The 72,089-nt window shown below is 36.5% G+C and overlaps 2 protein-coding genes and 1 pseudogene across 7 annotated transcripts; all 3 read right to left on the reverse strand.

Annotated features, from left to right (window-relative positions):
* Window positions 1-1,905: 1,905 nt before the first annotated feature.
* LOC114913991 (pentatricopeptide repeat-containing protein At5g08510-like) lies at window positions 1,906-17,166 on the reverse strand. 6 transcript variants are annotated; one of them, XR_012139657.1, is made up of 4 exons: window positions 17,027-17,166; window positions 6,188-6,425; window positions 3,821-3,897; window positions 1,906-2,174 (listed from the first exon to the last, which is right to left on the reverse strand). XR_012139657.1 is itself a non-coding variant. In XM_073253728.1 (2 exons), the coding sequence occupies exon 2, from the start codon at window positions 15,487-15,489 to the stop codon at window positions 13,849-13,851; it is 1,641 nt and encodes a 546-aa protein (XP_073109829.1). In that variant the 5' UTR covers window positions 15,490-15,511; window positions 17,027-17,160; the 3' UTR covers window positions 9,369-13,848. The 6 variants fall into 6 exon arrangements, 1 of the variants encoding a protein (XP_073109829.1); XR_012139658.1 differs by lacking the exon at window positions 1,906-2,174 and adding an exon at window positions 2,182-3,282; XR_012139655.1 differs by lacking the exon at window positions 3,821-3,897.
* Window positions 17,167-18,756: 1,590 nt separating this feature from the next.
* Window positions 18,757-34,495, reverse strand: LOC105042237 (glucan endo-1,3-beta-glucosidase-like; annotated as a pseudogene).
* Window positions 34,496-46,938: 12,443 nt separating this feature from the next.
* On the reverse strand, window positions 46,939-47,445 carry LOC140856210 (uncharacterized). The gene has a single exon (XM_073253352.1). The coding sequence runs from the start codon at window positions 47,443-47,445 to the stop codon at window positions 46,939-46,941; it is 507 nt and encodes a 168-aa protein (XP_073109453.1).
* Between the last annotated feature and the right edge of the window lie 24,644 nt (window positions 47,446-72,089).

Raw genomic sequence — 72,089 nt, forward strand, 5'->3', positions numbered from 1 at the left:
ATGAAAATTTGAATTCTTAAGGAAGAATTGGAATTGAAGTTTAGATAGATTGGACTATTCCTATTCTAATGTAGAATCAAAATCAGGATCAGATTAGCACTTCTCCTAATCAAATAGTTAGAATAAGAGCCATCCATTTTTATTCTGATTTCAAACCCTAATTTTTCATAACCAAAGACCCCCTAGATGGATTCTGGTCTTGTGTTTGAATTAGTTCCTGGTATGTAGCATTTTATATAATTTTCATTCAGCTAAAAGAATTGAATTGTTTATGAGAGGGTGGTAGTGTCAAAGCTAGTTACAGACACGTCCTCTGGGAGTTGTTTAGATTTATAGAAATGATGGGTTGGTGAATATGCTGTTGAATTGGCTGACATTAGTATTTGAAGAACAAGTTGCATGAATCAGGCCATGATGATCATTGTGTGGGTAGTGGAGCTTGGAAAAACTGGAGGCAACAAGAGTAGGGAATTTCTTTATTTCCTATGGGAGTACGCTGGCCTTTCATATAGGCTGACTCTCGTTGTCACTAAACCAGTATCGGAAGAGGTGAATCCTTGTTTGATTCGGACTGGATTTCAACCTGAATGCAAAACTGAGGACTTTCGATAAGAGCACGGATCCCCTGCGGTGAAGCCTTGTTTGGTTCGGACCAGGATTAGTTTCAACCTGAATGCAAAAGGAATGTCCCGCGCCTTGGACTAGTTTCCTATATTATAACCAATTTTTCTATATTATTTACTTTTCATTTATTTTAATTGTAGGTTCATTTTTTTGCACTGCACACAAATCTCAAAGCACTCCGAACATGTCCATTCATTCGTCTGTGCAGATCTCGAAGCAACCAACATGCGATCCAATAATGAATTCGCAGCGAAGAAAGATGAATCATTCTCTGCACCAAAGATGCACCCATCCCTTTAATCATAAACCCTATCTGGTCAATTCATAGACCAGCAATCTACGGCCCCTGCCCCTGGACAGGTTGGTCACCAGTCTCGCTTTAATAACAATACATTTGGGCATATGCTGTGACAAACGAGATGGTACTAGTTCAAAAGTGTATCACTTCACTGCATTGCTTCTCCATGCAATGAGCTAACCCTATGCTTAATGGATCGATCGAGTTGCATCTTTTATGCGAAAAAAATGTTTTTTTTGTTTGCGGCATCAAACATTAAATCATGTCTCAGACAACTCTTAAAGCGATCTTTAAAGGGATTTTGAACCATATTTTGAATCCGAAAGTTTGAGGAAATCTCTGTTCGTGAGTTATTGTGTTTACCATCGATTCGAATATCTTTGTAAAGCTTCAGAGTTCGGAAAGTTGTTCATACGTGGAGTACCATGGAAAAGGGTGTTAAGGCAAGGTTATTGGTTTTTAGATGCGGATTTAAAGCCCAACAACTTCGGCATTGATCTACCGGGCTCATGGAGAAAATACATATCCACTTCGGTCACAGGGTTTAGAATATATCAGATAGATTCTGGTTCTTTTATTCGATTTAGTTTGTGATACACCGCATTAGTTGTTGTGTTTGATTTTGTCCATGGTATACAGCCCTTTACATGATTTTCGTTCACATAAAAGGATTTGAATTGTTCAAGAGGGTGGTAACCTATCTTCTTATAGTGTCGGAGCTAGTTGCAGACGTGTCCTCTAGGAATTGTTTAGATTTATGGAAATGATGGGTTGGCTATTGTGTTGTTGAATTGGCTGTGATGATCCTCGCGTGGCATTTATAAGCAATGGCAATGTCCAGTGTTAATTAAATACCTAATTTCAAGCATTGTTAATAATTGTTATGATTGTGGGTGCAACCGCTTTGAAAAACATTCCGAAAAGGAATTTGTATGTCTGGTGTTACATGCCCAATTTCATCACCATATACCCTGCGTCAAGTCTATATCTCCAACAACTAATTTTTCCACTGAAAAGATGGTCATGTATGTAAATTACAGCATGCCTCCACGTCAGAACACTAGAAATCATCCGACACAAACTTTAATGCCAGGTGACCTTATTTTCTTTTATTGTTGAACCCATTGAATATATAATCCAAAATCAATAAATAAATTTTTTAGTCTAATATTTCACAGTTTGATTGCATCATCGCAAAAGCTCACCAAAATTTCTCGCCTCATTCTCCTTCAAGGTGTTTGCATGCTCATAACTGTCAAAGAAAGCAACAAAGGATCAAAATATAACAATTAGATAAGCATTTTTATTATTCTCTTTAATTCTACATTTGAAACTTGGGAAGACTACTCATGGCTCCTTTCTTGCTTTTCTTGCGTTCTGTTTCTAAATCATATTTTTCCTAAGATCTGCAAGGTGATAAAGGATATCCATGGAGAACCTGAAGACCAAGAAAGTTGAACGTCTGATCATTACCACAATGAATCTTGAGCCATGAAGTCTTCCACATTTTTGCATCAAACTGGAGTCATTCCTTTGTTTCATCCATGTCATTCCACGTCAAACCACTTTATCTTTCACAGTTAAGTGGAAAAAGATACAAAAATCATCTTTTGAGCTATCTTTAACTCTTTTGCATCAAAAAAGAGCTCTTTAACTATGAAAGCTCCCACTGATGATTATGAGACTGTATTTCAAATCTGCAGTCTGTCTACTAAAAGGTTCTATTTTTTGGCATGGGAAAGGAGGTTACAATTCAATAGATATACTCTACACAGGATAGTTTTCCGAATCCACAACTTTAAAATTCTAATGTTTTGGGAAAAGCAAGGCCATCATGAATCAGTACTGGCTCCCAAGTCTTCGTTTATTTCTGACCACTCGGGGGTTTACTAGCTTTGACAATCAAATGAAAATTAGAACACTCCCAAAAACAATTTATGCATTGCCTCCAATCAAACTGTATACCTGATATCTTCTAAAATTGGAAGTTACTTAAGGGCAAGGTAATAGAAGAAAGACCAGGATTATGGGGTGACAATCACAGAAAAACAAACAGCTTTAAGTGACTTTATCAAGCCAGTTGCACATTGTAGTCGTGCGGCAGTGTCAGAATCAAAAATTTTTAACCAAGTCAGCCTAAGTCATCACATATGGACATGAGAGCTTGAGCCATTACATGTATCTCAAACAGTTCAGCCTCAAATGCAATTAATAACAAATTTTAAAAGGATCAAAAGAAAGTTTATTTACTTCAGTGCCCCTCAAGTAAACAACTAAATAAGAAAGAAAGTTGTGCTCGTTATATGAACAACTTTGTTTCCAGATGCAACCTCAGGTTTTGTGATCATATATTGATGATGCTTGGTGTAAAAAAAAAAACATCATTAGTTCTACATTAGTTGAAGTCAAAGAAAAATCTAAAAACTATCCTTCCCATGTGAGATGTCTTTTAAGTGGCAAAACCATGAGACCCAAAACAGTCTATACAGCCCCCGAACTATGGACCTGAGGTACCAAGCCACGAGCTCTTAACTGCAACAGATGAAATTCTATTTGTTTCTAAATCATTTTTTGCATCCTTCCCTAGTTATTTACCTATAAGAATCGGTGCGTAGTTAATATGGAACAAAAATTCCAAAAACAAAAATAAGCCAAGTTCGGTTTTTCAGCATCCATAAAAATTGAAACTCAAAGTCCTCTTGACCGATGAACTGATTTCTCAAGTTCAGATTTCAATATACAAAGCATATGCTCAAATTAAAGAATATACATAAAGACACATCTCCAATAATAATAATTGAGTTGGAGCACATTAATAATGAACAAATTTTTTGATGTTCCGTAAGGTGGGAAAGGTATCACTATCAAAATTTGTTGGCAAAGTTTAAGTACACGTACCAATACTATGTGCGGGTTGGAACCAATGCAGTGTGAATCTGCATTCTTTGAATATCAGCCAAAGAATTCAGCAAATTCTGAACATATATATTTCAGATTTAAAGGAGGGAAAGGAATACTATTGCGTGATTTTAAAAATGTAAGTCACACGTGAAATTATGCATGTAAAGTGGGGAAAGCAATCAATGGGAGAAGGGTGGTTTCCAGACTAGAAAAGAAAAAAAAAATACAACATATATGACCAACAACGTTGATATACCTTTTCTTTTGTATAAGTCAGCGGGATAGACTTCAACTCTTTAATAGGCTTATAAACATATATACTGGACTGAGTGAAAGCACTCTTGATAAGCTTGGTTATATTAGTGTGGAAGTCAAGGTCGTTTTCTATGGAAGTTCTGGAGCACTTTTGAATGCAGGATAAAGCGCATGATCTTTTATAGTGCAGTCCTTTAAACACTAATTCCCAAGTATGATATGGATATAATCCTTCAAACAACGATCTATTGACAAGATCAAAATTTAATCATCTTGTTCTTAAAGCCTAATTGGATATATTCAAACTATAAGTTAAGAAATTTTTTACTTATAGTGTTACCTCATGCTAACACTTATGAATTTATATTATTTTTTGTTGATCTGAAAATGGCAAGGAATTGTTAAAGTTTTTCCAAAGAACAACTTTCATTTTATCCATTAGAAGTAGTTTTTTAAAATTTTGATCGAATATTTTCTTTTACGAAGAAAAACTTCACTTCCTCTTCTTATCCATTAAGGGGAAGTTTGAAATTTCAACCGGCTGCATTTTTTGACAAAAAGTCATATTTCTCTATTTCTATATAATATGGTGCACTTAAGCATGTCCTCTCTGCTTTCTTACTACCATTCTCTTTCTCTTTTACAAAGTAATACATGGTTATTAGTGTTCTATACTTGGGGTGCAGCCTGAAGTATAAGAAGTGTAGGCTTCACATCCTGAAGTAGATCTGCTTATGGGCCGGACTTGGGCTCAGAAAATATCAAATGTTACATAGGCCTGATTCGAAGTCTAATTAAAAATGAATAGAGTTTAGGCTTGAGATCCGGCCTGTAATCAGCTTTATTCTGAAGGCAATATTTCGACAACACCACCTGCATGGTGGGGAAATAATTCTTTAAGAAAGTACCTTAAGTGGTATGCCTAGTCCAAATTAATCATGTCCACCTTTTAATTGTTATGTGAAGTTCTACGGCACTGCATCCAGCCCCACTCTGTACTTTTCAGTTTCCACTGCAATCTCATGCTATTTTCTTCCATTTAAGTAACCTCCTACCTATGTAGGATCCAAGGTAGTTTCCTGAACAAGGCGCCTTAATGCCACTCCGATACCCCATTCAATTTAGCAGGAGCTACAAGAGATTAATTGTGGTATTCCTTTTTAATGGTGACATTGAAACTTGTGTTGTATCAAAGAAGTTTGCAAGATATGTGTGTGTGTGTGTGTGAGAGAGAGAGAGAGAGAGACCACGTTGGACTTTCTTTGGAACCCATGAGTTCCTTGTACTCTCCCAGGCAGTCCTTGGATCCTTCCAATCTTTGTCTAAGAGCACACATCTTCATTGTCTAAAGCTCATCTTTCTATATTTTTCATTTTTTAGTATAATACTCTAAAAATCAATGAACCTAGGTAAGATTCTTTCTACTGGAGATGCCTAACACTAGTGAATGCCATTCTCAGTTCAGTGCCAATATACCGGATATCCTCATTTCTCCCCCCTATCGACATCATTGATGGACTCAACAAGTAGAGAGACTTGCTTTGGAGTGGAGAAAACAAGTGTAGTGGAGGCCATTCTTCAGTAAGTTGGGAGCAAGTTTATCATCCTAAAGCCCTGAGAGGACCGGGTGTGATCAATCTTAAATAGTTCAATAGTTGCACCGTACTGAAGAAATAGTGGTGACGCAACAATAAGCAAAACAAGGCAAAGAGAGTATTCATCCACAAGATGCACTGCTCCAGCAAGTTGCCAACTCAAGCTACATAAAATAGCCTCAGATACACATTGCACCACTAGCTAAGTGTCCTAAAATCTTCAATTCTAGTACTATCATCGATGTAGGAAATGACAAACTGACAGCATAGTATTGTTGGGATGCGCAGAAATTTCATACATGTATTTCAAAAATCTTGCCACGAAAAATATTAGATTAAACTATTTAATCTACAAATACATGCATAAAATCTGATCTCAAAACTTCTACAAACGGATCTATGACATAAATTTAAATGCATAAACTTCTGAATTTAAAATAATAAGTATGTGAACTAAAAATCAGCATTTAGTAATAGATCTAATCTACTACTATTAGGGTTCCGAAACCAATACCTGAACATGGGTAGTCGAACTCCATGATCGAGAACATGAATTTGGAAGTCCTCTCCGGTCGCTCGCAGCCGCACAAGCATTCGACCTCTACGGATAGTCCACACGAAGCCCTTAGACCGATCAGCCTTCTGTAGGAGTGCTAGCTTGCACAGTTGGCTTCTGATGGTGGATCTGATTTGATCTCCTTCTTTGATCACCTCGGACCTTTTCGATATCGAAGATGGATAAGAGGAGGATGCTGGATGATGGAGAAAAATAGATGAAAACACTCTTCTCTTTTGTTTTTCATCATCCAGAAACTCTAGAACAGTTCTAAGTCTCTCACCCGAGAAGAGATCGGTCTCCTCCTTTGTTCACACCAAAGAAGAAAGAAGCCCACCCAAACCTCACACCCCAAAAAAGGTATTTGGCCCCTCTTCCCTCTGGTATCTTATGGTAAAAATCAGAAAGTGGTTGGCACACAAAAGTGTAGGCTTTTTATGGTTGTCGCACAAATGAGATTAGATAGGATAAAAATTGGAGTTTGTTGCAATTCAAACCATTTTGAATTTTAATTTAACTCTAATTTTTTTTCACCCTTATCTAACTTAAAGAGAGACCTACTAGAGAATTTTGGGCATGAAAAACAATCAGGAATACTTCCTTTTGGTCGCACATAATAGGCGCCTTCATAAGGAGCCAATGTGTGGAAGGATGGGGATAGGGTTTTAGGTTTAAATTCAAATCTTTTTGAATTCAATTTAAAACTAACCAAATCCTATCCCTAATGGGTGATAAAAAAAGGATTTTGGCATAGATTATTCAGTACATAAACCAATTTGTGCGATGAAAGAAGGGGTGGAGAGAAGGGAAGGCGCAAGGGAGAGAGTTTCGTTCATCTGGGACTCTAGGGTTTAGCCAATTGGGTTTCTATCAAGCCCAATCCAATTAAATTCAAATAAAATATGATGAACCTAGTCAAATTAGGTGTTCATAATCTTAATTAAACCTGATCAAATCAGTAAATTAATTGAGCCATAGACCTGATCAAATCAGGATCATTTCTTCCTTACCGATTAGGTCATCTCATAACCTAATCAGACCTGACCTGATTGAATCCAATTCTCCTTCAAACTACCTCATGAGCTCTATCCCCTTAGATGGCCCCCTCTACATCCATCCTTTTTCACCGACAAAAACATCCTTCCCCCTTCCCTTCCTCCTCACTCATTTCTCCTCCTTTATGATAGCTTCCTCTACTTTCTTTCCTTCCTCCTTATCCATTTTACTTTTTCATCCTCTTTTTCCTCCAAACTACCCATAAGTCATCTTCTTCATGGCGGCCCCTTCAATCTCTATTCTTTTTTGTCGGTAACCCATTATTTCCCCTCTTCTTTCTTCCCACCCTCTTCTCCTTTTTGTCCTCCTTCTCTTACTCTAATTCATTCCTTATCCATGATCATTCTTCCCTCCTCTCCTTTCTTCTCATCTACTTTTTTTTCTCATTTTCTTTCTCCTCCAAGCCCATCTATGGATAAGGAGCATTTTCGTCTATTGAAAAAAAAAATCTAACACCGTTTATTGATGAAATAAATGGCTAGACCATATTGAAACATATTACTAATTAAAAAGCTCAGTTTGCCATGTTTTAAAGTATAGGAATATAAATAAAATTGAGTTATAGTTAAGGGGTGTTCCTATAATTTTTTCTAAACACTAACAATCAAATACTTAAAAACTTAAAGACTGGAGTAATAAAACTAATGCAAGTGAAATGTGTCCAACCATGTCATGTCAAATACATAAATGGGCTCATATTCTGAAGATTACATTTCATCATGAGCTGATCATGATTAATATGAAACAGAAAAAGAAGTTGAGAAGAATCAATAGCTGTCTTATTAACATGATATACAACTATGCTAAAGTTAACCATGGCATCATCCCCACAAGATTATATATAATGTCATCTTTAAGTAAAGAAATTGTAAGGAACAAAAATCATGTGAAATAGCTAAACGATGTATACCTAGCACCCTATTATCTTCTTAATCACGATTCGGGGAATTACACCTTAGATCGTTAAAACAATATTTAAAAATTCCAAATATGATTTAAGAAAATTAATAAAAATTTTGATTGTAAAAAAAATATTATAAATAACTTACAAAAGATTAAGAATAAAAAAATGATAATTAATCAAATTGGAAGCATGCGAGGCACTGTCTTAAGGCATATTTCCATTACTCATGCAGGAATATCCAAAAAAACTACCCCAAGATATAATCGATATCCTCCGCTCGTGAGCACAATCATGGAGGAGGTTGATGAAAACTCTTTCAGCACTCAGAAAAATAATCATAAAGATAAAAGATCTAAAAAAAAAGTCAAAATAAGAGAGGAAGAGGATTAAATGGAATATCTGAAATCAGATCTCAAGATGACATGTTTATAGTCATCTAATATGACCGTTTGGGACTATTGGAATTTTTATTGACCTATTAAAATATTTAATGAGAAATTCAATGGTCAGAATCTTTAATATGGAGTCCAACAGTCATAAAATAAAAACTAGATTAAATGCATATGGCCATTGACAATTAGAAGCCCAACGGTCAAAAATTAAAATCATAGTAATGAAGAAATTAAAATATTTAAAAGGATATTATAGAAAAATTTGAGTTTTCTCCAACATCGAAGTCATGATTCTAAAGAAATTAGCAACCTGTCCATTAGGTTTTCAAGCATCATCATACAGGGAGGGGAACATCTCAGCTCGTTGCCTCTTGATTTTGAATCATATGAGAATGCAGGGATAGTCCTGAGGATCCCTATCCAGAGCTTGGACAATCTGTGTTGTGATCTCCTAAAATAAACCCTACAAGCGAGGGTCACCTGAAGGGCATCAGCTGCCCTTTCTCAACTATTACAAAGGTTGCAGGTCTTGCTAATTCCGACATGGATACTGATAATGATACACCAGAGCTCACTGTCAAATGAAGCAAAAAATATATTTTTCAGTGGTGCAAATCCAGGCTTGCAGCGATACATATACATCAAAATTGGTTCCTTGCAGCTTGAAAAGAGGAATTTATTGCATGATAAAATCGCCTTCGACAATGTGCTCTAAGTCATCCAACAAATTCCTATTGATATTTTGTTGTGAGATGGCAGCATCTTCTTGGAAAAAATTCAGACTGTATATTCAATATATCCTCTTTTACTTTCAATTAGGAAAGAATAGGTTGGCTTGATACATTTAAGACAATATAATAAATATTAGGACAATGGCAAGCACAATCTTTATGAAGGGGTTAGAAACATTAAGCATCACCGTATCTGCATTTGAGCTTCAATATTCTCTAACATTGTGTAAATCTCCGTCGGTGACCCATCGATCGAAATTTTTTTTAAAGAATCCCGCATCATGACTTTCAAAGGTAGGGCCATGGGCTCAACGATAGGAGCGGCATATTTTTCTTCTCTGACTGTGGATTCTGTTTCAGCAATCAAAACCATGATCTGCCTTCTATGAGCTAGAATTTGCTCAAATCTCTTCATGCACTGTGAATCTATCTTACTCTAAGGAATCGTGATGAATAAGCAGCACAGAAAAGATCTATGGCTACTTGCACCTTCGAAGCATAAATTTAAAGGAAAAAGAAAATGAAAAACTACCGTAAAATAATTAAAACCTCGAAAGCAGAAAATACAGAAGGCAGGCGTGAAGGCAGAAGCACATGGCATTGGATCCGAGGTACTTTTGGAATACTCCTTTCGTCTAATTTTCAGACTCAGGAGTAGGGAGATAGTGTTACGGTGGTTACTGTGAGAGCCTCAGATCAGCACTACATCACAAGACATTTCAAGTTCTCGGATCATCAACACAACCTCTGACCGTCATATGAGTTGAGTCCATCTTCATGCTGAGCTGAGGTGTCTTCGAGGCCTAACCTGTGTATGAGCTGCTCAACTGACTTATCTCTTCAACATGTGCAACAGCTGTCTATCCCAAATAAATAGGATTTGGCGTAACCGTCTCCTCTAATCTCGTGGGAGTGATTAAGGGCTGAATTATCTCTCCCAGTTTGGCATATCTAATGATCCGACAATCTCGGGATCATACAATCTCACAGCTAACAACCCAGCTGTCCAGTATCCTTTTATATAAATAACCAAAGTTTCGAGAACTCAAGATAAGTCAAATCAAATTTCTCTCAGAGAATCCATTGCTGCTTTTTGTTCTCTACTTTTCTGACTTGAGTGTCGGAGGATCCTTGCCAGAGTCACAACCTTCAGTTTGAGACTTATTTTGGAGGTCACTCTAACGCCAGCATCCTCGTACGAGAACCAAGTGTCTGTCTTTCGATCTCGACCGATTTCAAGAGCAACATAACTGATTAATTGAGTTGATTGTTTAAAAATCAAAATTGATTATGACAGAGCAAAATCAATATGTTCAAGTTATCAAATGCACATATTTTTTGGGAAAATGATCATTTCAGAATTGTTCATTCTGGCTATTGATTAGTTCAATTGACAATCTAGATTACTATTTACAAATATAAATTCTTCAATAGAAATGCTAGTATAGCAGTAAAAATAATAACTAAAAATAATGTTAAAATTTTTGCAATCTGATAGATAGACTAATTATATAAAAGACAATATACACAGAAACAGAAAACTATACTATAAATATTAAGATGTGTTCAAATTCCAAAATAGAGTTAATCACCCACAAGGGACCACACCCCCAGGTATTTTGTAAACTCCATGAAATAAGTTAAAAATTAAAGATTTATTTTTTTTTTCTGAATAATTCCAACTAGGAACAAGCCCTTGCAAACATCAATACAAGGAGGTTAACAACTCCTTCCTTATGGAACACAGAAATTATCGTGAATTAGCATTAAATACAAAAAAAAATTACAGAAACACCTCTTCTATTTTAGCTCATTTTTACTTATACCCTCTGTACTTTAAAAAGTATCAAACTAGTCTTTCTAGCCATCGATATGTTTCGATGTGGGCCATCCATCTATTTTTGTTAATAAATTTTTTTAAAATGACAAAAATACCTGTCTCTTCCCTCCTCCATCCTCTCTGATTGATTTTCTCCTCCTCCATGACTGGTGTCCCTCTTTCTCTTTCTTCCTTCCTCCTCTCCTTTCTCCTCCCCTTCCTTCTTACCTGTTTCTCCTCTCCCCTTTCTCGTTCTCTTTTCTCCATCCATTCTCTTCCTCTTCCTTCTCGTCCATTTCTCCTCCTCATCTTTCTCCTCCGAGCTGTCCATAAACCATCCCCCTACATGACGACCTCTTCCACCTTCATCCTTTCTTATTTTTCCCATCTTCTTCCTCACCATCCTCTTCTCCTCCCTTTCTCCTCCACCATATTTCTTGCCGATGGCTCTCCTCCCCTCCTCCCCTTCCTCCTCATTCTCTTTTTCCTCATCCTTTTTCTCCTCCAAACTAGCTCATGAGCTTTATCCCTTTAGATGGCCCCCTCTACATCCATCTTTTTTCACCGACAAAAACATCCTTCCCCCTTCCCTTCCTCCTCACTCATTTCTCCTCCTTTATGATAGCTTCCTCTACTTTTTTTCCTTCCTCCTTATCCATTTTACTTTTTCATCCTTCTTTTCCTCTAAACTACCCATAACTCATCTCCTTCATGGCGGCCCCTTCTATCTCTATTCCTTTTTGTCGGTAACCTATTCTTTACCCTCTTCTTCCTCCCCACCCTCTTCTCCTTTTTGTCCTCCTCCTCTAATTCATTCCTTATCCGTGATCATTCTCCCCTCCTCTCCTTTCTTCTCATCTACTTTTTTTTCTCATTTTCTTTCTCCTCCAAGCCCATCTATAAACAGAGCATTTTCGTCCATTGAAAAAAAAATCTAACACCGTTTATTGATGAAATAAATGGCTGGACCATATTAAAACATATCACTAATTAAAAAGCTCAGTTTGCCATATTTTAAAGTATAGGAATATAAATAAAATTGAGTTATAAGTAAGGGGTGTTCCTATAATTTTTCCTAAACACTAACAATCAAATACTTAAAAACTTAAAGGCTGGAGTAATAAAACTAATGCAAGTGAATTGTGTCCAACCATGTCATGTCAAGTACATAAATGGGCTCATATTCTGAAGAATACATTTCATCATGAGCTGATCATGATTAATATGAAACAGAAAAAGAAGTGGAGAAGAATCAATAGCTGTCTTATTAATATGATATACAACTATGCTAAATTAACCATGGCATCATCCCCACAAGATTATATATAATGTCATCTTTAAGTAAAGAGGTTGTAAGGAAAAAAAATCATGTGAAATAGCTAAACGATGTATACCGAGCACCCTATTATCTTTTAATCACAATTCGGGGAATTACACCTTAGATCGTTAGAACAATATTTAAAAATTCCAAATGTGATTTAAGAAAATTAATAAGAATTTTGATTGTAAAAAAAATATTGTAAATAATTTACAAAAGATTAAGAATAAAAAAAAGATAATTAATCAAATTGGAAGCATGTGAGGCACTGTCTAAAGGCATATTTCCATTCCTCATGTAGAAATATCCAAAAAAACTACCCCAAAGTATGATCGATATCCTCCACTCGTGAGCACAATCATGAAGGAGGTTGATGAAAACTCTTTCAACACTCAGAAAAATAATTATAAAGATAAAAGGTCTAAAAAAAAGTCAGAAATAAGAAAGGAAGAGGATTCAATGGAATATCTGAAATCAAATCTCAAGATGATCTATTTATAGACATCTAATATGACCGTTTGGGACCGTTGGAATTTTTATTGACCTATCAAAATATTTAATGAGAAATTCAATGGTCAGAATCTTTAATACGGAGTCCAACAGTCATAAAATAAAAACTAGATTAAATACATATGGCCGTTGACAATTAGAAGTCCAACGGTCAAAAATTAAAATCATAATAATGAAGAAATTAAAATATTTAAATAATAAATTAAAATATTTAAAGGGGTATTATAGAAAAATTTGAGTTTTCTCCAACACCGAAGTCATGATTCTAAAGAAATCAGCAACCTGTCCATTAGGTTTTCAAGCATCAACATACTGGGAGGGGAACATCTTAACTCGTTGGCTCTTGATTTTGAATCATATGAGAATGCAGGGATAGTCCTGAGGACCCCTGTCCAGAGCTTGGACAATCTGTGTTGTGATCTCCTAAAATAAACCCTACAAGCGAGGGTCACCTAAAGGGCATCAGCTGCCCTTTCTCAACTATTACAAAGGTTGCAGGTCTTGCTAATTCCGACATGGATATTGATAATGATACACCGGAGCTCACTGTCAAATGAAGCAAAAAATATATTTTTCAGTGGTGCAAATCCAGGCTTGCAGCGATACATATACATCAAAATTGGTTCCTTGCAGCTTGAAAAGAGGAATTTATTGCATGATAAAATCGCCTTCGACAATGTGCTCTAATTCATCCAACAGATTCCTATTGATATTTTGTTGTGAGATGACAGCATCTTCTTGGAAAAAATTCAGAGACTGTATATTCAATATATCCTCTTTTACTTTCAATTAGGAAAGAATAGGTTGAATTGATACATTTAAGACAATATAATAAATATTGGGACAATGGCAAGCACAATCTTTATGATGGGGTTAGAAACATTAAGCATCACCGTATCTGCATTTGAGCTTCAATATTCTCTAACATTGTGTAAATCTCTGCATGCTGAGGATGCAGATTGCCTCCTGCAAGAAACTCATGAACTTCACCACTCATTTCAATTGAACTGCACCCTGGTGCTTTCCTCATCTCACCCCCCTTCATCTCCTTCCTGAGCCTCATGACTCCACCCCAATCATGAGCTTCTGCATACATATTAGACAGCATCACTCGAACCCATGGATCACATGGATCCAACACGAACAATTTCATGGCTGCAATTTCACCTAGCTTCACATTATTATGCACCCTGCAACCACTCAGCAATGTACCCCACACAACTACATTAGGCTCCATTGGCATTCCAACAATGATATCAAATGCTTCTTTTAATCGACCCACACGGACTAAAAGATCGATCATACATCCATAGTGCTCGATTTTGAGTTTGAGACCATAGACTTCCTCCATTGAATGGAAATGTTTACAACCTTCATCTACAAGTCCTCCATGGGCGCAAGCATTTAAAACTCCAACCAAAGTAACATCATCTGGTTGGACTCCCACTTCTTGCATGCGAGAGAAGAGGCGAAGGGCATGGTCGGCTCGCCCATGCAGTGCCAGCCCACATATCACTGAAGTCCATGAGTACAAGTCCCTTCTTATCGGGATCTTCTCAAACACTTGAATTGCCTTCTCAATGCTTCCACATTTAGCATACATATCGATCAGGCAATGATCCAAGCACCCATCAAAGTTCATATTGTTTCTCTCAAGGTAAGCATGTAACCACATCCCAGTCTCCAAAGCACCCAGGCTAGCACAAGCAGCTAGAATGGTGCATAGTGTTAGCTTGTTAGGCCTCACAGAAGACAACTCCATGTCACAAAACAACACCAGGGCCTCTCGACAATGCCCTGCTTGAGAATACCCAGATATCAAAGTGTTCCATGAAACGACATCCCTATTTGGCATCTCCAAGAACAACTGACGTGCAACATCAATCAAATCATGCTTCACATACTGATGAATGATAGCATTCCATGCAACAAGAGTTCTTGTAGGCATCTCATCAAACAACTTGCGTGCAAGTTCTAATTCACCGTGATCCGCGTAAATTCTTAACAATTCAATGCTAACGAATGCATCAATCTGAATCCCACAACACAAAGCGAACCCATGAATCATCTTCGCCAGGCCTGAATGGCCCAATTGACGGCATGCTGAAATGGAAGTCGCCAGAGCCACAGGATCCGGCATAATGCTGGCAGATATCATATGCCGGAAAAGATCCAATGCTTCCATGGGGTAGCTCATGATGGAATAGGCCCGAACCATGGCGGTCGAGGACACCAGCCCTGGATGGGGGATTTCATCAAACAGTTGGCGGGCACTGCCGATACACCCAACGCCAGAATAGAGGGATATAAGGGCACTGGAGATGAACTCGTTGGAGATGAAGCCGGCTTTGGAGATGACGGAGTGGAGCTGCTGGGCTTCGCGGGTAGCGGAATGGGTGGCGGGGTTGACCGATTTGATGAGTCGAACGAGAGATCGAGCGGTGAGGCGGAGCGAAGCTTCGACCATATGCGACTGAGATAAACATGATTTTGGTTTTCCTCCGTGTATAGGCCTACCAACGCCAATCATCCAACGGCTGGAATTCGTCTATCTGTTGGCATATTATGCAAAGTATAAAATGAAACAGAAAAAAGCAAATCATATATACCTTTTATTAATATAAATCATATATACCTTTTATCAATATAATGAAACAAAAAAAGTAAATTATATATACCTTTCCTTTCCAATACCTCCCAAACCAATGCTATCTATTCTGAACATTTGATAGGGTAATTCAAAGGGAAGAACAATTTAAGTTATAGGAAAAATGAAGCATATCATGACTATTATTATGTTATCTGTTGGCATATTATGCAAAGTATAAAATGAAACAGAAAAAAGCAAATCATATATACCTTTTATTAATATAAATCATATATACCTTTTATTAATATAATGAAACAAAAAAAGTAAATCATATATACCTTTCCTTTCCAATACCTCCCAAACCAATGCTATCTATTCTGAACATTTGATAGGGTAATTCAAAGGGAAGAACAATTTAAGTTATAGGAAAAATGAAGCATATCATGACTATTATTATGTTATTATGTTAGGAATCGCAATGGATAGGGTATTTGCAAAATTTGCCCTACCGTATCTACATCTGTTTAAAATCTTACTATGCGAACCTGTTGCAAACCTGATTACAAAATTATCCAATAATCTCAAACCCATCTCATTAAAAAATAATAAACCCACCGGATACCCCAACCGTTTCATTAACATTTATTCGGGTCAGATTATTCAGCTATCCGAACATGCCTAATCACTTGAAATATCACATAAAATTAAAATTTAGAAGCAGTGATTTACAATGAATTATCAAGACAATGAATCCAAAAAAGCAATGCTTCAATGCCGAAAAAAGCAATGCTTCAATGCCGAAAAAATGGACATGATGCATCACTTTTGACCGCATAATAGATTATTACGAAATATCTAGAAGAAAAAAATGAAAAATAATAGATTTCTATTGGCCCAATCATAGATTATTGACCATCACAAATACTAATTGATTTCTCTGATTCCGAGCATGACTCCTATCCATCCTTTCAAAACAATTAGACCACCTCCTATCTCACAAAGCTAAAGCTTATGTTCAAAAACTAAAGAAAAGGATATGTTAAACCATGAGCCTTGAGTCTTCGTCTATCTCATTCGGTGGTGGCCGATGCAAGCTACCATGACATGCATTTGGTGCATCACGTTTAGCCAGTGCAAGATTTGGCATCATATTCACATTTTCTTATTTATATTATCATGAGAACGGAACCCCATAAATTGAAATTTTGTAGCAAAAGAAAAACCTTTCCATCAAAAATCCCCAAACCCTATAAAATGTCATACTTCTATCAAGATTAAGCTCTCAAAACCTCAAGGAACTGACTCACACCACTACAACTCGATGCTCGAGAAAATACCCCAACCGGAAACGAAGAAACCATCCAATCTCACTCAGATGCGGTCCTTGCCCACGGATCTCTCAAAAAGAGAATGAAAAGAAAAGAAAAAGAAGCGAAAAGGAAAAAAAAAACCAGATCTACACAGGAAAAACTCTTACCTTTCAATTTCTTCCTTCTTTCCTTTGTTTTCATTGATTTTCCCTCAGTTTTCCCCTGTTTTTTCTCCATCCTCGCTCCTCAGGAGTCTCCATCGGGTGGGAGGCTTGGGGCAGCTGAATAGGAAAGCTTAGAGGATGGCTAGGGTTTTGTGTTAGTATTTATATACAGGGGTTTAAAGGGTATAAATGGCCATCCAAATGTTTGGAGTTCAAAAATCAAACCCGCTGATCCACCAATTTTATATATATATATAATATAAAAATATATATATATATAATATATATATATATTATTAATCATTTGCCACGATTCAATGGTAATTTTAAAATTGAAGTAGAAATATTTTATTATATTTTATATTTTTATAATAAAAATATTCAATATATTATTTTTATTTATCTAATTTTTAATCAAAATAAATATTCATATTAAAAAATAATATATTATAAGTATAAATAAAAATATTAATTCTATAATAATAACTAATGTAGTTTAATATGATTAATAATTTATAAGAGTAAAATATCTATTTTTGTAAACTATATTAATTATTAATATATTAATAAATATATTAATAATTATTATAATATATTTTATATGATTAATAAATATATTTTTATGGAATGTATCATAGGTAGTTTTAGTATTATATGGCCAGTGATCTTGGATTCATATGGCATATCAAATAGGTTACTTGTAGATGTCTGGAGATTTTTAATCAATAGATCATAATCTAGCAAATACAGAGATTTTAGATCATAAGAGATTAGATCATCATAGGATTTGGATCAATGATGATTTTATATTATTGTGGTGATCCCATTTAGATCACTAAATGCTATCATAAGATATTGCTAAATAAATCTTATTGTTAAGGTTCAAAAGAGTCGAGCACCCAAAATACTTGTCTAATGGCCATTCCCAGGAAGGAGGCTGAGATTGGGAGTGACGGTAATCAAAACTTAGGATTACTTAATAATAGATATAGATATAAAATATTAAATTAATAATATATATTAAAAATAGAATCGACTTCGATTTATCTCTATCAATGCAATGTAAAAAAGTAGAGTAGCCTATTCACTCGTTATATGATGGAGACAAGGTTTCCACTATGTTGCTTGGGCCCTATAGATGGCACCTCGAGTGAGAAAAGAGATTATTCATGAAGCTACTAGACAATTAGCTTATGATTTTAATTGTGGACAACCTAATACAACAAGGACAAGATTTTTGTAAGATTACCTTAGTCCTATAGTTGGCACCACGATAGTGAGTCAAGGCGGATTATTGAGGAAGCCACTAGACAATTGAGCATATGATATTATGGATGACCTTATCTAATATGAACAAAATTCATAGCAATTACTTGGGTCCCGAAGCTAGCATCTCTCTTATTAGCACATTCATGGAGAAAAGTTTTGATTTTGAGTTTTTTTTGAGTATTTATATAGGCGGCATAACCAGCATTATCTTTTGAAAAATAAGCTACTACAAATATCCAACATTTGAGTATAATATATGATCTCAAAATCCAAGTTGCATGATGATATATTTATTTATGAAATATTACAAGTAGGAGGACGTTCATCACAGCGTAGATTTTCCTAAGGACACACAGCATGGATTTTCCTAAGGACATACAATCAAGAAGGAAAAACTAGACACTACATACTCCCAATCTTATATTTTCATATATTATTATTTATTTACAATCCTCAATCATATTTTAATTGAAGTTGATGGGGTAGACTGGTTGCATATTTGGGTAGAACATCCCAAAATTTTGCTCTGCTCCATGTAACTTTTGGTTCTCATTAAACATCTCAAATATGTAAGTCTCTAAGGACGTCCAAAGTCTCGTTGGTGTTCCTTGACCAACATGGTTGATTAAATTCTGATTATATATTCTTGCATGTTCCTTAGTTGCTCCGAAACCACCAGCCGATGGCCAACCACTCTCCGATACTATGACAGTCAAATTAGGCCCTCCCAACTTCTCCGATGCGATGTAAACTGCATCAACTATTGTATCAAAGAGATTCTGGTAGCTATACTGTCATCTTGTATCACAGTCCTTGAGGAATTAAAAAATGGATAGTTAGGCCCAATATGGTTCGGATCACCAACATAACTTCTGTAGGGGTACACATTTATGAGGAGTGGGGCTCCATTGTTAACTAAAAATCAAATTATTGCTCTTAAATGTATTGCTGCAGCAGAAGAGAATCTATCAGATGAGGGAGGAGAATACTGCTTAAGGATCTCATGTCCTGTGGCAACTACAGTTGAGACTTTGATTTGTTTTTGTAAGCTGGCTGAGGATAGAGCAGAATAGATGTTTCTCATGGCAGGAAGCACATATCGGGCTTGATTTCTAGGGATTGCTTTGTTGCCAACTACAATATATTTAAATGAAACACCAGAGGAATAGGCCTTCACATATTTTCGCACCCAGTGATTGGCTGCTGAACTACTAGAGGCTAATAATTTGAGATCAGTGTTGGAACCCCTAGCATGAGTTGAATGTTGGAACCCTTGAGGGCCTGGAAAACATCTAGGTTTGGTTCAAAAAGCCTCATCGCCTTAAGGTTCTTTGACTTATACAAATTCACTACATCTCTTGGTCGAGGCTGGTTGTTTCCACCCATTCCATAACAAACACCAATCAATTGCGCCCCTGGAACAAAACAAGTCAAGCTTTTAATTCTGTATGTACAGAACACAAACAAAATCTTAAACCCATCTAGATTATATCAGGTTGTATCACAATTAGCTATGCTACCTCACCGAAATATTTCCTTCTTCCTTCAAAGCCGGTTTGGCTTGACAGAGCTAGTAATTAAAAAAAACCAGAATATATGTTCCTGATTGCTCAATTGGCCAGTGCAATGGCTTGATCTCAGCTTGTTAATGGAGGAGCTAATCTCGAACGGCTTAAAGAAGTATAAGCGCAAGCTCATATAATATATAATCTCATTAGTTAACTGACCAAGCCAAGCATCCCAAACTTAAGAGTAGCTCAACTAACTTGCCTCCTCCCAAGTACCTACTCATAAGATGGAACAAAATAAGTGCTGCTGTCACACCCCCGACCCGAGATTGTGAATCGAGGGTCATGGCAACCGCCACATACTTATAGAAAACTTTCCCATAAGCATGCAAGGCATCTTATCATGCTATGTTAAAACATCAGCGGAATAATTAGTCAATAATTTAAAATCCAAAACATAACGATCTAAATTTCTTCTTTAATATCTCAATAAATTCAACAATGATTCATAGTCCTTCATCAAATTCAATAAGACTTTCAACCGAAAATAGAAGTATAGAGATTCTGCTTCTGATCACTCTTCCATTCATATCTTGTATCATCTTAATTCCTCAACATCTGTAAAATCAGTAAAAATAGGAGGTAATGAGCTAGACAGCCCAGTAAGCAATAATCACTTTTCAACAGATTTCATCAGGCATTTAAGTAAATCATCATTTATAGAAACTAAGCATATAGAGTTCATCAATTCGAAATCAATTTCAATTATGCAACATAATTCATGCCAAATTCATTTCTTTTTCGAAAATTCAAATTTTTTTTGAGATTTCAATTTCTTTCGTTCTTAAATTCTTTTCGTCAACCATGAGCTATGACCATATTTTTTCTGTGGCAGGGTCATAATACCGCGTATCTGCTTGCGATAGACTGCGAATCATCTGGCAGCCATGTCCTTTGGAACCGCTGGTCTCTCTGGCAGTTTGTTGCTGGTCTCTCTGGCGACATGTCGCTGGTCTCGCTGGCGATATAAACCCTCAGGACAATCAATTGCCAATGTATATGCCTCCATTGGCGGGGTCCTTTACATAGTCAGGTTGTCAATTCATAATGTTTCTTATATCATAATTCTTCATAAATCATATTTCATATTCTAATTTGATAATAAAACATATAATCATGTAGTATCGAAATCAATTAATATAATGCATCATGAAATCAATATGTTCAATCATGCTTCATTATAACATTTCAAATAAGATATTTTCATAACAAAATATCATTCATCCAATTCATGCATCGTTTCACAAATCATGTCAGAAAAATATATTATAATTTATCGATAAATCTAAAAAAGTGAAACATTACTTACCTCGAACGCTTTCCAATAAATCCACATAATTCTATAAATTTTCTTCCAAAAATTTTGTTCGTAAAACATATCGCAATATCCCATGATCAAACATCCACAATCCTATACAGAATCAATTTCAATAATTAGAAAGAATACGAATACTATATTTCAACGGTTTAGATTGAGTCCGATCATCTAATTTCATCTAATCAAAATTTAATTAGGACCTAAACGATCCAAGATTTGACTATAAGATCAAATCAGATTCGAAGTAATAGGACCGAGTTTCTTCATCGATTTCATAAAATCAAATAGAGATAGACAATTAGAGGAGAGAGAAATCAATGAGGTACAATTCGAATTGATCAGATGACACAATCCAACATTATGATTGGTCCAATATCTCGATTGGTGAAATCAACATGATCAAATCAAGTCATGGCTAGATCGAAATCATGGATGATCAAATCTAAAGATTCATGGTCTGATCAAGGTGGGTGCCAGTACGCTGTCTGACAATCATGGATCAGGATTCTTCATTAGAATCAGATTAGGACTATTAAAAGAAATTTCTTCATTTACTAACCTTTTTAGAGAGAGAATCAATCAAGAGAGAGAATATTTTAGAGAGAGAAAATTCTAGAGAGAGAAAACTCATCTTGAATTCTTCAGATAATATGATTTAATAAATCTGATCGATCAGATCAAATCATGCTAAGATTATCATGTGGATAATTTAATAAAATTATAAAAATTAAAATCTTAAAAAAACCTGATCTGATTAAAGTGGATGTCGGTATACCGTCCGATGATCACAGATCAAAAATCCATCACTAGGATCATTTAAATTCATCATCATTCTTCTCAAAATTCTCGAAAATCTTAGGAGAGAGAAATAATCTAGAGAGAAGATTTTAGAGAGAGAAAGTAGAGAGAGAAAGTCTAATTCTAGAGAGAGAAAATACTAGTTCAGACTGAAGGAAGAGAGGGAAGAGAGAGACTCTCTTTCTCATATTTTATTATTTATAAATTAATTTATTTTATTTTTTTCTTTCTTCTTTTCTTTCTTTCTCTTTTTTTTTCCCCTTTGGAAAGAGAGGAGAGAAAATCCTATTTATTATTATTATTATTATTTTATTTTTCTTCTTCTTTTTTTTTTTTTCTTTTCTTTTTCTTCTTTTTCTTTTCTTTTTTTTTTTTCTTTTTCTTTTACTTTTCCTTCTTCTTCTTCTTTTCTTCTTTCCCGTGGGTTCCTTTGGGCCAAAACAGGGGACCGTGAGGTCCCCTCGTTGGCTGGCCGGCCGGCGGTGCAGCCGGCGTGGGGCGGCCGTCGGCAGGAAGGGAGGTGATCCGCGGCAAGAGGCAGCCAAACCGATGGTCGGCAGTGACCACCGGCGCCAGTAACCAAAGAAAAATGGTAAAAAATGAAGGTTACTTCCGCAACAAAATCCGACGACTCCGGTCGCCGGCGAACGTGCACATCGGCACGGGAAGGAAGGAGGAGAAGAGAAGAAGGGGAGGAGGCTTACCACCGTCGTCGGCGAAGCTTTTTCGGCGAGAAATTGGACGGCACAGGGACGGTCTTCCGCGATGGATTTTCCGGCGATCTCTACCGTTTTGTCTCAGGATTTCTCGATGAGAGGAGAGAGGAGGGTTCTCCTCCTTAAATAGGAATGGAGGGAGATCGTTTCCGACTCCGATTGGGAGCCGGTGAGAGGAGGAAGAAGACTCCATTCGGAAGTCTTCTCCCCTGTTTTCCTTCCTTTTTTTTTCGTTTTGGGCTTTTTGGTGGGCTGGAATTCTTGTTCGGGCCAGGCCATCACATTCTTCCCCTATAAAAAAAATTTCATCCTCAAAATTTTTCTTGCCTGAGTCTTCATAGTTTCTTACTTGAATCTCATCCACAAATATTTCAATATTCTAATTCTTGATATAAATTCATTCTTAAATCATTCCATAAGAAAAAAGTAAATACATCAAATATTGATCTGAAATGGAACCATCCATTTTCTTATTTATCAAGATCAACATCTCAAAGATTTTCAATATTTCAAGATTTCGAAATTATGATCTCATTTTCTGTAAAAATTAATGTTCAATATCTCATGACTCAAATTAAAATCAAATCTATCTCTTATGAATAGAAGAAGGTCAATGTCTCTATTCTTGCATAAGAACTTCATTCATCATCATCATTCATTTTATTTTTCAAAATATTAACCACTCTAAATTTCAACCCATCATAAGATAGGAAAACATACTTCTATGAATCATATGATGACATCCCAATCAATCAAAATTTAAAAATATTTTCTCTTATTGTACTTTCAAAGGTTGAAGATTTATCATTTCAATCTCATTCTCGAACTTTTGATATTTTATTTCTCGATGCAACTTCATCATTAAGTCATTTCATAAAGATCAATATCACCATTGTTGATTGAATCAATATCACTATTTTTAGTCATCGAAATTTTCTTACTCAAACCCTTAAACTCTTAAATATTCTAATTCTTGAAGTAAATTTTATCATTAAGTCATTCCATAATAGAAATCAATAACTCAAAAAGTGATCTAAATCAAAACTATATTTTTCTTATAATCAAAATCAATGTCTCTTTTCTAAGTAAGTATATCAATTTTCTTTATCTAAACATTAACAACTCTTAATTAATCGATTCATTATCAAATTATGAATTACTCCAATCCATCTTTTGTAGAACAATCATCAATATCAATAGATAACCTCAATCTTTTTCATTCAGTCAGAGAAATAATAATGATCAAAGAGTTCTAACTTCAAATTTCATTATACCCTGGAGATAAATATTTGAGTATAATAATCTAAGATCGAAATCATCATTCGATAAACAATCTCAAATTCTTCCTACTAATTAGAGAATTATAAAATTCAATTCTAAGATAGAAAAAATTTATCTCTAAATATTCTAAATCTAAAATCAAAAATCAAAAGTCCACTCATCCTTGAATTAGGATGCTAATTATTTTTGGAGCATAGTAGGTGGAAGCTCTACTTTTGAAAATCACATTAGGGATATCCAAAAATAATTCAAAATTTTAAAATATTATTCTTTCTAATATCAATAAATTTTTATATCAAACCATATCATCTATCATAATTCTTTAACTCAAAGGGTCAACATTCCTGACTTACTCAAAGTAGTCCAAATTACCATGCTTCCGCTGCGCACTCTGATCTAACAATCAAAATTTCTTAGGTTCACCAAAAAAAGTTTGATCAAATTATTTCTTTATCCTAAAATTTTAAATTTCAATTGAAATCAAAGATTAACTTTCGATTCTCATTCATACCTTTACTAGTGTACAATAATCTTGATTAACCCTTGAGTCCAATATCATATTTAAACCATCATATAGATTTACTATAATCAATATGAATCAAATCTCAATTCTCATATCAATTCAATTCGATAATTTTCAAACCAAAAATCCTTATAAGTCAAATTAATGAAGAAAAAAAAATCCTTCGATGCTCCACCAAATTTGGACATAATCTTAATATATAAGAACTTCAAATCATTATTTTTTTCTAAAATTTTTATCATCAGGATCTTCAATATCTATCAAATATCCTTTCATAACAATCATACAAGCTTCAAAAAAATCAAATCTCCATTTAATAGTAGATTCAATTAGGGACCTCATTAACAAAAGCAAAGGAACTCTATATCAATTCCTAAATCCTAAATTTTTAAATTATAAATTCACATGGATCCTTAATCTGAAATAAATATAAATCAGATCTTTTATCTTAATCTGAAGATATCAATTTTTCATTAACAACCTCAACAATAATATCAGAAAATCTCTTGATCAACTTAGATACGAAATCTTTAAATTGAAATTTCATACACATCATGTAGTCTCCAAGAGACATAATAAGATCTATTATCTAGATCTAAAGATGATGATTAAAACTTCCAATACGATGAATATCCTACAATCTCAAAATCAATTTCATCAATAAGAAATAGGTTTCTTTGTAATATCTTCAAATATGCATTCATCCTAATATGCCACTTTATATATAATCCACATATTAAATTTAATTTCGATAAATATTCCAATCAAGCATCATAAAAGATTTTTCTTAGTCCATCCTAAAATAATATTTTATCGTCAAATCTTTATCTTATCAATAATAGTCAACTTCTCAACTAAAAGTAATATCATAGTATTATTCTCACATCGAATTTGAACTTACGATTCACTTGAATAACCAATGATCAAATTAATAACCATAATGCACAATAAAATTTTATATCAATCCTTTTGTGATTACTTTCGATCAAGATCTAACTAATCATATCATGATGTATAGATTATCCATCATATTTCAAACTCCATATGTCATAATCTCTTGCGATCCTTTTATACATAATCTCAATGTTTAATCAAAATTTTTAAATATTTCTCCACTATAATCATCAAAGATCTACACTATAATGTCCTTAGTGTCTATCCACTTACACTCCTTCTATATCTGATTCTTATGTTTCATAATTTATCCACTTATGCTCTGATACCACTTTAAATTTGTCACGCCCCTGATCCGAGATTGTGAATCGAGGGTCATGGCAACCGCCGCATACTTATAGAAAACTCTTCCCATAAGCATGCAAGGCATCTTATCATGCTATGTTAAAACATCAGTGAACTAATTAGTCAATAATTTAAAATCCAAAACATAACGATCTAAATTTTTCTTTAATATCTCAATAAATTTAATAATAATTCATAGTCCTTACATCAAATTCAATAAGACTTTCAATCGAAAATAAAAGTATAGAGATTCTGCTTCTGATCACTCTTCCATTCATATCTTGTATCATCTTAATTCCTCAACATCTGTAAAATAAGTAAAAATAGGAGGTAATGAGCTAGACAGCCCAGTAAGCAATAATCACTTTTCAACAGATTTCATCAGGCATTTAAGTAAATCATCATTTATAGAAAATAAGCATATAGAGTTCATCAATTCGAAATCAATTTCAATTATGTAACATAATTCATGCCAAATTCATTTCTTTTTCGAAAATTCAAGTTTCTTTCGAGATTTCAATTTCTTTCGTTCTTAAATTCTTTTCGTCAACCATGAGCTATGACCACATTTTTCCTGTGGCAGGGTCATAATACCGCGTATCTACTTACGGTAGGCTGTGAATCATCTGGCAGCCATATCCTTTGGAACCGCTGGTCTCTCTGGCAGTTCGTCGCTGGTCTCTCTGGCGACATGTCGCTGGTCTCGCTGGCGACATAAACCCTCAGGACAATCAATTGCCAACGTATATGCCCCCATTGGCGGGATCCTTTACATAGTCAGGTTGTCAATTCATAATATTTCTTATATCATAATTCTTCATAAATTATATTTCACATTCTAATTTCGATAATAAAATATATAATCATGTAGTATCGAAATCAATCAATATAATGCATCATGAAATCAATATGTTCAATCATGCTTCATCATAACATTTCAAATAAGATATTTTCATAACAAAATATCATTCATCCAATTCATGCATCGTTTCACAAATCATGTCAGAAAAATACATTATAATTTGCTGATAAATCCAGAAAAAGTGAAACATTACTTACCTCGAACGCTTTCCAATAAATCCACATAATTCTATAATTTTTTTTCAAAAATTTTGTTCGTAGATCATATCACAATATCTCATGATCAAACATGCACAATCCTATACAGAATCAATTTCAATAATTAGAAAGAATACGAATACTATATTTCAACGGTTTAGATTGGATCTGATCATCTAATTTCATCTAATCAAAATCTAATTAGGACCTAAATGATCCAAGGTTTGACTATCAGATCAAATCGGATTCGAAGTAATAGGACCAAGGTTTCTTCATCAATTTCATAAAATCAAGTAGAGAGAGACAATTAGAGGAGAGAGAAATCAATGAGGTATAATTCGAATTGATCAGATGACACAATCCAACATTATGATTGATCCAATATCTTGATTGGTGAAATCAACATGATCAAATCAAGTCATGGCTAGATCGAAATCATGGATGATCAAATCTAAAGATTCATAGTCTGATCAAGGTGGGTGCTAGTACGCTGTCTGACAATCATGGATCAGGATTCTTTATTAGAATCAGATTAAGACTATTAAAAGAAATTTCTTCATTCACTAATCTTTTTAGAGAGAGAATCAATCAAGAGAAAGAATATTTTAGAGAAAAAAAATTTAGAGAAAAAAATTCTAGAGAGAGAAAACTCATCTTGAATTCTTCAGATAATATGATTCAATAAATCTGATCGATCAGATCAAATCATCCTAAGATTATCATGTGGATAATTTAATAAAATTATAGAAATTAAAATCTTAAAAATACCTAATCTGATCAAAGTGGATGTCGGTGTACCGTCCGACGATCACAGATCAAAAATTCATCACTAGGATCATTTAAATTCATCATCATTCTTCTCAAAATTCTCGAAAATCTTAGGAGAGAGAAATAATCTAGAGAGAGATTTTAGAGAGAGAAAGTAGAGAGAAAAGTCCAATTCTAGAGAGAGAAAATACTAGTTCAGGCTGAAGGAAGAGAGGAAAGAGAGAGAGACTCTCTTTCTCATATTTTATTATTTATAAATTAATTTATTTTATTTTTTTCTTTCTTCTTTTCTTTCATTCTCTTTTTTTTTTCCTTCACGGAAGAGAGAGGAGAGAAAATCCTATTTATTATTATTATTATTATTATTATTATTATTTTTTTTTTTCTTTTTTTTTTCCTTTTTCTTTTCTTTTTCTTCTTTTTCTTTTCTTTTTCTTTTTCTTTTCCTTCTTCTTCTTCTTTTCTTCTTTCCCGTGGGTTCCTTTGGGCCAAAACAGGGGACCGTGAGGTCCCCTCGTTGGCTGGCCGGCCGGCAGCGCAGCCGGCATGGGGCGACCGTCGGCAGGAAGGGAGACGATCCGCGGCAAAAGGCGGCCAAACTGATGGTCGGCGGTGACCACCGGCGTAGATAATTAAAGAAAAATGGTAAAAAATGAAAGTTACTTCCGCAAGAAAATTCGGCGACTCCGATCGTCGGTGAACGTGCACATCGGCGCGGGAAGGAAGGGGGAGAAGAGAAAAGGGGAGGAGGCTTACCTCCGTCGTCGGCGAAGCTTTTCCGATGAAAAATTGGACGGCACAGGGATGGTCTTCCGTGATGGATTTTCGACGATCTCTACCATTTTGTCCCGAAATTTCTCAATGAGAGGAGACAGGAGGGTTCTCCTCCTTAAATAGGACGGAGGGAGATCGTTTCCGACTCCGATTGGGAGCCGGTGAGAGGAGGAAGAAGACTCCGTTCGGGAGTCTTCTCCCCTATTTTCCTTCCTTTTTTTTTTCGTTTTGGGCTTTTTGGTGGGCTGGAATTCTTGTTCGGGCCAGGCCATCACATTCTTCCCCTCTAAAAAAAATTTCATCCTCGAAATTTTTCTTGCCTGAGTCTTCATAGTTTCTTACTTGAATCTCATCCACAAATATTTCAATATTCTAATTCTTGATATAAATTCATTCTTAAATTATTCATAAAAAAAAGTAAATACATCAAATATTGATCTGAAATGGAACCATCCATTTTCTTATTTATCGAGATCAACATCTCAAAGATTTTAATATTTCAAGATTTCGAAATTATGATCTCATTTTCTGTAAAAATTAATGTTCAATATCTCATGACTCAAATTAAAATCAAATCTATCTCTTATGAATAGAAGAAGGTCAATGTCTCTATTCTTGCATAAGAACTTCATTCATTATCATCATTCATTTTATTTTTCAAAATATTAACCACTCTTAATTTCAACCCATCATAAGATAGGAAAACATACTTCTATGAATCATATGATGACATCCCAACCAATCAAAATTTAAAAATATTTTTTCTTATTCATACTTTCAAAGGTTGAAGATTTATCATTTCAATCTCATTCTCGAACTTTTGATATTTTATTTCTCGATGCAACTTCATCATTAAGTCATTTCATAAAGATCAATATCACCATTGTTGATTGAATCAATATCACTATTTTTAGTCATCGAAATTTTCTTACTCAAACCCTCAAACTCTTAAATATTCTAATTCTTGAAGCAAATTTTATCATTAAGTCATTCCATAATAAAAATCAATAACTCAAAAAGTGATCTAAATCAAAACTATATTTTTCTTATAATAAAATCAATGTCTCTATTCTAAGTAAGTATATCAATTTTTTTATCTAAACATTAACAACTCTTAATTAATCGATTCATTAGTAAATTATGAATAACTCCAATCCATCTTTTGTAGAATAATCGTCAATATCAATAGATAACCTCAATCTTTTCATTCAGTCAAAGAAATAATAATGACAAAAGAGTTCTAACTTCAAATTTCATTATACCCTGGAGATAAATATTTGAGTATAATAATCTAAGATCGAAATCATCATTCGATAAACAATCTCAAATTCTTCTTACTAATTAGAGAATTATAAAATTCAATTCTAGGATAGAAAAAATTTATCTCTAAATATTCTAAATCTAAAATCAAAAATCAAAGGTCCACTCATCCTAGAATTAGGATGCTAATTATTTTTGTAGCATAGTAGGTGGAAGCTCTACTTTTGAAAATCACATTAGGGATATCCAAAAATAATTAAAATTTTAAAATATTATTCTTTCTAATATCAATAAATTTTTTGTATCAAACCATATCATCTATCATAATTCTTTAACTCCTGACTTACTCAAAGTAGTCCAGATTATCATGCTTCGCTGCGCACTCTGATCTAACAATCAAAATTTCTTAGATTCATCAAAAAAATTGATCAAATTATTTCTTTATCCTAAAATTTCAAATTTCAATTGAAATCAAAGATTAACTTTCGATTCTCATTCATACCTTTACTGGTGTACAATAATCTTGATTAACCCTTGAGTCCAATATCATATTTAACCCATCATATAGATTTACTATAATCAATATGAATCAAATCTTAATTCTCATATCAATTCAATTCGATAATTTTCAAACCAAAAATCCTTATAAGTTAAATTAATGAAGAAAAAAAAATCCTTCGATGCTCCATCAAATTTGGATATAATCTTAATATATAAGAACTTCAAATCATTATTTTTTTCTAAAATTTCTATCATCAGGATCTTCAATATCTATCAAATATCCTTTCATAACAATCATGCAAGCTTCAAAAAATTAAATCTCTATTTAATAGTAGATTCAATTAGGGATCTCATTAACAAAAGCAAAGGAACTCCATATCAATTCCTAAATCCCAAATTTTTAAATTGTAAATTCACATGGATCCCTTAATCTGAAATAAATATAAATCAGATCTTTTATCTTAATCTGAAGATATCAATTTTTTATTAACAACCTCAACAATAATATCAGAAAATCTTTTGATCAACTTAGATACGAAATCTTTAAATTAAATTTCATACACATCATGTAGTCTCCAAGAGACATAATAAGATCTATTATCTAGATCTAAAGATGATGATTAAAACTTCCAATACGATGCATATCCTACAATCTCAAAATCAATTTCATCAGTAAGAAATATGTTTCTTTGCAATATCCTCAAATATGCATTCATCCTAATATGCCACTTTATATATAATTCACATATTAAATTCAATTTCGATAAATATTCCAATCAAGCATCATAAAAGATTTTTCTTAGTCCATCCTAAATAATATTTTATCGTCAAATCTTTATCTTGTCAATAATAGTCAACTTCTCAACTAAAAGTAATATTATAGTATTATTCTCATATCGAATTTGAACTTACGATTCACTTGAATAACCAATGATCAAATTAATAACCATAATGCACAATAAAATTTTATATCAATCCTTTTGTGATTACTTTCGATCAAGATCTAACCAATCATATCATGATCTATAGATTATCCATCATATTTCAAACTCCATATGTCATAATCTCTTGCGATCCTTTTATACATAATCTCAATATTTAATCAAAATTTTTAAATATTTCTCCCACTATAATCATCAAAGATCTACCCACTTACACTCCTTCTATATCTGATTCTTATGTTTCATAATTTATCCACTTATGCTCTGATACCACTTTAAATTGTCATGCCTCCGACCCGAGATTGTGAATCGAGGGTCATGGTAACCGCCGCATACTTATAGAAAACTCTTCCATAAGCATGCAAGGCATCTTATCATGCTATGTTAAAACATCAGCGGAATAATTAGTCAATAATTTAAAATCCAAAACATAACATCTAAATTTCTTCTTAATATCTCAATAAATTCAACAATGATTCATAGTCCTTACATCAAATTCAATAAGACTTTCAACCGAAAATAAAGTATAGAGATTCTGCTTCTGATCACTCTTCCATTCATATCTTGTATCATCTTAATTCCTCAACATCTGTAAAATCAGTAAAAATAGGAGGTAATGAGCTAGACAGCCCAGTAAGCAATAATCACTTTTCAACAGATTTCATCAGGCATTTAAGTAAATCATCATTTATAGAAAATAAGCATATAGAGTTCATCAATTCGAAATCAATTTCAATTATGCAACATAATTCATGCCAAATTCATTTTTTTTTCAAAAATTCAAGTTTCTTTCGAGATTTCAATTTTTTGTTCTTAAATTTTTTCGTCAACCATGAGCTATGACCATATTTTCCTGTGGCAGGGTCATAATACCACGTATATGTTGCGGTAGGCTGCGAATCATCTGGCAGCCATGTCCTTTGGAACCGCTGGTCTCTCTGGGGTTGTCGCTGGTCTCTCTGGCGACATGTCGCTGGTCTCGCTGGCGACATAAACCCTCAGGACAATCAATTCCAACGTATATGCCCCCATTGGCGGGATCTTTACATAGTCAGGTTATCAATTCATAATGTTTCTTATATCATAATTCTTCATAAATTATATTTCAATTCTAATTTTGATAATAAAATATATAATCATGTAGTATCGAAATCAATCAATATAATGCATCATGAAATCAATATGTTCAATCATGCTTCATCATAACATTTCAAATAAGATATTTTCATAACAAAATACCATTCATCCAATTCATGCATCATTTCACAAATCATGTCAGAAAAATATATTATAATTTGCTGATAAATCTAGAAAAATGAAACATTACTTACCTCGAACGCTTTCCAATAAATCCACATAATTCTATAATTTTTTTTCAAAAATTTGTTCGTAGATCATATCACAATATCCCATGATCAAACATCCACAATCCTATACAGAATCAATTTCAATAATTGAAAGAATACGAATACTATATTTCAACGGTTTAGATTGGGTCCGATCATCTAATTTCATCTAATCAAAATCTAATTAGGACCTAAATGATCCAAGGTTTGACTATCAGATCAAATCGGATTCGAAGTAATAGGATCAAGTTTCTTCATCAATTTCATAAAATCAAGTAGAGAGAGACAATTAGAGGAGAGAGAAATCAATGAGGTATAATTCGAATTGATCAGATGACACAATCCAACATTATGATTGGTCCAATATCTCGATTGGTGAAATCAACATGATCAAATCAAGTCATGGCTAGATCGAAATCATGGATGATCAAATCTAAAGATTCATAGTCTGATCAAGGTGGGTGCCAGTAGCTGTCTGACAATCATGGATCAGAGTTCTTCATTAGAATCAGATTAGGACTATTAAAAAAATTTCTTCATTTACTAACCTTTTTAGAGAGAGAATCAATCAAGAGAGAGAATATTTTAGAGAGAGAAAATTCTAGAGAGAGAAAACTCATCTTGAATTTTTCAGACAATATGATTCAATAAATTTGATCGATCAGATCAAATCATGCTAAGATTATCATGTGGATAATTTAATAAAATTATAAAAATTAAAATCTTAAAAATACCTGATCTGATCAAAGTGATGTCGGTGTACCGTCCGACGATCACAGATCAAAAATTCATCACTAGGATCATTTAAATTCATCATCATTCTTCTCAAAATTTTTGAAAATCTTAGGAGAGAGAAATAATCTAGAGAGAGGATTTTAGAGAGAGAAAGTAGAGAGAGAAAATCCAATTCTAGAGAGAGAAAATACTAGTTCAGGCTGAAAGAAGAGAGGGAAGAGAGAGACTCTCTTTCTCATATTTTATTATTTATAAATTAATTTATTTTATTTTTTCTTTTTCTTTTCTTTCTTTCTCTTTTTTTTTCCCTTCATAGAAGAGAGAGGAGAAAAATCCTATTTATTATTATTATTATTATACTGTTATTATTTTATTTTTCTTCTTCTCTTTTTTTTTTTTTCTTTTCTTTTTCTTCTTTTTCTTCTTTTTTTTCTTTTTTTTTTTTTTTTTCTTTTCCTTCTTCTTCTTCTTCTTTTCTTCTTTCCCGTAGGTTCCTTTGGGCCAAAATAGGGGACCGTGAGGTCCCCTCGTTGGCTGGCCGGCCGGCGTGGGGCGGCCGTCGGCAGGAGGGGAGGCGATCCGCGGCAAGAGGCGGCCAAACCGGTGGTCGGCGGTGACCACCGGCGCCGGTAATCAAAGAAAAACGGTAAAAAATGAAGGTTACTTCTGCAACAAAATCCGGCGACTCCGGTCGCCGGCGAACGTGCACATCGGTACGGGAAGGAAGGGGGAGAAGAGAAGAAGGGGAGGAGGCTTACCTCCGTCGTCGGCGAAGTTTTTCCGGTGAGAAATTGGACGGCATAGGGACGGTCTTCTGCGATGGATTTTCCAACGATCTCTACCGTTTTGTCCCGGGATTTCTCGATGAGAGGAGAAAGGAGGGTTCTCCTCCTTAAATAGGACCGGAGGGAGATCATTTCCGACTCTGATTGGGAGTCGACGAGAGGAGGAAGAAGACTCCGTTCGGGAGTCTTCTCTCCTGTTTTCCTTCTTTTTTTTTTTGTTTTGGGCTTTTTGGTGGGCTGGAATTCTTGTTCGGGCCAGGCCATCACAGCTGCTATGGTGTATCTTGGATTTTGTTCAGTATAATATAGAGCTTCTTCTTTTTTCCTCTCTCATTTTACGATGGATAGTTGAAATGCAAGGATTGCTATGAGATTACCTGTTGGGATTGCTACGAAGGCTCCAAGGATTAATGCAATTATGGCAGCGATGGAAACAATATTTTCGTTCCCCATGTAGAATATCTCAAATAAATGAGCTTTATCTCTAAAACTAGAATGCCTCAGGTGTGGAGTACATGAACTTGCACTCACCTCCTTGTATAGGGATTCTGCGACTACCTCCATCATCCTAGTCTTTATCTTCTTGGACATTTAGTTCCTGGTATAAGCGGCGATGAGTCATGGTCCATCTCTTCCAAACATTTTTTTTCTTGGTTTTATTTAAGAATTCAAAATATTGCATTGTTTTATTTGAGAGCTGACATAGGTGATTCTTTGTTCCGCAGTGCGTTCTCATCTCATCTAAATTGATGCTTCATGTGCTAAGCGGTTACTAAGTATTTGGCCAAATGACACCTAAAAAGTTCTCCCCTGAATTTCTTCTCTCTCTCGCAATATTTTTCCTTTTTTGGGGTAATGGTGATGTGAAATATAAAAGACAAGAAATCTAAAAGGAGAAAAAGGAGGTAACTAACACAGTCCAAACCCAAGCTCCAAAGGGAACTCAACAGACATGAGATGGCCCAAAAAAGTTCACGAAAAGCGTCACAAAGAATTCCCGCAGCCTCAGATGCAACCTTTGTTTCATGCAACCTCAGGTTTTGTGAATGAGATCATATATTGATGGAATTCTATTTGTTTCTAAATCATTTTTTGCATCATTTCCAGTTATTTACCTATCAGAATCTGTGTGTGGTTAATATGGAACAAAAATTCCCAAAATAAAACAAGCAAAGGTCTGTTTTCCAGCATCCATAAAAATTAAAACTCAAGGTCCTCTTGATGAACTGACTTCCCAAATTCAGATTTCAATCGAAAGAAATCTATATCCCTGCGCGCGCCCCCTCTCTCTGTGTACGCCACGTGGCAAGCGCTGACATGCACTGATGTATCGTGGTATTTTTGGAAAAAGTGGGAGGAAGCCACACGATCCGCCGCTTCGAGCCTCCCACCGATTGAGATTTCTAAGCAAGTCTCGGAAGCTTACGCGAGCGCCGGAAGCTCCCGGAAGCTCCGTAAAACATAGAGGAAAAACCAGGGGAAACATCGGAAAAATCAACGAAAACAAAGAAAGATGTTTCATTCTCTTTTTCGGAGATCTGTGCGAAGGAGAGCACGAAGGGATTCTGGGAATCCATGGCAGCGGGGAAGGAGAGGAGATCGGGGTTCGGAAAGAGCTGGAGAGGAGGCGAGGGAGCTTCCAGAGGGGCCCGTCGTTGGCGAAGACGAGGTCCTGGCCACCGTAGGAAACATGGCGGCCGACGGTGTTGAGAGGGCGGTCGGCCTCCATCTCCCTGTGCTCCCGGAACCTCGCGGAAGTGCCACGTCGCGCACGAATCACCTGAATGGTGTCGTAGATGGCGAGGCCGGCGGCCACGACGCCGTCGGGTGAGGGCAGAGGCGGATGCGGCGGCGGAGGAGAAAGAATGGCAGGCTTCGAAGGGTTCTCGGACTCGAGGAAGAGGGGCTGAGACGAGGATCCCGACGACGGAGCCACCAACAGCCTCGCCGATGGAGCCACCGACAGCCTCGCCGATGGACTCACGACGCCACTGGAGAAGGGTAGAGGCGGATGCGGCGGCGGTGGAGAAGGAACGGCAGGCTTCGAAGGGTTCTCGGACTGGGAAAGGCAAAGGGAGGAGAGGGAAGTGGAGAGGTCGGAGAGGCAGGGAATGGCAGAGGCGGCGGCTAGGGAAGAGAGCATGAGGTTGGGGTCGAGGGAGAGGGTCTGGGCGGTGGCAATCTGGCCATTTATTCTGGCGGAAGCTTCATGCACCGGAGGAGAAAAAGAAAGGAAATACCAACGCAAACCCCAGCCATCGTCTCGGCCTTCCGGTTGGGACTCTTGAGGATGGAAAAAATATAGGAAAAAGGAGGGAAACATAAGAAATATCAACGCAAACAAAGGAAAGACGGAACAAATTTAAGGGTAAGATCTTTCCCTGATCTTTTTCTCTTTTCTTTTCGCTTTTTTTTTTTTTTTTTTTTTTCATTTCATTGTCTACATTTGTAGGAAAGGAGAGCATTAGAGAGAGATTACAGGGTTTCTTTGGTTCCGATTGGGTTTTGTCTCGGGAAATATGGGTCTTGATCTCTATTCCAAAATCGGCATAAAAGCGAGAGGAATTCATTTCCATTAATTAATTAAATAAAATCTATTGCTCGATTCGTTTCTGCTGGATAAAAAGGCAGGCGTTTGATTCTGATACTGGGAGTGCTAGAGTGACCTACAAAAAAAATTTGGATATAAGATTTTTATTCTTGTGAGGATCCTCCGACATTCAAGTTAAATTTAGAGAATAAAATGAATAGCAACAATTTCTTTGAGAGAAATTACTTAATTTACTTTGATCCTTGAGGCTTTGGTGATTTATATTGATACTTGTCGAATAGTTGGTTGAACAACTGTAAGATCGTACGATCCCAAGATTGTAGGATCATTCAACATGCCATAGCGGACAAGATATTTTCATTCTTAATTGCTCCCATAAAATCAAAGGAGTTGGTTATGCTTGAACCCATCCATTTGGGATGCACACTGTAGTACGTGCTCGGAAGTTGATCGGTTAGGTTATAGAAGGCCGATCGAGATAAATAGCCCATGCAACAGATCAGAGGTAAATAGCTCTATTTTACGCACCTCAGTTTTGCACTTGGGTCGACGATTGTATGGACAGACTATTGATTTGACGTATCAATAACAATATATTAGATCCGAGGCATTCAAGATACTACCGTATACTACTTCTCTACTCCTGAGTTCGAGAATCAGACGAAAGGAGTATTTCAAGTGATTCCTCAGATCTGAGGATATGCACGCTCATGCTACCATGCGCCCTCGGCATTTGAGTTTGATAATGTCAGTTTGACGAAGAACTGTCGCGAATGACCACAATTAATGGGATCACTCAGTTGGTGATTTTCTCAAGGGTTAATTCTTTAAATGACTGCTCTCTATCTTCTCTTCCGTCCTCTTTTTAAATCTGACCTACGGATGCATCAAAAGATAATCGCAAGTATTTTTCTGCTCCAGATTTTTGTCGAGACTCCCAGCAGATTTCTAGTGATAGAATAAAGAATCTGGAGTTTGTGAAAAAGCTTGAACCAAGATTAGCCTGAAAAAGACAAATCAAGACTCCACTGGCTGGTCCTCCAGCTCCGATGTCTGGTGATGTCAGGGCTCCAGTCATCGAATCGAATTCTACAACTGTGGAGGATGTGAATCCCCCTTTAGTCATTGAATCTATGGTCCTCTCTCTGAAGGTTGCGATGGAAGTCTTACTAGAGGAGATTCCGATGAGAGAGATCTTGATGGAAGAGACTCCAGTATAGGAGATCTCAACAGAGGAGGCTCCAATGGAGGGTACACGGGTGAAGGAGACAGTCGGTCATCTGAAAGAGGTTCATTTGGAAGAGGCTCCAATGGACATAATAGAAACTGAGAATCCTTCAGAGCAAGCAGTGTCTACTATGGATCTTCTTCTTCCGGCTGCTTCTCAAGCAGGTCCCTCATAGCCTGTGCTCACTGCTTTGTCCATGGTGGAGAATCTCAAATCTACAGCGAAGTTGCTGAAAAATTTTCTTTCTCCAATCAAGAAATTGTTTCTTAAAGAACAAGGGGCTCAGCAACATATGGCGAGCACCCTCAGGTCCCTTGCCCATGTAAGGAGTTTTTGGATCTCTCTTTCCTATCTCTTGCGACTTGCAGCATCTAATAGCTTGATGTTAATTTTGTATAGGTTGGGCATCATCTGGCCAGCTTCACTGGCTCTACTTTTGATGCGTCTATACTAGAGTTTACAGCAGCGAAGAAGGAGATTGACTTGCTAAGTACCAGTTAGAGTAGACAGAAAGAACCAACACTAAACTGACCAGAGAGCTCAACTCTTTTGAGGAGGCCTTTCACGAAGCTCAAGAAACAATCAACCATCGTGATGATGAGATTAGAAGGACCGAAAGGAGGATTATAGATCTCGAGAGATAGAGGCTAAGGCCGAGAGGGATTGGCGCCAAGCTCACAATGACGTAGAGCGCTTGAGGAGAATATTTGGAGGGAAGAGAAGCTACGACTACACCTCCTCCGTGGCTTGTTCTTAAGGGAGCCCTAGTAGAGGCTCAGCCAAAAGAATCAAGATCTCAGATAGGGCCAGCCATAGAGAGAAAATACCATGGAGGGGTGGAGGCTCTATCTCCAAAAAGACTCAAGTATCTTTGGAGCCATTCGCTCCTTAGGCTGAGCTTCAGGCGACTCTTTCAGAAATGCAGCGCCTGAAAAAGAAAGTTAGGGATAAAAGAGAAATGGAGGCTTTTTTTCATGGCCGACTCACAGACTAGGAGCTTCTGACTGAGAAGACTCAGTAGAAAGTGGATCGATTGGCAAAGAGAGGAGCTGAAGTTATAAACCAGGCCTGCAAGTTGGCATTCTTCACTGACTTTGAGAGGTGTAAATCAATGGCTGAGCCGCATCTTCTTGTCATGCATGTAGAGCTTCTGGAGACTAACCTCCTAGATAAAAGTTTGAAGGTTGTAATAATAGACAATATTGAAAGATTTGCAAGAGCATCTCGGTACCTTGTTGATCCGAGCAAAGTTGATGCGGCCATCCAGACTGAAGAGGTTGCCGACAGCAAAATATGTCACTCTAAAATGAGTCGTATCGATGGTGCTTCGAAGAAGTGATGTATTTTTTTTTCTCTTTTTTTTTTAACTGAACTTTGTAATCATCTTGGGTGCAAATGAATAAAGTTCGTCATTGTTAGTAGCACTCAATATTTGAATGGATGCGTAAACCATATTTTGAGCAACATAAGCCATATTTCGAGCTAAACTAAGTTTAATTGTAATAATAGAATACGATCTGAGTCATACCACTCATATCTGTTATGTAGGTTTTAGAGAAAATTGGAATTCAAACTATATCCATGTGATGGATACCACCATACATTAACGCACGTCTTTTCAAAAGTGGCATAGAGTATGCTTTATCTTCTACTAGAATTAATTATCATATTAGCGGTAGGAGTCACATCCCGTCAAGGCTGCCACACATCGAGCATCCATTTGCGCTTCATCAATTCATGCCTCCAATAATTAGTTCTGAAAATATGAATCACCTGAAGATAATTTGATCTCTGGGTCTATATAAACCCCAGACGAGATAGCCTTTTAGAGTTACCGATTGTCTTTTCCTTCTTTGATTGCTTATTTTCTTCCGTTGTCTTCTATTTTAGGGTCTCCTTATCTTTTCTATGAGGGGAATGGCTTTTAGGAACTTTGACTTCGTGCCATTGGGATTTTGGTTTGAGTTGATGAAGAAAAACATAATTCTGCTCCATGAGTAGTACTAGATTCCTTCGGAATTCCAATTGAAAATCTCAAGGCTGGACAATCGAGTCTACCAACCTCTGATGGGCCGGATGAGCCTCTATGAAGAGTGCTTTCGAGCCAGGCTGAGGCTCCCCCTTCACCCCTTCTTCATTGCCTTCCTTCAATTTTTCAAGATATCACCATGTTCAGTGGTACCCAATTCATGGCGGCACATCTGTGGTTTCATCGCGGTGTGCATGTTGGCCAGGATCGAGCTCAGCATTGCACTTTTTCACCTCTTCTTTAGCCTTAAGAGGCATCTAGAATCCCATGGATGGTGGTAGGTGTCACCGCAGAGAAAGAAAAATATCTGACCACTAATCCAAGATGTCCTGATTGCTGTTCATGGTTGGAAGGAGCACTTTCTCTTTGTCTTCTAGGCATCCTGAGAAGATTGGGGGTTCGTCGTTAGGGGCAAATCTCAAGAAGTCATGCTGAAAGAAATGAAGACCCTGTGTAGCTTCAAAGTTCTAAAGCTGAAGGAGCTACTTTCTACTCAGATGTTGTTTAATGTTGGTATTAGTCGAACTAAACCCCAAGATGCACACAGGTTGCCTACCTTAGAGCCTCGTGCCCTGGCTCCTTTTATGCTAACCATCCGATTGCTTTAGTTGCAGAGATGGAGCTGAGCCCCCCCAAAAAGTTGGAGAAGACTAAAAAATTGAAGACAACCCATTAAAAAAGGCTGGCCGAGCCTATAGGTGGCCGGAGCATCCGCAGCAGGGTTGCAAGTTCCCCCATGCTGTCAGCTTCTAGATCAGAAGATCTTGAGTCTCTCCACGTAGATGACTTCAGAATAGTGAGGATTGGCTTGCCAGTTGCCTTAGCTCCCCACAGGGATCGAGAAAGCCACACAGACTGTGGTTTTGAGGAGGTAGCTCCGAGCCTGCCAGCCCCTTTGAGCCTGCCAACCCCTCCAAGCCTACCAACTTTACCAAGCCCTCAAATTGTTGACTCTTCTCCAGAGGAAGTGTCGGTCAAGATAGTCGGGACTTCTAGGATAGTGCCAGCTGGAGTTTCTGGAACCGCGCCAGTCGGGCTGGAGCTAGAGGCTTCAACCTTAGAGGATTATAAGCAGGTGCACGAGTTATTCACCGAAATGCTCCTCCCAACTGACACAAGTAAGCTGCTAGCCGTACTATGCAAGGAGATGAGGAAAGCGGCCATGGAGACAGTCATCTAGATAAGCCAATACTTTTGTAGTTTTATTCAATTTAAATATGTACTCACCAAGCCTTGTTGATGAGAGGTATCTTTTGGTAGCTCATTTATTATCTGAATAGGTACATGGAGAGTGCCCATGAGCATTCAGTCGAGGTAAGAAAATACTAAATCGCTGTCGAAATGCTCAAAACGACAAAAGATCAGGCCTTAAGGAAAGCTGGGGAGGCTGCTATGAGGGTTGATGAGGCTATTAGGAGGACTCAGGACGTCGAGAAGGCCTTGAGAGAAGCTGTCGAGAAGAATTACTAGCTAATCAGCATCTAAGAAGCTCAGGCGATAAAAATAAAAGAGCTTGAAACTTTCTTGGAGGAGAGCAAGGCCGCGATTGAGGCAGTAGAGAAGAAGGTAGTTGAGGTTGTCTCAAAGGTCATTGCGGACTTTCAGGCGTCAGCTGAGTACGAGGATGAGAATGTTGAACTTTTCATTGACGTCTATGATGCTGGGAGGTAGTTGCTTCAGGACAGAGTCATTGTCAAGTATCCAGAGCTCAATTTGAACTTTTTGGATGAAGTCTAGGATCTCACTATAGCCGATGCATCTGCAGTGGATGCCTTTGCTCCAGATGCCATCTTTTTGTCTCAGATTTTTTTGTCTCTTCTTTTTTTTTTTGTATTCAGGATCTTTTAAATTACTGTAAAAACTTTCGAAAGAAATGAATGAGATTTACCTATCTTCATATCCTCTTTCTATTTGCGATTGCATACTTTTATTTAGCACATCGATCTGAGGTAGTTACTCACGCTTGCCGACTTGAGGCAATCATTCATGAAGATCGATCTGAGGCAATTTTTCGAGCGGTGTTCTTGCTCTACTTTCAACATGGGCAGTCAGGAAAAACGATGGCTATTGACTTCTCTGATAGAATAATACTCAAAAAAGAATGTAAGACTTATAGGAGTATGCCATGTAGCCATGCCTTGATTCTTGAGGCATTGCTTGGATTAATTCCTAGCTATGGGAAGATATGTTATTTATTGCTCAATGGACAACTATGTTTCTTCAAGCTTATCAACTGACGGTTGAAGTGGGCACTGACACCTTAAATTGGGACCAGAGGCTAGTTGAACCGCCCAACTTTCATCTTTCTCCCCTTCGACGCTATGGTACCAACTTTAGCACAAATTAAGACCAGAGTGAAGGAGAGGAGGACCTTCATAAGAGTAGTCCGGGAGCGAGTGAGAGCCAGACATGCTGGTTCATCCTTTTTTCACAGGGTGCCCTCTGTCACATAGTCTTCATTGGCTCCTGGGGGTGCACATACCCCCTAGTTTGTATAGATTCCTCCTGATGTTCGGATTCTCTGTATTCAGAAGTTTCGAGTATCTGCAAAGTTCATGAAGGAGGCTCTCGATACTGTTGTTGCCGCCTTTATCGATGGTTTTGAAGATTGCAAGACCTGCTTGCTGCAGATGATGCGATATCTGGAGCTCTGATTCCTTCAGCCCGAAAATGATGATGAAGAGGAGGGGGCCTTTTCATCAGATAAGGACTGAGCTTTCTCTTCTTTCCCTCCTCTTTTTTTTTTTTTTGAGGGTGCTACGAGTGCTATCTCCTTATAAATATTTGAATAAAAATAAATGAAAGGAGTTATCCCATCTTCATAATGTCTGCATCTTCTTTATTTATGCTTGTGTATTTTCATTTAGCATATAGAGGCATCATAGAGGTCTGTTCCGACCTAAGGAACTTAGAATTGCTTCAATTTGACTCAATTCTGACCTTAGAAGTTTTAGTTAAATCTACTCTGGTTTAGGAGATGACTCCGTTATGAAAGCATAGGGGATAAGGCTGGATCTGAATAGAGAAACTTTGCTCTGCTTATCTTGGAAACGACAGCTTATGCGTTGCTTATAACTTGAGAGACAGTGTGTGCTTTGCTCATCTTATGAGTGGCAGCTTGTGCTTTGCTCATAACACGAGAGATAGCATGTGTTCTGCTCATCTTATGAGTGATAGCTTGTACTTAGCGTGTGTTCTGCTTATCTTATGAGTGATAGCTTGTACTTTGCTCATAACGTGAGAGGCAGCATGTGCTCTACCCATCTTATGAATGGCAACTTATGCTTTGCTCGTAATGCGAGAGGCAGCGTGTGCTCTGCTCATCTTGTGAGTGGCAGTTTGTGCTCTGCTCGTAACGCGAGAAGCAGCATATACTCTGCTCATTTTATGAGCGGCAGCTTATGCTTTACTCATAGTGTGAGAGGCAGCGTGTGCTCTACTCATCTTGTGAATGGCAACAACTTGTGCTTTGCTCATAATTATAGATTGAAGATCTTGAAAGTTAGCCCTCCAGAGGTCCCTTTGGATCTTCCTCTACTTCTTATGTGACTTAGACACTACAGGGGTCTTATAAGTTAGCCCTGCCTCTAAGTTGCCAAGATGTTATCGTCGATTGAGGATCTTATAAGTTAGCCCTCCAGAGTCCCTTTGGGTCCCCCTCTGCTTCTTGCATGACTTGGGCTCTGCAGGGATCTTATAAGTTAGCCTCGCCTCTAAGTCGTTGAGGTATTGATCAGTTTTTCAGACCATTCTTATATTGAAACAAGAATTGATAAATTTAAAACTTCATGTATACGATAACAAGATGTTATAATATCCTCATTAATAATATACACGGAGTTTGGCCGAATTTCATGGCCTAGAAAGTGGAGTGCCGTCAAGTTGCTTCAGTCGATGGGTCCTAGGATGCGCTACTTCATCCACCTAATAGGGACCTTCCTAATTAAGTGATAACTTCTCCTACTCAGTGGATTGTGATAGCTTAGCTCACCGTAATATCAGGTCACTAACTTGAAACTCTTTGGTCTTGACTCAGACGTTATAGTACTTGGCCACTCTTTGGCAATAGACGGCCATCCTCACATCAGTGCACTCCTTACTTTTTTCGATCAAATTGAGATTAGCTAGAAGCCACACTAAGTTGGTGTCTTTATTATATTCCTCCACTCTAAGGGATGGGAGCCCAAACTCCACAGGAATGACTGCCTCAGTTCCAAATGCAAGACTGAAAGGGGTCTTGTTGGTTGAGAGCCTCTAAGTGGTTCGGTAGGCCTATAGTACATGATGGAGCTAGTCTACCTAGGACCTTTCGGTCCGCTCTATCCTAACCTTTAAGTCCTATAGAAGAGTTCTATTGATCACCTCCACCTCTTCGTTTGCCTATGGGTGACCCACTAAGGTGAAGCAATTCTCTATTCTATGTTCTCTATAAAAATCGTAGAGTTGAGCACCACTGAACTGTCTGTCATTATCTGTAATCAGCACTCTGAAAAGATCATAGCGATAGAAGATTGACTTTCAAATAAAGTCTTTTATTCTTATCTTGGTGATGCGAGTAAGAGGCTCGGCCTTAATGTATTTTGTGAAATAGTCGATGGCCACCAAGAGAAACTAGCACTGACCTGACATGAGAGGAAATGGGCCAAAAATATTCATACCCCATTAAGCAAATGGCCATAGGGCACTGATTGGAGTCAGAAGCACTATCGGTTGGTGCTGGATGTTGGAGTTTCTCTAGCATCGATTGTACCTCTTGACAAAGGCACCTGCATCTTACTGTATTATAGACCAATAGTATCCTTATCGAAGGATCTTGTAAGATAGGAATTTACCCTCCAAGTGACTTCCATAGATTCCTTTATGGATCTTCTATAATGCATAATTAGTCTCAGACAGGCGTAAGCACTTTAGCAAAGATAAAGAAAACGATTGCTTGTAGAGCTTATCATCATACAGGATGTAGCCAGTGGCTTACTTCTTTCCGAGCCTACCTGTGATCAGGCAGTAATTCTCCTAACCACAGATACTTCAGCAGGAGGTGGATTCAAAAAGATTCTTCATCAACATGCTGGATGCAAAAGAGGCTCCTTGAGGCTTGAGGTTTTCAATACTTCAAAGTAGATCCCTTTTTTCAGGTCGACTAGTAGCAAGACTGCTAACTTCGATAGTGCATCTGCCTTGACGTTCTTCATTCTAAGGACTTGTCGAATGTCACAACTCAAAAAGGCTAAGATTAAATCCTTTATCTTCTGGAGATACCTCTTCATATTCTCCTCCGATGCCTCATATTCGCCCTTTATATATCCCACCACTAATTGAGAGTCACTGAAAATCTTCAGTTATTGGGCTCCTGCTTCTCTTACTATCTTGAGTCCAGCAAGCAAAGCTTCATATTCTATCTCATTGTTGGTAGCTGAAAATTCAAAACGCAATGCACATCCTGTAACATCATCTTCAGAATCGATTAAGATCAATCCGGTCCCAGCTCCAGAAGCATTTGATGGAGTATTTGATGAGCTGTTGATATGCAGTGTCTATAACTCATCAAAGTCAGATCCTACGTCTGTCTCCTCATTCTTTGAGTTTTCACCTGCTTTTGAGCCCTTGCCAGCTCTTGAGCCTTCTCCATCTTGTGAACTCTGCCTGTTCGAAATGGTACATTCTAGGATGAAGTCCGCTAACACTTAGACTTTGATGGAAGGCCTTGGACAGTACTGCACATCCAACTTGACAAGTTTAAGAGCCTACTTTGCAATTCATCCTGAGGTGTTCGGACGATGGAGAATGGCCTTGATTGATTGGTCAATGAGCAGTACAACAGTATGGGCCTAAAAATAAGACTTAAGTTTTCTTGCTGTGATAACCAACACAAAAATCAACTTTTTCAGTTTTGAATATTTGATCTCGACATCATGAAGGACTTTGCTGGTGTAATATATTGATTTTTGAATCCATCCTTTTTTTCAAACAAGAACTACATTGATCGCCACTGGAGAGATAGTAAGGTATAGTAGTAGTTCTTTATCAGGTTGAGGCTTCGTAAGCAATGGTGGAGAGCTGAGATATTGTTTTAACTCCTTAAATTCTATTTGACATTCAATAGTCCATTGAAAGTCTTTTAGCTACCTGAGGGTCTGAAAGAATGGAAGATACTTCTTGATCGATCTAGAGATGAAGCAGTTGAGCAAAGCGATCCTGTCAATAAGATGCTGCACCTCCCTAACTATTTTCAATGGAGTCATCTCAAGAATTATCCTGATCTTCTCGAAATTTGTCTCAATACCTCTTCGCAAGATCATGAATCCAAGAAATCTTTTGATGATAACTCCAAAGGCATACTTCGCTGCATTCAGCCTCTTCTGGAATCGATGGAGTGTGTGAAAAGTCTCTTAGAGGTCAGCAATATGGTCTGAAACTGTATGGCTCTTGACTAGCATATCATCTACGTATACTTTCATATTGAGATCGAGTTGATCTTTAAAGATCTTATTCACCAATCATTGATAGGTAGCTCCTACATTTTTCAACCCAAAGGACATCATCCTGTAACAATAAAACCCATGATCAATAATAAAGATTATTTTCTCATCTTCAAGCACCATCTAAATCTGATTATAGTAGAAAAAAGTATCCATGAAACTGAGAAGCTCATGCCCAAAAGTAGCATCTACCATCTGATGGATCTGAGGCAACGGATAGCTATCCTTGGGGTAAATCTTGTTCAAATCGATGAAGTCGTTACACATGTGCCACTTTTCGTTTGTCTTCTTGATCAGGATAATTTTCGTCAGTCAATTCAGGTACATTACTTCTCTAATGAAGCCAGCTTTGAGTAGTTTGTCCACTTCCTCGAATATGACCTTCTAACACTCTGGAGTGAAGCTTCGCTTCCTCTGCTTCACCAACTGATAGATTGGATCCACCTTCAGATGATGGGACATCACCTCTGGATCAATGTCGGACATGTCTACGGCCAATCAAACAAAAAGATCGATATTTTTCTATAATAGAGCAGTTAGCCGGTCCTTTGTTACCTCATCTAGGTGTGAGCTGATCCTCACTGTTTGTTGGAGATTCTCTTTCCACAGTGGAATCTCTAGGAGATCCTCGGATGGCTGGGCTCATTTCTGAGATAGGTCATCTTAGGCATCCAACCCAATAGGAAGTTCAAGTTGGACCTCTACCTGGGATGGCTGGCTTTTTGCTTGAAGTTTGATAGCAAAACACTATCGAGCTATGGCCTGGTTGCCTCTAATTTGCCCTACTCTATTCGGAGTTGAAAACTTCACCATCAAGTGATAGCTCGACATTATGGCCTTTAGAGTGCACAAGCTTGGACAGTTAAGAATTGCATTGTAAACTAAAGAGAGCTTGACCACCAGAAAATTGACTTGGATCGTCATCCATTTTGATGCAGTACCTATTGTGACAGGCAGCCTAATCATTCCCTCTAAGATCATGGAATCTTCGGAGAAATCCTGAATCGGGATATCAAATCTACCTAACTGATTTAGTGTAAAGCCTATTTGGATGAAGATAGAGAAATACAAAATATCAACCGAGCTTTCATTATCAATGAATATACGATGCACATTAAAGTCAGTGATATTCGTTATTACAGCCACCACATCATTATGTGGGGCTAGCACATCCTCTACATCTCGCTTAGTGAAGGTAATGGCATCTTTATGCTCATCTTCGAGCTTCGGCCTCTTCACCTCTGAAAGCTCCATCGGTTCGGTCGATTCCTCAATTATCATATGGATTTCACCTTGGATAGATCGGTCTTCTACTATTGTTGATCCTCTTATTTTCTGTCTCATCGACTGCGCTGGTGCTGGCTATGGCTGTGGCTGAGGGAATGACTGCTGAGCTCTCAAAGGAGGTCGTTATTGAGGCACTCTCTCTCGGATGAAATATTTCAGTCTCCCCTACCTAATGAGCCTCTCAATCTCATCACGGAGCTGCATGCAATCTTCAGTATCATGATCATGGTCGTGATGGTAGAGACAATACTTATTTAGGTTGTAGTGGTACTCAGACTTCATCCGCATCACTGGAGGCTCGGGCAACTCAACTCGAATCTCCATCAACGCCTCCCTCCTAGAAACATTCAAAGGTATGTAGTTAGTGTAACGCCTAGGAGGATGAGGAGAGGATTGTCAATCCCTTCTCGGAAGGCTCTGAGATCGATGGCCTCGACCCCCATATTTCTGCCTCCGAAATGGAGACTGCGAGCGTTGGTGGGTTCTCCCCTCCTACTTTGGAGGGTGCTCCTTGTTTTGACCTGCCACACCAAAACTGTCAAAGATTTCTTCTACGAAAGCCTCCTCCATGCGGGCATACTTATTCGTATGGGCAAGCATGTGCAGAAAGTTTCGGAGATAAGTCTTAGTTAACAACTTTTTCAAGTCGTTCTTTAGTAGGCCACCCATCAATGCGGCCATCGTGGTCGACTGGTTCAAGTCATAGATATCCAGCGTCGCCGCATTGAAATGGTGACAAAAGCACGGATTGACTTGCCCTCCCTCTGTTTGATAGTAGAGAGATAGTCAAATCACTTTTACTATCGTTAGCTGCTAACAAAGTGACCGACGAACGATTGGCATATATCTTTGAAAGAGTGGATGGAGGCCAGCTTCAAGTTTGAATACCACTATCGAGCGGCCTCTTTAAGAGTAGCAGGAAACACTTGATAGAGGATGGCATCTGCTGCTCCTTGAAGGAGCATTTAGAGAATAAAGAAAGCAGCAACGGATTCTTTGAGAGAGATTGCTTAACTTACCTTGATCCTAGAGACTTTGATGATTTATATTGATACTCATCGAACAGCTGATTGAACAGCTATGAGATCATATGATCCCAAGATTGCAGGACCGTTCAACATGCCATAGCGGGTGAGATATTTCAATCTTCAATTACTCCTGTGAAATCAGGAGAGTTGGTTACACTTGAGCCCATCTACTCAGGGTGCACCGCTATAGCACGTGCTAGAGAGCCGATCGTTTGAGGTTATGGAAGGTTGGATGAGATAAATAGTCCGTGCAATAGATCAAAGATAAATAGCTCTGCTCTATGCATCTCAATTCTGCACTTTGACTGGCGACTGCATAGACAGACCACTGATATGAGGTATCAATGACAACATGTCAGATCCGAGGCATTCAGGATACTACCGTAACAAAATCTTTTAAAATTCTTATGGTTTCTCCAAAAATTTGTTTTGATGTATTTATCTATTTATTTAGGTGTAGATCTTCTTTACAAAGACTATCAAATGGACCAGAAGTTCATCATGACCATCTACACTGCCAATGGAGGTTTGGGTTTTTTTTTCTATTGCTGTGCATTAGCATTTTATGTGGGGGCTATTTCTGCCTCCTTTCGTAATCTGAAACAGTGTTTTTTTTTTTCCTTTGAAAAAGAAGGATTGTTGGTAAGAGTAAAAACATGATATTTTGTAGGATTGGGGATTTTTGATTGAAAGGATCTTCTTTAGTTGTCTAAGCTTCTCATTCGGCCACTTCAAGCTTGCCACCCGGTTGGGACTCTTGAGATGGAAAAAATAGAGGAAAAATGGCAGAAAACATAGGAAAAATTGATGAAAACAAAGGAAAGATAAAAAAATTTAAGGGAAAGGTTGATCATTTTTTTCTTTTCACTTCTTTTTCTTTTCATTTCATTATGTTTTTTAGAGATACATGGGAAAGGAGAGCACTTGAGAGAAATTAGAGGAGTTTCTTAGGTTCCAATTGGGTTTTTTTATCAAGTATATGGGATTCTGTGTGAGTTGGTTCCTTGATCGAAAGGATTCTTCTTTGGCTGCAAAATTTTCAATTTATGGGGCTCTATTCTTACGATAACAATACTAGGGCTACCTGATGGGGATTGTTGGTGGTTGGCATTTTCATTTGAGACATGGTGGGGTGATAAAATAGAGGCTTTTGCATTAGTAGAGCATCCACATGTATTTTGCTTGACATCACAGATGAGTTGAAAGATGAAGCTAGCAGCTTTGTGGATAGATTGTTGGCTGACCATGCTCTCGAAGATGACATGGGCCTCCAAAGCAGAGTTGATGCACAAATCATGGATATACGAGTGAGCGTTGATACGCTCAATCCAGATGAGGTTCCGACTCTTTGAGAGCCTTTTGAGTTTCACCATAGTAGGGAGAAGAAAGCGAGTTTCGGAGGTATAAAATAGAGAAGAAAGAATGCTAATACGGAAAGAGGGTAAGAATTTTAGGAGAAACTAGGCAGCAGGAGGCCCATGGAGAAGTCCAAATTTAGAAAAAATAAAATAAAATAGGTTATAAATAGATTATAATCTATACTATGCACAAAATATATTTTTTTATTATTTTAATTATTTTTAAAATACATATAGAATAGGTATTAGTAAATCAATAAAATAAAATATTTTTTTTAAAAAAATTGCATCTTGTGCATGATATGAGATTATAAGCTTGAAACTGAGTTACTGCTTAAAATCAGCAAAAATATAAGCTTGAATAGGCAACATAAACTATTTAAAGCAGCGAAGCCACATGCTGTTGAGGGGGGTCACAGGACCCCCCTGGAAAAAAAAAAATTTACTGCTATGGTATAATTTTCAAACTTTTAAGGGTCCCTATTAAAAGGACCCCAATGAAAATTAAAAAAATTACTAGAGACCCTAACAAAATTTAGAAGAATGAATAGAAAAAAAAATTTAAAAAGGCTAACGAAGTTTCGGGAATGTGGAATTAAGATTTGTGATTCTCAATAGTATGGTGATATTTTTTGCTTGTATGATTGAAGTTTCATATTATTATATTGTTATCTAAATTATTTTATATTTATTATTTAAAGCGCGACCCCCCTAGAAATTTTTTCTGGCTTCGCCACTGACTTGAAGGGTTACACATGCATAACAAGAAGGGTTATAATAATTAGTTCATGAACAAATAAAAAACATCATTTTTTATACATTTCTAGTCCTATGATTCCAACTGTTTCTTTCGAAAAGAAGGTTGACGTCTGGTAGACTACATGTAAAACCCAACTCTGCTCCTAATTTCTTGCATCGCATGGAACAACAGTGGAATTCATTATATTACAAGCTACTCCGTTATGAAACACTACTAGGAGTAGCAAGGATAGATATCCTAGGAATTCCAATTTTTTCAACTAAGAGATCTTGAGATTGGTACTTTTCTCCCTTAAGGTGGCACTCCCTCATCGCATGATTCATTTGTTCCAAAGGCAATGCTGTATGTGCATTATGGTGAATCCAGTTTAGACTTCAAAGCAGACTGGACATGCTTTGACTTCCAAAACCAATAAGTTAGGAGAATAGCAAGACCTTTTGAATGGACATATATGGAAAAAAACATAGTAGAGGTAGCATTAGGGGGGCTTGATTCGCGATCGAAACCGGAATCAAAATCGAAATTACTTAAAATTAGAATCAGAATAGCTAAATCACCTGAAGTGCTTGGTTTGTGACCGAAATCAAAATCAGAATTGAAATGAAAATTGAATCCATAGATGAAAGTAGGGATTGAATTCTATGTAGATTGGGATATTTTCATTCCACTTCGGAGTCTAAATCGGAATGGAACTCCTCCAAATCAAACTATGAGAATGAGAGTTATCCATTCTCATTCCGATTTCAGACCTCCACTCTCTTCAACCAAGCATCTCTTAGATACTGTTTAAATCTTCTATAGCTTCCCCTCCTCCCTTCCCACATGACCCCCCTCTTCCACCCCTTTGCTCCCTGCGCCTTTCCTGACATTTCTTTGAACACCAGTAACTATGTATCCCAACAATAAATATATTTTAAGAAAATATTATTATATTAAAAAATTAGCAAAAAATGATAACTTCACGATAGAATATCTATCAAATGATGAGATACTAGCCGACCCTCTACCAAAGCTATTTATGAAGACCTCAAGGGAAAGGGGATTATTGCCAGTATAGTAGGATTACCATGGTTGTAGCCTACCATTGTTAGTGATACCGATTGAATATCTGAAGTTAAGAGTTCAAAGAAAATTAACCATAGGTGTCTCTGATTGGATTTGTAACAAGGTTTACATTTCTGACTGATTCGACTGTCAAATCATGATTTTGAATTGTAAATCACAAGTGATCTTAATTATCAATTTGATTGATGATTTGACTTAAATGTAAAAGTTACACAAGGGCTTGCTAAGAGTTAGCAAGTTATAGGAGGACTCAATTGTAATTGTTGCATATTATGTGATTTGATCAAATATTAGGATTGAATTCTAATCAGATTAAATCAGATTTAATTTGATTAGTTTTAATTTGAGTTTGACTCAAATTAGATTTTATAAGTATAATGAGATTAGACCTAATGAACACTTGACCCAAATCTATCTAGATTAGGTTTGACCTAATCTATAGCCATGTTTGATTTAGATAAGGTCTTAGTTAATTTAAATCAGATTTAATTTTGATTAGATCAGATTTTAATTTGATTTGGATTAGGTTTCATTAATCTAATGGGATTGGACTTTAACCTAATCTAAATTGGAATTCAATCTCAACTTCGTTTTTGAACTAGACCTTGACCAAATCAAACAAAGATTTGAACCACCCTTTATCCAAGTCCAATGAGGAGTCTCACACCCTTATGGTACCATGCCTCATGTGTTTCCATGGTGAAAATCTTTTTGTGGTATGGAGAAAATAGAGGGAGAGAATAGGTGGGCGGCACATCATGGAAGAGTCCTTCTTATTTAAGGACTCTAACGAATCCTAACCACCTAGTTTAAAAGGAGGGGATATGGGCCACCTCCAAAGGGATAACTTCAAGAGTTTTGGATGCCCAAAAAGTGGAGATTTGCATGGAAAAAAAGGGGATGCCCAAGGTATTGGCGTGAGGGATTTTCTATGAGAGAAAAGTGGGGCACCTTCTCGCTTCCTATCTCTTGTTTCTTACAACAACCAATTGTTAGTTATGAGATAATTTTCTCTCTCCCTTCTTTGTCCATAAGTTGGATATATCTCCTTCTTCTTCTCTTCAAAAGATGTCTAAGAGTAGGACATGTCTCCCTCTTTCTTTCTTCTCAAATGATGTCCAAGAGTTGGACACGAATAAAAATTAGATTTGATCTGATTTTTCTTTCCTTATTGGTCCATGAGATGGACACAAAATTCTTTCTCTACTCCTAAAGATATCCAAGAGTTGAACATGATTAAATCAGATTTGATCTGATTTAATTTTTTTGATCCATGAGATGGACGGTTCTCCTCTATCTTTTCTAAATTTAATTCATGAGTTGGACAAGAAAGGAAGAAAAAAGAGATTTGATCTTTTATCTTTTTTTATAGATCTTGAATTTTTTCTTGAGAAGAGAAAAGTGGAAAAAAAATCAGATGTGATCAGATTTCATCATCCTCCTATTGATCTGGTTGATTCTCTTGAGAAAATGATCAAAAGATCAATCCGATTCGATAATCCAAGGAGCAATCTCTGCAAGAAAGCTAGCTCTCCGATAAGATCGAGTTTTCTTGATCTGATCAGTCTCGATGGATACCCTAGAAGTCGGACGTGTGTACGGCTCTACAAGAATCTTACTAGATTATCACAGACCATCAAATCACGGTGAAGATCTACCCACTCAAAGATAAAGATCGAAATCTAATTTTTATTTTTCAGCATCTTAATTTTAGCATGTGAACATTCCTAGCATGTATAGATTAGATCTATATTTTATACATGTTAGATTTAAAATTATTTAAATCTAGATCAGTTTTAATTTTTACTATTTTTATAATTTTTAAAAATTAAAAATCTTCATGTTCTGATCTTTGCATGCATATCCCGAAAGTCAGACTTTCTTCAAGTGGTATCAGAGCTATGATTTTGTTTCACGTGTATGTTATTAAGATCTAAAAATTAGATCTTTAGATCTAATAAATTAGATTTTATCTAATTTAAATATACATGAGCTATATTAGATCTAGATTGTACATGAGATGTATATGCATATATGATACGTGTAGGTTTAAAAATTAAATCTTTAGATCCAAAAATCAAATTTAGTAAATTAGATTAGATCTAATGTAAATACATGTGATATATATTTAAATACATATGATGTATTACATGTTATTTATACATGAGATGTATAATTGATATGCATATGTGACATGTGTAGATATAGTTATGTATGAGATACATAATCTGATTTGACATTAAATAAGATGCATGTTATTAGATCTAAATATACATGAGATGTATAAATGATCAAATCTATTTTAAATTAGATCTAAATTGATTGGGTTAATCAAAATCATCCTGACATTAGGTTGTTCTTGCATAATGGAGATTATGCTGAATGATTGTCCTGGATGATATAAGATGAGACCCTTTAATTTAAAACTCCAGATTTTTGTATGAGATACATAATTAAATATTTAGATATGAAAGTAGTTTCGACATCTAAACTATCTCATATTCATAATATATGTAATAAGGTTCTAAAATTGAGAATTTAACATCTTAATCTTAAGTATAAAATATGAAGGTTTGGGCTTGAGTAATTCAATTAGGTCTAGTAAATCAATTACTTTTGAGTAATCGATTTGTACATAGTAGAGCTGAATCGAGATGAGCGATTGATCTAACCCAATCAAGAGTTGATTAGGATTAGGTCAAGAGTGCTCAAGATTAACCCAATAGTTATAGATTAATCACATCGATTAACAGTCTCATATTGGATCGATTAACTCAAAGATCAGATTTGGCTCAATGGCTTGCACCTGAGTTACACAAACTAATCTATTCAAAATTGATTGACCTATTGGTGTCTAAGAAAAATGCCTTAAAGAAAAATAATTATTTAATTAGTTTTGTTTGCTAACTTGATCAATTTATTGGTGTCTAACAAAAGCAACAAAGGGACCTCCACCGATCTTACACTTACCTGACCAATTTGCTTGATTAATCTTGATGTGGTTGCTTGATTATTCAAGCTAGCCCATGCCCTTAGGGTTAGTCATAACAGTTATAACTAATTAGGATTAGATCCATTGTAATTATGGATTTATATGAAATGTAAATTAACAATTAAAGTATTAAAGAGACCTATATTAAAACCTCCATAATAATATTTAGTCGAGGGGTCTTCTACCGTCTTAGAGTGCTGTGCCATCTCTGATGTTGATTGTTTTCAGTTGGATACAATGGGTCAGTTGCATCGAAAAAAAAACAACCACTCTATATGTAGGATGGAGATGGAGTTGGACCCAAGATCTGTCAGGTGAGGGTCCAATAACGCTTCGCTCATACTTAATGGTTGGTTTGACTTAACTAAGGAATGAGATCAAGATTTGTCAGTGAGGTTTTAAGACTTAGAGATCAAGTCTGCTGTAATTTGCTTGAGCAGCATTGGACAAGAGTTGTCTACTCATTAGTTGGCACATTCACTAAGATCTATTAGGTGAGGTGATATGGCAATTGGTGGGACCGCAGTACTTGTTAAAAATTCTAACTCATGAAGGAGTTTTTGCTTCTCAACCCGAGGAGTATTAGAATCCAAAAAATTAGTGAGAACATATTTATTTTAAAAGTCTCTAGAATAAATATAAAATTAAGTATAAATATTTAACTAGAATTTCTACTCTTTGATAGAATTAAAAATTGACTTTCAATCCTCACAAATTTAGAACCAATTGACTAACCGATCAAGTTATAAAAACTGACTCAGGAACCTAAAATGATTTTAAGTTTCGAGAAATTGAGCTAATTAGGATATTCCTAAGTCATCAAACCGTTTGTCATTGATTAAAGAGTAATCAGTTCATGATCATTGTCTGACAATGATTATGAACTTGGATGAGCTAAGAAGCTCAATATGTTCAAGCACAAGGAATCACGAATGGATTTGATCCTACAATTCCTTACTAGTTCATATGGACAGTTTATAGTAAACTGTCACATGAATAAAATTGATTGGACATTGGTTGAGTTGGTGACTATTGATGGGACCTTGAAGAGTTCAAAGGGAAGGACTCTTGTATACCTGAAGAATCTAGAGAAAAAGATATTCAGAAGGTTGAGTAGATAGTGAATGCCGTAGGATCTGAGAAATCCATAGATGAGATAAATTCGAAGTATATGTGGTATCTCAAGTTTGATCATATTGGAGAGAATGGAATAAATAAATTGAAAAGATATGAGCTAGGCTCATCGACTCTCGAATCGTTTTTGATTTATGGATTCTGCCTTCAAAGATAGATGGACAAACCATCCAATATAGGATATGGGGTGAGGACCACTAATATACTTGTCTTGATACATTCTGATGTATACAGCCCATTTGATGAGCTGGTTAGAGTTGATTGTCTTTGCTTCATTACTCATATTGATGATTATGGGTATATGTGTGAGACATAAATCTGAAAGTTTTGAAAAGTTCAAAAATTTGGAAATGATGTAAAGAAATAAATTAAAAAGATCCTTAAGGTTCTTCGATGAGATCGAAAAGGTTTATGCCTTAATAAGAGTTTCTAATCTATCTCAAGAAACTGGCATAGTCTTATAATGGACTCTTCTTAGGGTGTTGGTGAGGAGGAATTGGACTCTATTTGATATAGTTTGATCTATGATAAGCATCACTGATCTTCTTTTATTTTCTTCAGAAATATGCTCCACTTAATTAAAAGAGTTTTCTCTAAGTCTTTCCTATCACACCGTATGAGATGTGGCATGTTTAAGATGTTCGGCCTACGTTAAGTATTGACATGTAGACCAAGTTAGAGGTTAATCTATGCGACTCATTTTAAGATATCCTAAAGAGTTTTAGGAATACTATATTTCTTCTCAGAGGATCACAATGTGATTGTGGCCCGATATGCTATATTCTTGGAGAAATAGTTAGTCTAAGATGGGATAGTGGGAGGAAAACTGACCTCAAAGAAAAAATTTCTTAAGAACAATGAGTCATAGAACCTATTCATGCTGAGCCAGTACATGTAGTCCCTCTTTCATCTTATAATCTTCGATCCTACTCAAAGATACTTAGGTATTTTGATAGAGGACATAGAGAAAATGGTCCTCATGGGAGATAAGAAACATAAATTTGATGTGATCAAATTGTTTGATATGATTAAATGTTTCTTAAAAAAAATATATGTTTATAAAAAGATCAATGGGAGTATTGTCATGATCTTTATATTGTACGTGGATGATATCCTTCTGATTAAAAAAATTATTCCTATACTGACATCAGTTTAAAATTTGGTTGTCTAAACAAATTCTCCATAAAGGACCTCGAGAAACATCCAATAAGAATTTATGAGATAGACCTAAGGGGACGCTAAATCTTTTATAAAAAATATACATAGAAGAAGTGATGAAAGGGTTCAATATAGATAACTTCTAGAAGGATTTCTATCCTTTAGGCATGAGACTGATCTTTCCAAGAAAATATATTCCGACACATTTGAGGAGATTCAACATATGAACTAGATCCCTTATGCTTCGGCTAAAAAAAGTCTCATGTATGCCATACTCTATACATGACCCGATATAGTCCTTACTGTGAGTATCACTAGTAGACATCGTTGAATCCAGACTGAGAGTACTGGATAGCTGTGAAAAATATTTTTAAATACTTAAGAAGCACTTAGGATGTGTTCATGGTCTTTGAGAGAAGAAGAAAAATTGAAGATAAAAGAATTCACAATTCAGACTTTAAGTCTGATGTTGATGGTAGAAAGTCTACATCAGGATATATTTTCTTGTGCAATGAGATTCGATAAATTGAAAGAGTTCTAAACAACTAATCATTGTAGATTTTAGAAGTCAAGTATGTCACTGCTTATGAGATGGCTAAGAGAGTATTCTAGTTTATCGTAGAATTAGGTGTAATGTCATGAGATAACACAACAATGTTCTTAAGCAATGATGGTGCCATAGCCCTAACTAAGGAGCCAAGATCTCACCAGAGCTCTTAGCACATAAGAGCGATGATTCATGATTATTCCAAGAAGTAAGACTTTGAAAATCAGAATAGATCCCACAAAAATATGGCGGACCCACTGACTAAATGGTTTAGCCAGCCAGGACTAAGACACATCTTGAGAAGATAGGGCTTAAATTTGTGGTAGATTAGCTTTAATGCAAGTGGAAGATTGTTAGATGTATGCCCTAGAAGTCAATTGGACCGATATATTAATTCTTTCTAGGATATAATTTTGTACTTGATTTAATCAATTAGGACAGTAAATTTTATTCATATAGTGTATGTGTCCATAAATTATTCAAGAAATTAATAGATGATGACACATATTCTCAAGAGTTGAGAATTTGAGGCATGTGTCATTGATGATTAATTCTTAAATTACTTCTGATCGAAGGATGATCACGAAAATAGTGATTGACCTGATAAGATTGGTGCATGGGTTGCTTCTCTTAGGATAGACGAGTCTCAAGTCTACAGTATGGAGATATTGGAGTGAGAGTGCAGGTGTTTATGAGAGAACAAAGGTATCGAGTATGACCAACACGAGAAGTCACTTGGATATTTACTCACTCGTTAGTGACATTCTCGATGCTGTAGTTGTGTGAGTGATTCTTAGACCTGCGGTGCCTCGACTGTTTATAATGAGGTTGCTATAGTTTGACTGCACCATAACTCGATCTTTTAGTTATACGGAATCCTGAAGCATATGTTGACTGTAGTAGATTCATTGTAGGGATAGCGTGTGTACCTAGATGGAATCTATCGACTTTAGTAGTAAAAAAATAGTCCTATGTGACTTATGAGATTGAGTTCGGAAGATCTTGTCTAGAAAAGTGTGAATGATGGAAAAGAATTTTCATCAAATTTTATAAACGAATTCAAGTCGAATAAATCTTACATATGACAGATGATGAGGCTAAACGAGTTTTACATGATCTCCATCTTGTCAAGACTTACGATAGAGAAACTGGATCATATAGTAACTATACCTAAAGATTCATTCTTCTGTTTTGCTGGATTGCCACCACATATTGCTAAACATCACTAATAGATTGTGGGATTAATAAGAATTATTTTGATAGTCAATAATTCTTGATTGATGAGTTAGAATTGTTTCAATCCATTGAAAGAAGTTTCAATGATATTTTGATAGAGATCAAAATATTTCTCACTATCAGACAGAATAGAATCTATGGAATCACACATAAAAGAGATTCTGGCTGATCTGACTATCGAATCATGATTTCAAATTATAAATTTGATTGATGATAGGACTTAAATGTAAAAGTTATATAAGGACTTGTTAAGAGTTAGCAAGTTATAAGAGTACTAAATTGTAATTATTGCATATTATTTGATTTGATCAAATATTAGGATTAGATTCTAATTAGATTAAATCAGATTTAATTTGATTAGTTTTTAGTTTGAGTTTGACTCACATTAGGTTTTATAAGTCTAATGAGATGAGACCTAATGAACACTTGACCTAAACCTATCTAGATTAGGTTTGACCTAATCTATAATCATGTTTGATTTAGATAAGATTATAGTCAATTTAAATCAGATTTAATTTTGATTAGATTAGATTTTAATTTGACTTGGATTGGGTTTCATTAGTCTAAAAGGATTGGACTTTAACCTAATCTAAATTGGAATCCAATCTCAACTTGGTTTTTGAACTAGACCTTGACCAAATCAAATAAGGAGTTGAACCACCCTTTATCCAAGTCCAAGGAGGAGTCCCATGCTCTTATGTGTTTCCACAATGAAAAGCTTTTTGTGGCGTGGAGAAAATAGAGGGAGAGAATAGGTGGGCGGCACATTACGGAAGAGTCCTTCGTATTTAAGGACTCTAACAAATCCTAACCACCTAGTTTAAAAGGAGGGGATATGGGGCGCCTCCAAAGGGATAACTTCAAGAGTTTTGGATGCCCAAAAAGTGGAGATTTGCATGGAGAAAAAGGGGATGCCCAAGGTGTTGGCATGAGGGATTTTCTATGAGAGAAAAGTGGGGCGCCTTCTCCCTTCCTATCTCTTCTTTCTTGCAACAACAATTGTTGGTTGTGAGGTAATTTTCTCTCTTCCTCCCTTATCTAAAAGTTGGATATATCTCCTTCTTCCTCTTTTCAAAAGATGTCTAAGAGTTGGACATGTTTCCCTCTTCCTTTCTCCTCAAAAGATGTCCAAGAGTTGGACACGAATAAAAATCAGATTTGATCTTATTTTTCTCTCCTTATTGGTCCACGAGATGGATATAAATTCTTTCCCTTCTCCTAAAGATGTCCAAGAGTTGGATGTGATTAAATCAGATTTGATCTGATTTAATTTTCTTGATCCATGAGATGGACGATTCTCCTCTACCTTTTCTAGATCTAGTTCAAGAGTTGGATAAGAAAGAAAGAAAAAAGAGATTTGATCTCTTATCTTTTTCTATAGATCTTGAATTTTCTCTTGAGAAGAGAAAAGTGAAAAAAAAATCAGATATGATTTGATTTTATCATCCTCCTATTAATCTGGTTGATTCTCTTGAGAAGAGAATCAAAAGATTAATCTGATTTGACAATCCAAGGAGTGATCTCTGTAAGGGAGGTAGCACTCCTGTGAGATCGAGTTCTTCTGATTAGATCAGTCTTAATGGATATCCAAAGAATTCGGACATATGTGCGGCTCTACAGAAATCTCACTAGACTAATACGGACCATCGGATCGTGGTGAAGATCTATCCACGTAAAGATAAAGGTCTAAATCTGATTTTTATTTTTCAGCATCTTAATTTCAGCATATGAACATTCCTGACATATGTAGATTAGATCTATATTTTATGCATGTTCGATTTAAAATTATTTAATTCTAGATCAATTTTAATTTTTTCTATTTTTATGATTTTTAAAAGTTAAAAGTCTGCATATTCTGATATTTACATGCATATTCCGAAAGTCGGACTTCCTTCAAGCAATGGAGTCAGCCTTCTGATTTCCAACCCAATGATCTGATCGAGGAGAAGAAAGATTTTCTTCAACCCGCTCAGCTCAAATCTTATAAAGAAATAGATAAAAGAATAATTTTTTTTTTCAAAACTAGGACTCAAGTCCCTTTTTTTTTCTCTTTTTTATTAATTAAAAATGAGTATACATCCTCTATTTATAATATCGAGGTCTGTTTTATACAAATTAGGTTGGATTTCTTTTCTAATCTTAATCGAACTCTTTTATCAAAAATAAATATATCTAGTAGAAATAATCTAGAAAAATTAAAATTCTTCAGAAAATAGATCTCAACTTCTACATCAACTCCACCTTCTATCGCTCTACCAGATTTTTTTTAGATTGGAAGCTACTCTTGGTTAAAATCTTTTCTGAAAGAAAAATTTTTATGTTGACCAACCTGTTTCGGCATCTAAACGAAGGAGCCATATTACGTCATAGATCTTGAAAAATGTATAAAATAAAAGATCATCAAAATTGGATATCGTATGACCATATTATAGTTTGTAGAAATTTGGTTTGTGAATTAGCTTTTCGATGGGGTAGATCTTGCTCTGGATCCTATCCAACCATATTTATAGTATCCAAAGTAGTCTACGTTTAGTTTGAGAATCCTCTTAGACCGCCAAAGATGCAAGAAACCACCATGAAGAGATCAGCAGAGGAGGGGATCATGATATTGTAGATGTGTTGATTTATATATTGAGAGGGACTATTGTTCTTGAGAAGAAAATCTGTTCATAGAAAAAATACGTACAAATGGTTGTAGTCACTAACAAAGACACCTGCTAGCTAGAATTCTATTTACTTGTTGGTAAAAAGACTTTTCTAAGTGATTCCAACTCATCATTAATAATATGTTTCTTCACATTACTTTTGTTTCAATAAAGATATTTTTTTTGTCAACAATGTTGTCCAATTTCTAAATACACCATTTCTTGATGATTATTACTAAATTTTTAGCAGTGCAATTTATATATATATGTCCAAAACCTTTAGCAAGTATCTTCGAATAACTTTTCTCTAGCTTTTTTGTAGAATATATAGTGACCATAATAGCTTTGCTGATGGTGGACACCGTTTTCATTGACCAAACTAGTTTTTTCAAAAGTATTAGCCACTAACAAAATCAAAATTATTTTTCTAATAGCATTTTTGTTGATGATTTAGTGAAATTTTTTTATGGCTATGGACTAATGCCTTTGTTAAGCACTTGATATTCCTCTTCTTGCCATATGTCTAGGAGATATGAATTTGGAGACATGATATGAATGGGAAAGGCTCTACCAAGTCATTTCACTCAATCATGAGGGAGATAGCTAACATGATATATGGGGACGATCACCAAGTAGGCAATATCTTCATGTTTTGGGTTTACTTTTATATCTCATTCCCCTTTTACCAATTATATGATGAAAATATTGATAATTTGTTCTTTGGCTCTACATACTCTATGTAGGTTTAACAATGTAAATTAAGTATAACAAAGCAACGATTTTGGCTAAATGTAGAAATGCAATATAAAAATATGCTCCTTGATCTTTTTGCTAGAACATTATGGCAACCTTCGAAAGAGCAAAATGATTTTTTCTTGTTTTCTATTTTTCACTAAGAGGAGGAAAAATCCGAGGAGACTTTGCTCACGGAGAAAGATGTGTAGCTGATTCCTATATTATAAAACACTCCAAGTAAGCATCGAGTTAACTATGCTAATTTAGGAATGTCAATGGGGTGGATTTAGTATAGTTAATAAAAAAAAAATCAAAACCAAATCCAAAATTCACCATCGATTCCCAAAATTTAATATTTTTGAAATAACAAATGTAACCGCCACCAAAAAAAAATCAAAACTGAAAAAACCCAGTTAACTTTTGTTATCCATTTCAAAATATTCATATAAAACTATCCAAAGTGTTCATTTGTAATTTTTATATAATTCAAGCTAACTCACCTAATAAATATATCCAAAAATAATAACACAGATATTCGACAAACTCAATAATTTTAAAATAATAACATAATCATTCAACAAACTCAATAATTCTAAAATAATAACAAAACCATCCAACAAATGCAATAATCCAAATTAGAAATCCAACAACATAAAAAAAAAAAGTCCAACAAACACAATAATTGCAAAGAAGAACCAAAGGGAGAAAAAAAGCTATTTCTACAGTCTCTATGAGGTTTGTCCATTTAATTATCCATCTAAGATCTGTGGATGGCTAAAATTGAATGGAGTAGTAGGCTAGGATTTACATTAAATATAGACGGTGCGATATTAAGAGATATCAAGTATGTTCGATTTAGGGTTCATTGTCGAGTTCATTTTTGAATTTGATTTTGAGCCACGTGCAGATCAAAAAATTCATCAAAATTAAAACCAAAATAGAAATCAAACAACTTTTGATTTCTAAAATCATTATCGGAACCATCCCCATCTAATTTCATTTAAAACTATCCTGTTTGGTTCATGAACAAATAAAATATTCTAGTATCCATCTCCGTTGGCATCTTTTTGTAATTGGATGTATTGGGGGTAATTTCATACTAGCCGAAAACTTGAGGCACATAAAGAAACTTTAGAGCTCAGCCAACTTCTTCTAATTTTTTTACTTTAGGTTTCTTCGGCCACCTGACTTCGACTACTGATCCCAGCAGGGCAATTGATCCCCAGAAGGCCTTTTCATAGCCCAGTCACATCATTTCATTTAAAAATGATTATAATCATGAGTAAAGCAAAGCAAGCTCTCCATACTCTCGGCTTCTGATTGTCAAGTTATGCAATTAATAAGTATGGCTCTACTACCATGAGGTGACATTAGCTATCCAATTTGAGAGGGTGAGAAAATCAAGCACGATCTTCAAGGATATTTAATAAGGACAAAAAGATCTTTGATGATCTCTCCTTACCTTTCTGTTGATTGGATTCTTGGCTACTGTCTTTACTTTGGGCCCCGCCAACTGGTCTTATTCATTGGCAGATCTTAGAATCTTCTGCCATTAATGAATGTGGCCCTCGCATATCATGAGAAGAAGAATTGACCTTTCTAGTCTCGTTCAAAAGCACCCACGATATCTAGTTGACTCCGGAATAAAAAAGATAAGTGAAATAACCACCACGTCATGCTTGAGTCGTCCCATGATTTTGTCAAACGGTTACACGACTCTTCAGCCTCCGCCCATAAATAAAGGCCAAGAGAGACCCTCCATGTATGAAATTTCTCTCTCCTAACACACTCACTTCTTCTCATCTGTTATCGGAATTCTAACTTGAGCGTCAGAAGATTTCCATCAGAGCCACCTTCGATCAGAGATTTTTCTTGCAGATCCTGTCACCGCCATCCGACCATCACCGATCTGTTTGCCATCGTCGTCCAACTCCAGCTTGATTTGACCTCGAGATAGATTTCTGCATCAACAAGATGAAATCAAAACCTCCATCATGCAGATGGATAAAATCCAACACTAATAGATCCTTCAATCAAGCATCCCCATGGGCTGGTGTAGGTTTTGTATCTACCATCTCTGATAGTTTAGTTTTAGATGCAAGTATATGGAAGATCCGAGCTGCACAGAAATTATTAGTTGGAATTCACAGCTTTGAATGCATCGTACCAAAATATTCTGTCGCGTGATTTTACACGTCAGCAAGAAACGTCAGCAAATACGGACGGGACGTTGTAATACCACGAAGATCACGCATCGCGGGCTTACGATTGTTAGACCCCATCCGCCGACTAAGGCAACTCTCCTTTTCCCTCTCAATTTCGAACTCGGATTTCCCCTGGGCATATATTGAGATGTATGCTCCCCTATGCAGACACAGGACAGGACCAGTAACCGTTTGATCGTGAACCCCAGAGCCAACCCATCCCATCACACGGTCGTGATCGATTCCGAATCCGACGAGGAGGCCGCCTGCCAAAACCAGCAATTAAGGAACCCCTTCCGTACCCTTGTCAACCACAACCCGGTCGCGTCCTCCTTGTTTGCTCCCAAGAACCGAGGAACAGAGCAGAGGGGAGCGAACAGAGCCCGAGAGAGAGGAAAGGGAAAGAAGGAGGGATGACGATGTTCTTGCTTCTGTACTTCGGTCTGTTTCTCGTGGGCTCGGGGAGCATCCTGGCGTATTTGGTGTACCTTTGCATGGCGGGGCCCTCGGCGGCGGGTGAGGCTGAGGCGGAGAAGAGTGACGAAAGAGGGTTGACGGCGGAGGAGCTGGAGAAGATGGAGGAAGGGAAGATGGCGGTGGTGGGCGGGGTAGAGTGTGCGGTGTGCCTGGAAGAAATGGCCGAAGGCCAGGTTGCGCGGGTGTTGCCGGCTTGCCGCCACGCCTTCCACCGCCACTGCGTCGACGCCTGGCTCCAACTCCACCCCGTCTGCCCCCTCTGCAGGGCCCGTCTCCTCCCTCCCTCCCAACCCCAACCCCAACCCCAACCCCAATCTCCTCCTCCTTGAGCTTGAGACTCTCTTCATCTCAGGCAGTAAATTAATTCTTTTTACACTCATGTATCTTCTAAGTATTTCTTGTACCACAAAACATTCTTTCTTCTTGTATCACTTCGAGGACTTGTGTGCAGAGTGTTTTCTAATGGGAGTTTTTTGAAATCCAGTTGCTAATGCCTTGTTTTCTCATGTGTTAACTAATGCCTTGTTTCTTGGTTGATTTCCTTTAAGGGATTTTGAACCATAGAGTCTGAAGAAATATCTGTTTGTGAGTTACTGTGTTTACTGCGGATTCGACCTCCATAAAAAGCTAAGCTTGGACAGTCGTTTGCATGTAAAAGGATGCTAAGGCAAAGTTATTTGTTTTAAGCTGAGGACTGGAAGGCTAATCGATTTGATATTCTATTGGGCTCGTGGATAAAATATATATCCTTTGGTTTAGAATGAATTAAGGGGTATTAATGAATTAAGGGATATTTGGTTTGCAATCGGAATCAAAATTAGAGTGAGAATTGAAATAAATTGAAATTGAAAGTGGAATGATCAAATTTTTTGGAGTATTTGGTTCATAATTAAAATTTAAATTTAAATTTTTAGAAAAATGTGGGGATTGAATTTAGATAGATTAAACTATTCTCATTTTAATCTAGGATCAGAATTAGAATCAGAATCGAAATGAAACTCTTAATTAAATAATTAAAATCAAAATTATCTATTTTTATTCTAATTTCAGACTCTAATTTCTTGTAAGCAAACACCTCTGAATGGATTTCGGTGGTGTTTGATTTAGCTCATCGTATGCAGCATTTTACATAATTTTCATTCAGCTAAAATAATTGAATTGGTCATGAGAGGGTTGTTGTAATATCTGCCCGAATCTCAAAGCATAAAAAAAAAAAAAAAAAGGGGAAAGACTTCCGCTGGGAGTCTTCTCCTCCGATGACTCCTAAATGGAGTCGGAAAATCCTCCACGGAGAGGAGTGGAACTCCTCCCCTCCAGCCTCCCACTCCTCCCCTGCAGCCCTATTTAAAGGGGAGGGGTTTTCCTCTCCTTCCCAGCAAGGACCGAAGCCCAAATCGGCGGGGATCGCCGGATTTTTTTGCAGACACCCTCTTTATGCCCATCTCAAATCCTCGTCGGAGACAATGTTAGGACTCCCATCTCTTCTTTATTTTTCTTTCCTAGGTCTTCTCCCATCTTTAGCATGCCGCTGCCGGTCGGATTCCGTCGAGAATCGCCGGAAAACTGGTCTGGAAACCCACCCCTGTTTCGGACTGTTTTTCCACCCCTTCTTTTTGGATTTTTCCGACGCCGGTGATCATCGCCGACCACCGGTCTGGGTTCCCTGGGGTGCGGTGCAGTAGCCCCAGCTGCCGTCGGCCACCGATCGCCAACTACGACCTCCGGTGGGGCGTGGAACGGGGGAAGATGACTCCCCTGTTCATGTTTTGGGAGAAAGAAGAGAGGACACGGTCCTCTCTACCGTGAAAAAAAAAAAAGAGAAAAAAAAAAAGAAAAGAAAAAAAAGAGAGGGGTTTCTCCTTCTTCTTCTCTCTTTTTTTTTTTTTCTCCTAAATATCTATTTTCTCTCTCTAAAATATTTGACTTTCTCTAAAAAAAAAATCACATTCTCCCTTTAAAAATTTTTCTCTCTAAAAATAGCTTTTTTATATGGCCTCTCTCTTCTAAGGTCTCACGGATTCTTAGAATGACCCTTTAATGACTTTGAGATCCTCGTGAAGAGATCCTATCCGTTGACTATAGGATAGTTTGTCGGTTCTCATCTTAATTTGATTGAACATCATAAGACTTCATTGTCGATTACATTATAGTATCCTATCTTAAATCTTGATGTAGTAGATCAATTAATGTCCTAAATTAAATTGACTGGATGTCGAGTGCTACCATGTAGCCAATCAGCCCTGTAAAGATTTAAGATTTTTATTTTGAAAATAATGATTAAAGTTTGATAAAAATATGATTTCGAATTTAGGTTTTGAAAGAAAAATTTCTGAAGTTGTATTGATTCATTAGAGTGCATGTAAGGAAGTGATGATCAACCTTCTCTAAATTTTTCATTTATATAATATTATTTTGAATGTAGAATAAGATTATTAATTGATTTATATATGATTTATGAATCTCATGAAAATATGTTTTGAATGAAAATTAATATGGATTTATCATAATTGTTTACTGATTTAAAATTATATGTGTAAATTTTGATTTGATTATAAAATATATGTTATTTTATAAAAAGAATTTTGTTATGAATCGATTTTGAACTCTCAGCCTAGCTATGTTATGAACTCTGCCAATTGGGAGTTATGCATTGTGCACCTTGAGCTCATGATTCTGTTTTATGCCCTGCCACAGGATATAAGTGTGATATTTCGATCTGACCATAGGATATAAGTGTGGTACTTCGATCCCACCATAGGATATAAGTATGATATTTTGACCTAGCCAAAGAGTATAAGTGTGGTCATGGTAAAAAGCTGATGAGTTAAGTGGAATTTGTTTTGAATTGGATTTTTGAATATGATTGATTTCAAAATCAGATATATGATTATGTATTTAAATATTTGAAAGATACTAATACTATTAAATTCATATTTCGAAAATAAATTTGATTATATTTATATACTGATTAATGATAAATTATATTTTAATAATTATAATTTATATTATTATATGAATTATTTAATCGAGTTAATCATTGCTTATTGGGCTGTCTAGCTCATTACTCTTATTTTACTGTTTTTACAGATTCAGAGATCTAGCTTAAATCGAAAATTCGATATAGGAGAGCGAACTAGAGGAAAAATTTGATATTTAATTTTAGATTAGGATAATTTGAGATTTGATTCAAAATCATGAAATTTTATTTTATAAATATTTGATTTAATTATTTGAAATAAAATCAAACATAAATTATTTATATTCTATTTCGCTGCGATATATTGATATCGTGATGAGATGTTTTGCATGTTTATGGAGAGAATTCTTTATGAATATGCGACAGTTGTCACAACCCCTAGTCTATATCTTGGGATGGAGGTGCAACGGTGGTTGTGTTAAAGCTACATGCAGACATGTCCTCAAGAAATTGTTTAGATTTATAGGACTGATGGGTTGGCGAATGTGCTGTTGAATTGGCGGATGATCTGTGTGGGCAATGGAGGTTGGAAAAATTGGAGGCAACAAGAGTGGGGAATTTCTTTATTTCCTGCGGGGGTACGCTGGCCTTTTACGTGGGCTGACTCTAGTTGTCACTAAACCAGTATAGGAAGAGGGTGAATCCTTGTTTGATTCGGACTGGATTTCAACCTGAATGCAAAAGGGAAGTCCAGTGCACCAAGCCACTGAGGTGGCATGTTACGCGCTGAGGTCTTTCGACAAGAGCACGGATCGCCTGCGGTGAAGCCTTGTTTGGTTCGGACCAGGATTAATTTCAACCTGAATGTAAAAGGAATGTCCCGTGCCCTGGACTAGGTTTCCTATATTATAATTAAGTTTTCTATGTCATTTACTTTTCATTGATTTTAATTGTAGGTTCATTTTTTTGTACTGCACACAAATGTTAAAGCACTCCGAACATGTCCATTCATTCGTCTGTGCAGATCTCGAAGCAACCAACATGCGATCCAATAATGAATTCGCAGCGAAGAAAGATGAATCATTCTTTGGCGCCAAAGACGCAACCCTATCCCTTTAATCATAAACCCTATCTGGTCAATTCATACACCAGCAATCCACGGCCCCTGCCCCTTGGACAGGTTGGTCACCAGTCTCGCTTTAATAACAATGCATTTAGGGCATATGCTGTGACAAAAGAGATGGTACAAGTTCAAAAGTGTATCGCTTCACTGCATTGCTTCTCCATGCAATGAGCTAACCCGATGCTTAATGGATCGAGTTGCATCTTTGATGCAAAAAAAAAAAAAAAAAAAAATATATATATATATATATATATAATATATATATATATATATATATATATAATATATATATATATATATATATATATATATATTTTGCGGCATCAAACATTAAATCATGTCTCGTACAATTCTCCGGCGATGTTTGGTTGGAGGAATAAAGATATAGAATGAAAATGTGAATGGATGACTCCAATTTCATTTGTTTGGTTGGAGGGAGTCCCACTTCGATTTCTATTCCAGAGAGAAATGGGAATGGCCCAATTTCTCTGTAACTGAATCAGGATCATCCCCATGGGAGTCAAAGTCTCATTCTGATGGAATGAGATAAAATTAAAAAAAAAAAAATCCATCGATGGGTCGGGAGCTGGTGTTTGCGGGTGGGCGGGGGAGCGTAGAGGTGCGGCAGAGACGGGTGGGGGTTGGTGGCACGAAGAAATCACGGGCCGTAGGGGGAGCAGTGGCTTGTTCCCCAACGCCAGCGAGTCGAGGTCATGGATCGTGTCCAAAAGATCGTCGACGGCCTCGAGAAACGTCGACGTGTCGGCGGAGTCGGACCAGATCAACCGATTAGAGGTTACGAAATGGGAGATCTGGTGGTCCAGATATCGGATCGTCCGGTTCATGGACCGAAGCGATAGGCGATCATCGCCCGCGGCGACGCCCCCACCTCCACCATCGTCGAGGCTGCCATCGTCGTGCTGCTTCTCTGAAAGCTTTTCGCGGGACAAGCGGTCGTCGAAGGTGGAGAAGATTTGGAGGATGTCATCGGCCATAGTCTCCATCCGGCCCAACGTCTTGGCGATGTGTCGGACGGTGGCGAGTAGCTTATCCTCTCCGTTCTCAAAGGCCATTCTAGTTGGAAACCTCCCTACCACTCGCTTCCCACTTCAGCCATCGCCACCACTCCATCCGTCACTTGCCGTCGTTCTCTACTATGGCCGGCCAGCGAAAATTAGGGTTTTCGAAGATAGGGTTAGATTTAGGGTGGGTTTGGATTGGGCGGTGGGAGAGTATTTTAGATTTTTGTATAAAATATAAATAATTTTCATAAAATTATTTATATTTTATATTTTATTTTATAAAATATTTCATCTTTTATTTAAAATTTTTTATTTTATATAAAAATTTATTTTGATTTATATTTTTAAAATAAAAATTTATTTCGATTTTTATATTTAGATGAACCAAACAACGATAATGAAAATCATCCATTCCGATTTCGATTCTGATTACGAATCAAACACTTCAAAAGATTTGATCGTTCCGATTCCGATTCTCATTCCCATTTCGATATTGGATACGAACCAAATGCCTCCTTAAAGCGATCTTTAAAGGGATTTTGAATCATATTTTGAACCCAAAAGATTGAGGAAATCTCTGTTCGTGAGTTATTGTGTTTACCATCGATTCGAGAATCTTTGTAAAGCTTCAGAGTTCGGAAAGTTGTTCATACGTGGAGTGCCATGGAAAAGGGTGGAGTACCATGGAAAAGGGTGTTAAGGCAAGGTAATTGGTTTTCAGATAGGATTTAAAGCCCAACCACTTCGGAATTGATCTACTGGGCTCATGGAGAAAATACATATCCACGTTGGACTTTCTTTGGAACCCATGAGTTCCTTGTACTCTCCCAGGCAGTCCTTGGATCCTTCCAATCTTTGTCTAAGAGCACACATCTTCATTGTCTAAAGCTCATCTTTCTATATTTTTCATTTTTTAGTATAATACTCTAAAAATCAATGAACCTAGGTGAGATTCTTTCTACTGGAGATGCCTAACACTAGTGAATGCCATTCTCAGTTCAGTGCCAATATACCGGATATCCTCATTTCTCCCCCCTATCGACATCATTGATGGACTCAACAAGTAGAGAGACTTGCTTTGGAGTGGAGAAAACAAGTGTAGTGGAGGCCATGCTTCAGTAAGTTGGGAGCAAGTTTATCATCCTATAGCCCTGAGAGGACTGGGTGTGATCAATCTTAAATAGTTCAATAGTTGCACTGTACTGAAGAAATAGTGGTGACGCAACAATAAGCAAAACAAGGCAAAGAGAGTACTCATCCACAAGATGCACTACTCCAGCAAATTGCCAACTCAAGCTACATAAAATAGCCTCAGATACACATTGCACCACTAGCTAAGTGTCCTAAAATCTTCAATTCTAGTACTGTCATCGATGTAGAAAATGACAAACTGACAGCATAGTATTATTGGGATGCGCAGAAATTTCATACATACATTTCAAAAATCTTATCACGAAAAATATTAGATTAAACTATTTAATCTACAAATACACGCATAAAATCTGATCTCAAAACTTCTACAAACGGATCTATGACATAAATTTATATACATAAATATCTGAATTTAAAATAATAAGTATGTGAACTAAAAATCAGCATTTAGTAATAGATCTAATCTACTACTATTAGGATTTCGAAACCAATACCTGAGCATGGGTAGTCGAACTCCATGATCGAGAACATGAATCTGGAAGTCCTCTTAATATTATTAATTAATCTTTTATTAATGATAGAGTCCCAATTCACTAGAGTCTCCATCCAGTGAGACTCTTCAGCAGAGTCTCCATCCAGTGGGACTCTTCACCAGAGTTCTAGTCCAATGGGACTCTTCAGATTAGCTATCTGATCAGAGAGAAACTTCTAATATGTATGACCCCATAGGTTCGAATCTAAGCCAGTGGTATAGGAACAGATTTCGGTACCAATTGGAGTAACCATCTAGCAATGGTACCCGACATCCGGATAGGTCGAATGTATGCAAAGCAATACTCAAGAATCTACTTGGATATAGTTACCGTATAATTCATCACTTTGACCCTTGATGCTAAGATGACTTAGAGTTTAAACTGTCAACTCTTAACAATACATCCATTATGTGTCTCAATCTAATAAATTCTATGACTCCTCACAAGGACTGTCCTAGTCAAGGTCTTACTAAATTGAAACACAAAGCATTCTCTCCATTCTTTTGGAGTGATCAATTCCATCTT

The sequence above is a fragment of the Elaeis guineensis genome, chromosome 3 (assembly GCF_000442705.2).
Source record: "Elaeis guineensis isolate ETL-2024a chromosome 3, EG11, whole genome shotgun sequence".
Lineage (NCBI taxonomy): Eukaryota > Viridiplantae > Streptophyta > Magnoliopsida > Arecales > Arecaceae > Elaeis > Elaeis guineensis.

What these genes read in the sequence shown, in the direction of transcription:
- LOC114913991 (XM_073253728.1), bottom strand. Translation starts at nt 15,489, where the DNA reads ATGATTGGCGTTGGTAGGCCTATACACGGAGGAAAACCAAAATCATGT.
- LOC140856210 (XM_073253352.1), bottom strand. Translation starts at nt 47,445, where the DNA reads ATGGAGCTTTCAGAGGTGAAGAGGCCGAAGCTCGAAGATGAGCATAAA.